Source organism: Zingiber officinale, chromosome 5A (genome assembly GCF_018446385.1).
Source record: "Zingiber officinale cultivar Zhangliang chromosome 5A, Zo_v1.1, whole genome shotgun sequence".
NCBI classification, from domain to species: Eukaryota; Viridiplantae; Streptophyta; class Magnoliopsida; order Zingiberales; family Zingiberaceae; genus Zingiber; species Zingiber officinale.
Genome location: NC_055994.1, coordinates 117,196,579 through 117,257,526, shown reverse-complemented (window position 1 = coordinate 117,257,526; position 60,948 = coordinate 117,196,579). Strand labels below are relative to the sequence as shown.

Sequence of the window (60,948 nt, the reverse complement as noted above, 5' to 3'; positions counted from 1 at the left end):
ACAAGTTGTTGTTTGGCTTCTGGGACCAAGGTTGTATTTATAACCCTGGTTGGAGTGTCTGGAAGGGTTTCAGGCGCCTAGAGGGGATACAACTTTATCTCCATCGTAACGGATCGCGTTTGACGTGATTCGGATAAAAATCCTGGGTGCCTGAAGTCCGGCGAGTCCAAGCGCCCGGACTAAGAACTGTTGACTTTTGGTTCCGATCTTCTGCTCTGGTTCCACTTAGAGTTGTCAATTTAGGTTGGGTCCGTTGGGTTGGCCCGCCCCACCAAACAATTTAAGCGGTTGGCTCACCCGAACCCAACTTTCGGCATTCGAGCAATCTTCCGCTCTGGCTTCTCGTCCTTCGGAAACGTCGCGCGCCTCTTTCTCGTCCGCCCGCGTACTCTTTCGCAGCACCTCATCCCTCAGACGCACCGAGTCCGTCGGCTCTCTTTCATACCGTCTTTCTTGCTAGCTGCGTCTTTTCCTCGACTTCCTGTGCTCTTAAGTTCTTGTACACTGTACGATTTTGACTTTGGATTTTGCTGAAATCCTAGGTTGGACTGATGTCTATTGTTCCCTCAGCGGAGAACGTGTCCTCATTAGATTTCTCTCCTCAAGTACTTTTCCCCACTTACTATTTGCAGTCTTACTTGATTCTGATATCTTGACTCACTAAGTCTTCTTGTCAGATACTTCATTTGGACTTCAACCAATCGTCTTGTCCTCCCTGATCTGACTGGACTTCCTGCCAACTGTATGATCCTCTCTGACCCAACTGGACTTCCTCTTAGTTGTCTGGCCCTCCCTGACCTGACTGGACTTCAGTCTGATGTCTGGTCTTCTAGATCCATTTAGTTTGTCAGTCCTGCACACTTGGTAAACAAATTAAAATACACAACATCTAACTTTAATCTTTTGTTATTTATCAAAACCTGAGTTTGATTATTAATGCTAGTTGCACCAACAATCTCTCCCTTTTTAATATAATCACAACTTAGATTAAAGTTAAAGAAAACATATACAGATATAAACATGAAGCATGATTTAGGATAATTAGTGTTTATGAGTTCTTTAACCCAATCTATTATCCTCCCCTTTTGACATACATAAAAAATTAAAAATAAGTAGAAAGTAAAACATCAACAATTTTGAAAACATCTAGACTAAGGTAAGTTAAAGTATCTGTTTTCAAAAACTAATGTTTGAAATAAGATAATTTTTGGAAATATCCCTTTTGGAATTTATCTTCCAAAATATTTAATGGAATTTTGCAAAAATATTTCAATGTATTTTTTCAAAATTTTCAAACAGTTTGTGAATATTATTCAAAGATTATTTAATAATTTGTAAAACTAATTTTGAAAATTAATATAAATCTTTCAATCAGGACTCCTTAATATGATACCTTTGGGAATTTTTGTTTACAATGAAAGCTCTCTATATGTCTTATAGGTTTTTATTAAAAAAATTTGAACCTTTCAAGTACTTATTTTTGAACAATATTTCGAATAGCTCACGAACATGTTCAAATCTTTCATGTCTAGCTCGAACCCAAGCTCTGGTTCAAGACGAATTCGAACAAAAAATTTTAAAATTTTCAAGTTTCGAATCGAGCTCGAATCGACTATAACTAATTCAAGCCGAATTCGAGCCTTAGATTTTTCTTCATATTCAACTCGATTCGATTCATTTACATCCCTAGGCATGACCCCTGCCTATTCACCACACGATCGTGCCTCATAGTATGGCCCGACCATGAGAGCCACGACTAAAAAATGACATGGTTGTGCCTCAAGGCATCGCCCGGCTGTGTGAGATACAACCAAAGGTGGCACGTCTGTGCCATGGAATTTGCTGGAAAAAGAGGCATTGTCGGGCTATGGAATGATATGGAGAGGAAGCATGACCATGCCTTATGGCATGACCCTGACATTTTTCTGTCTAGAGCGAGGCACGATTGTGCCTCTAGGGCATGACCTGCCTGTGGGAGCTGTTGGAACTGGGCTTTGAGAACTCCTAGGAGACATGGTCGTGCCTTATGAGGCATGACCATGTTTTGCTGATCTTCCTCTAAAACTGCTCCAATATGTATTTTTACTCCATTTTCGCTCTAAAATGCATCCTAACAATGAAAATATACAAAAAACAGTTCTTCGAATAAAAAGAATAACTATGTTGATAAAATGATAAAATAGGGTGTAATAACATAAATCATGTTCAAGAAATACAAGTGAATGTGCGTCAAATAATGCATAAAAATATATATAATCTAATCATATCAATGATTGGTAGATTGATCTGTGGATATGATTTCAAGGTGATCACTATACAATCTGAGTATATAAAAGAAAGCATTGAGCTAAGGCTTCAAATGTATATTCCTCAAGTCCTCAGACTCTCACTTCGCTCCAAAATACTAACGCTATGTTATACTATTGCTCCAACAATTGTGCTCAACTCCGAATCCTTACTTTGTCGGTATAATTATGTTTTATTTTATCATTTTAGCGCTTGCATTTTCTAGGAACGGTCTTACCGTTTCTCATCTTTTGTAAAGACAAGTCTCTTTCTCTTTAGAGAAGACATTATTAGTGAATTGCCCATCGAAAGCGATTTACGATCGTGTGCCTTGGAGTAGCAGTCAGAAGTTGTGAACCAAGTAAAACTAAAAGTGTCTTTTGTGCTCGAGTTTTCTTATTTTTGCTGCTTACTTTGAAAAAGACAAAAATGGTTTTAAATGACAAAAAAAAAATGCACTATTCACCTCCTTTAGTGATTTTCTAATTGTATAATTAGTATTAGAGTAGGGGCGCTCTAAATTGTCGCAACCATTAATCTAGCAATTTTTTTATTTTTCTTTTTTATTTTTTTATTTATATTTTTCTCCTATACTACTAATCTAAGACTAAGTCTTGATACATTTTCTCATTTTTTATCTGTACAAATTTTGTCTTGGCTTATAAAAACAACCTCGAGCACGACGTTCCAGATAATAATTCTCCTATGATTACTTCTCGCCTCTATGCTCGGAACCACGCTGCGAAGCTCTGTGACTGGGGAAGCTCTAGGTAGGGCATACTGCACTTAGGACTTCTAGATCGATTCGGCAAAGTATTAGTTTATTTAATTTAAGGTTGTATTATCTTTTATATCTTCTTTGTGCTTGTACCTAAAATTGTAAGATGAGTTTTTCTCTATGAAAAAGATCCAGAGAGGAGATCACTAGTAGACGGGTGTCTACCGTACCTTGGCCTTGGACGTATTGACCATGAGAGGTTGGGAATCAAATAACTCCCGCGAGTCTTTCATTCTTGTTATTATTTTTATTATATTCCATTGTAACTCACTTTAATAGAATGAACACGATAAAACAAGTAAGAAAAAGACGGATCGATATTCACCCCCTCTATGGACTCACACCGGTCTTAAATTATTAATTTAATTTAATTTAATTTATTCTAACAAGAATTTTAATTTAATATCAAGTTAATAATTTGATGATCCTATCAAAAATTTAAAATTTTTTTAAGGGTTTTGATAGGATCCTATGATTCAACAATATGATCCTGACCGATCTAATTTTGACCACAAATTGATCCTATAAACTATGGTACCATTGAAGACTTAGGTGGAAATGTGTATTGTGATCCAAACCGGTGAACCACTGTGGTGCGAGAAGTGGTCCAACAAAATCAAATGGAAGATCGAAGCCAACGCTAAAGTAACACAGACTCTTCAATGCGGCATGTCTAAGGAAGAGCTCAATTGAGTCAATCCCTTCATCAACATAAAAGACTTGTGAGACAAACTAATCAAACTCCAAGAAGGGACCTCCGACAATAAGGTATGTAAATGTGATTTGTATTTGAATAGATTGTATAACATTAAAATGTTGGACGAAGAATCATTGAGTTAGCTACACACCCGGATCCAGGACCTTCTCAATGGGTTGCATCAATCGGGCAATAGGTGGAGAACCACAATGTAAGTAGGTACACACTGAAAGTACTTCCAAGAAACACATTATGGGCTTCTATAGTAGATGCTTACAAGATTTCAAGAGACCTTACACAAATTAAATTAGATGAATTATTTTTTGAATTTGACTTACATGAACAAACTAATACCAATCTGGTCAAGAAAGATATCGCTTTGCTTGTAAGTAAAATCAAGAACAAGGAGTCAAAACCAATGTTCCGACTCATACTCGAATATGAAGACGTATTAGATTTAGAAGACGACAAAGAGATCGCCTTTGAACTAGTTAATCTAGTTCGGAAGATGTTCAAGAAAAAGAAAGGGTTTACCAAATGCAAAATTAAGAAGGTGATCAAAACAAAAGGCAAGAAGTCAAGTCCGAACCAAACCACGAAGGCCAGGTCAGGAATGATTTGATATGAGTGCAATCAAAAAGGACACTTTAAGGTTGAATATAAGATTGGGCTATTATCTTGGAAAAATCTTTGCAAAGAAAGAAACTCATGTCCATTATAAGACCTTAAGTTTTAATTGTGCAACCATCCTCAAGCAAAGAAATTTCTAATGATAGAGATTTATGTCGCATTTGGTGAATCCAAGTATAATGAAAATAATCTTTAAAAATGGTTAAAAATAACAAGCTCTAAAGTAAGAATAAATTTTATGAGGTCTTAGATATTACAATATAATAAATCAAAAGGTTTATGAGTATAAATGTTGCTAGTGGAAAAGGTAAAGGAGTCTATTTTGCAAAATGATAAACATCATAAACATTGTTATAATCAAAAGAAATTTCTAAAGTAATTTCAGATAGTAATTGAAGTGGGTGAATGGAAAGATGTCTGAGACATTTATGCCAAAGGTTGGATATGTGATGAATAACATTGGACACATATGGTTTCAGATTCTTGGTACCAATTCAATCGTCTTCTACTTAGTTAAATCCTACACTACACAAAAATCATGGTAGAATGTCATATTACAAACTAAGACTTGTGTAAGTCTACTAATGGAAAGCAAATTCAATTTCAAAGTGAAACATGGAGCACACCATCAATAATTATATTATTGTGTAAGTTCATGGCCTCCATTTGAAAGTTGCATAGTGGTGTGTTTAGTTACCTAGTTTATCATTTTTAAAATAGTGGTATGTTTAGAGACAGATGTGTTTTCAAAATGTGAATTCTTAGGTATGTAATATTTATTACTACTATCTAAGATTCATGTGTTATTTGCATAAGTAGAATCAATATTATAGTGTTGCTAAATTGTTTGATCTCTTTTATTTTGATTGGAAATAATTGAAGAATTTGTAATCTTATTACCCTTTGGTTTGACAACTTTTCCATGATATCTATGTTCAAGATGAAATCCATAAATAAAAAAGCAACGATCAACACTATGGCCATTTATATCATAGTGAGTGCATTTGAAAGACTTTCCACTAGTTGATCTGTTTGAGTTATTGGTTGACTTGTTCAACATTTTTGACTTGGTCGAATTGAAAAATGAAGTCCGTTGGTATCCCAATTCGCAGGTACCACAATTTGGCTTTTATATTGTGAGATGAGGGCATGAACTTTTTGAGTGTCAAATGGGGGATTCATCATGAGTATGACCCACAAATCATAAAAAGGAATTATTCAATCCCATGAGCAATTTGCGTAACTTGTTCTTTTTCTTCTCATTCAACAAGTCCTTTTAGATCTCTATGAGTGCAAGTGAATTGGTCATGAAGCAAGTTCATTCCTAAGTGCCTTCATCTTGGTGTAATAAGATTGATATCCTTGTCGAAGATCTATAATTTCTTAATGAATTTCAAAAATCCAAGTGTCATTCCCTTACGAGAACCTATCATGTAGATCATATCATATTATTGAATTTAAAATTAATAATTAAATATATATAATTTAACATCCTCCCTCAAACTCATGATGCTACAGCTAGAAATTGAGAGTTTGTCAAATAAAAAATGAAAGCGTGAAGTAGAATGTAACTTGGTAAACATATCAGCAATCTGTACCTTTGAAGGAACAAAAGACAATGAGATAATATCAATCTGAAGATGGTGACAAGTAATGTGACAATCAATTTCAATATGTTTCATCTGCTCATGAAAACTGAATTGCGTGTAATTTGAATAGTACTCTGATTATCACAATATAATGGAGTAGGTTGATGAAGAGAGATACTCATATCTGCAAACAACCAACGCAACCAAATAATCTCACAAGTAGTTGAGGGCATAGCACGATACTTAACTTTTGTGGAAAATCTAGAATAACATCTTACTTTTTACTCTTCTAAGAAATAAGGGAATCACCAAGAAAAACATAGAAGCAGTGGTAGATTTACGATTTGTAGGAACACCAATCCAATCTACGTCAGATTATGCACGTAGTTCAAGAGATGAAGTAGAAGGAAATAAAATGCTATGAAATTGAGTGCCATAAAGATACCTGAAAATATGAAAAACAGCAACCCAATAAACTTCCCAATGAACTGTAGTTGGTGCAACGACAAACTGACTAACCATATGAACAACATACGCAATATCTGGATGAATCATAGTGAGATAAACCAAGCTTCCAACAATAGTTCTGTACAAACTAGGATCCGACAAAGATGACCCATCAGATGGAGAATATCGAGTATTAATCTCAATAGGAGTATCAACGACTCTATTATCAATAAGACGAGCATGCTCAAACAGATCAGATATATACTTTGACTGGGAAAAAAAATAATATTTCGGGGAATAAGCAACCTCAATGCCCAGAAAGTAGCGTAGTATACCCAAATCTTTCATAGCAAAACAATAAGCCAACTCAGACCTCAAGGAAGTAATTCTATCAGAATCATCACTAGTAATAATCATGTCATCAACATATAATGATAAAAGAATACGATATGCACTCGTACATCTAACAAATAATGTTGAATCATGATTACTAGGATGAAAATCAAACGAAGTAATTACTATAGAGAACTTCTCAAACAAAGCACGAGGTATTTATTTGAGACCATAAAGCGCTTTACAAAGCCTGCAAACTTCACCAGGTTGGTGTGAAATACCAGGAGGAGGTGTCATATAAACTTCTTCATGAAAATCACCATTTAAAAATGTATTATTGACATCCATCTGAGATATTTTCCATCAACGAATGGAAGTAACAGCAATTAGAGTACGAACGATTATCAGTTTTTACAACAGGAGTAAATATTTCCTTATAATCCATGGCATACTCCTGAGAATAACCTTTAGCAACAAGACGAGCTTTGTATCGCTTGATAGATCCATCAAATTTAGTTTTGATCTTATATATCCAACGAGAACCAATAGTGTGTTTTCTTGGTGGCAGCAGAACTAAATCTCATGTATGAGTCTGATGTAAAGTAGTTAGTTTCTCAGCCATAGCACTCTGCCAAAGTGGATTACAAATAGCTTCTTTATAGGATACAAGCTCAGAAAGACAATGAATAGATGCAACAAATGAAGCAAAAGAATTAGGGGTGAGCATTCGGTTAATTCGGTTAATTCGGTTAATTTGATATTAATTTTGTATAAATTCTTTTTATTGTTATTTTAAACAAATTTAGTTAATTCGGTGTTAACTGAAATAACTAATACGGTTAATTCAGTTTTAGTAAAATTTTGATTTGATTTGGTTAGCCAACACTAAATCAGTTTTCGGTTAATTCGATTAATTTATGGACCGAATTAACCGAATGCTCACCCCTAAAAAGAATGCGAATAATAAGAGTAAGCAAAATCTGATAATTTAGTAGACTTATGAACACGAGTGGATTGACGACGGTAGAGATAAGGATCATCTGCAACCTCAAGAGATGATTGGGTAGTGGCAGAAGGAGGAGCATGTGGACCGAATATCTCAGGAATTAAAGTAATAGATTCAACTGAGCTACTAGTAGGAGCTGTGAGTGAAACTTCCTTAGTGTCGATATTGAAAGGATCAATACAAAGTAGATCTGACTTTGTCATATTATGCGAATTAGCTGGAATAGAAAAGAATGAAATATGCTCAAGAAACACAATATGACGAGAGATATATAATTTTTGACTAACGGGATCAAAAAAATGATATCCTTTTTGAGTAACACCATAACCCAAAAAGATATAAAGAGCATACCGAGAGGCTAATTTATTATGCTCAACATGTGAACGAAGGATAAAGCAAGTGCAACCAAAAACACGCAAAGATGAATAGAGAGGAGCATGCCTATACAATTTTTCAAAAGGTGACAAACCTAAATTGTGTGAGGTTAGAATTCTATTAATCATGTGAGAAGTGATAAGGATTAGCAAACAATAAAAATGAACGGGTTGTTTCAACAAGATGCCTATGTTTTCGTTCAGTCACAACATTCTGTTCAGGAGTATCTGTATAAGAGGTTTGATGAATAGTACCATCAGAAGCAAGTAATTATGAAAAATGATTCGAAGTGCATTTACCCCCCAAATCATAACGAAAATACTTTATAACACTAGAATGTTGAGTTTCCCAAGAGCTCTAAAGTTGTTGAAAATGGTAGGATAATCAGACATGTGCTTCATAAGATAGACCCCCCCTCCTTATGTATGATTAGGAGAGGGTCCCCACACATCAGAATGGATAAGATCAAATGGAGTAAAAGAAAAAGAAAGACTTTTAGAAAATGGTAAAACAAAAAATTTGACTAGTTTACAACCACTATAATCAGAAATATCAGAACTTTTTAAAAGTCCTAATACTCCTGTAGAAGCTAAAAACTACAAACGAGATGCTGAAACATGACCTAAACGAAAGTGCCACAAATAAAAATTAGAAGATGCATGATTTAGATGAAAAGATGATAAATCCACACTCGAAGCTACAACTTCTGGTATTTTGAGTTGATCTAAAACATAGAGTCCTTCTTGCCTATGACCTATCCCAATCAACATTTGAGATTGCAAGTCCTGAACATAACAATTGAATGAAGAAAAAGAGACTAGGTATCCAGACTCACATAATTGACTAATAGAAATAAGATTTAAAGTAAGACTTGGAATATAATAAATATCAGTAAGAGATAAACAAGATGTAACAATTGAACTGACATAAGAGTACCATCAACAGTCACAATAGATATAGATGAACGGAGAGAAAAAGAAACAAAAGATGATAAATTAAATGACATATGATGGGAGACACCAGAATCTAAAATCCATAAGGATGAAGATATACCTAAAATATCAGACGATGACAAACCTATATGAGAGGAAGCTGACATGACAGAGGGCTGTGAAGTAAGGAGCTGTTGAAATTGCTCTAACATTTATGGATCAGAGTTTCATGAAACATCTGCACGACCAGACATGATGATAGAACGAATAATACTCAAAATAATCAAACTGTAAGGATACACATCTGTATGATCAGTAAAAACTGGTGTTAGGATGACCCGTGGTCACACATAGAATTTGAGGCAGAAAAGGATGTTAAACGTAGAAATCGACAGCCCAAGGCATCAGTGTTGAAATCAGTAGAAAAGAACATCAATGCTAAAATCGGTAACACAGGGCGTCGACATCGAAATTTATAGAAAAGAGCATTGGCGGTGAAATCAATAGCATAGGACGTCGGCACTGAAATCGACAAAAAAGAGCGTTGGCGTCGAAATCGACAGAAAATATCGTCGGCGCCGAAATCGACAGGACTTGGGGTGTAAGCGAATCGAATCGAGCCGAATATGCAGAAAAATTTAAGGCTCGAATTCGGCTCAAAATAGGTATATTCAAGTTCGAGCTCGATTCGAAGCTTGAAAAATTCAAAATGTTTGGTTCGAGTTCGGTTCAAATTAGGGCTCGGGTTCGAGTTCAGCTCGAAATATTCGAACATGTTCGTGAACTATTCAAATTATTGTTCGAAAATAGATTCGAAAGGTTCAAAATTTATTTATTTAATATATATTTAACTTATATTAATAAATATTAAGGCTCGCGAGTGGCTCGCGAGCAGCTCGAACAATATAATTTGGGCTTGAGTTTGACTGAAAAAAAGTTCGAATATGTTCGAGTTCAGCTCGAATTCGATAAATTCGAATATGAATAGAATATTTTTCGAGCTGGCTCGAAAAGCTCGCGAGCGGACTCTATTCATTTGCATCCCTAGACAAGACAGAGCGTCGGTACCGAAATCGACAGTAGTAGGAGACAACTGCGACAACATGAAGCAATAATAGGAGGCAGCAGAAAAAATTAAGTCAGAAAAAGAGAATTTTATTTTGATATTATGTAAAAATTAAGAAAAAAAATAGATATATTATTGAATCTAAAGTTAATAATTAAATATATATAATCTAACATATTAATATTAAAATCAACCCAATTAAGAATCCAAAAGAGTATCATACTATCATGTGATTACAATGCTCCTATATCTAAAACTTATCGTATCTGTGGTGGTAAATTAAAAGATGAAATCATCTTAGCGACTCCTCCAAGACAGCCCTATATATTTTGAAGGGGTAAATCATAAGAGCTTATTTAACCTTAGTTGAGCAATCTTTTTAAATAGGAGACACGAGATAATCAAAGTATTATTTACGCCTGAGCTTATCTTCAATTGTCGATGGTGGCTAAGGGGTCCCATTAATAAAGGCAATTTTATTCTTGGCATTCAGAGCTATTCACATTGCGCAACTTCATTATCCATGTTATTTTCATTGAGTGATTTAGATACACCAACACTAAATCAGGATGTTCAAAATGGTGCAAGGTAAGATGATCTGATTGGTTGTTCTTTGAACTTTATTCTCCCATTGCCGTCAAAGTATGCAATTTTCAAGATTTTTAATGTTCTAATAAAAATTCAATAGCAAAAGAAAGAGGATGATTTTTTTTTTTGTATATTATTCACGTTGAAGACAATTAAAAATATATGTACACAAGTATAATAATCAAAATCTATTTTAAAGATGGAAAAGAAAAATTCTGTGACAATTGATTCTCTCAATTCCTAATTGATGTAATTGATTTTGTAAAAAGCAAACAAATAAATGTAGATCACTACAAAAATAAAACAAATAATAAGAAAATATTATAATAACTTTTTATATATAATAGTGCTTGTCGAAGTCAATCATGTGGAGCCTTAATAAAGCATTTCATTCTCAAGTAAATGAACTTAAATTTTACCTATGTTCTTCTATTGATATTTTTTTGTTAAAAAAAAAACTATGATAACTTACACATATTAGACAGATGGAAGAAAAATACATCTACATATCTATTTTAACTGTTATTGCTCATGAAATGTTAACAATATCTATAATAGTATCAAAGTTTTATTTTAGTGTAGGTAACACATTCTTAGACAAGAAGAGTGCTTGAAGGATTGATTAGATATAAAGGAGTGTCTATGAGATCAAGGTGAAATTCAACATCAATCTCTAGACTTTGATCATGACAAAAGTCAATATATGCGATACAATAGGACAAAGTCAAGCTTAACTTTCACTCAATTCCTTGGTATGATACTTATTAAGTAAAAGTAAGTTGATCCTAATCCTTTCAAAGGAAAGTACATAGACAAGCTAAGTAAAAAACTAAAAAAAAAAAAAGAATATATATATATATATATATATATATATATATATATATATATATATATATATATATATATATATATATATATAGATTTGTTATGCTACGGACTCTATCCTACGGATTGCTACGGACTTTACCATGTCATTTTAATTTTAATTTTTTAAATGCAATATTTTCTCTTTCTTAATTGTTTTCTTCTTCTCGCTGTAACAAAACGCTCACCGCGCCGACTGGACGCGATCATACCGGATTTCGGACTGGACGCTCGCGACTGGACGCTGCCGACTGGACGCGAGCGTGCCGACTGGACGAGATCGCAGCCGGATTCCGGCGCGATCGTGGCCGGATTCCGGACGCGATCGCGACTGGACGTGATCGCGCCAGATTCTGTCCGCGATCGCGCCGGAATCTGGCGCGATCACGTCCAGTCGCGAGCGTCCAGTAGGTCGCGATAGCGGTCGGATTCCGGACGCTATCCCCGACGGGTTCACCTTCTGGTCTATAGTATGGGTGGCTCCAGGCGGCCGTAGGCCGCCGGCGGTGGGCAGATGGCCGGTGGTAGGGCGTGTGGCGAGTGCGCGAGGAGGCGCGGTGAGCACAGTGAGCAGCGAGAACCAATTGTTTCGGCGAGAGCCAATTGTTTTGGACGCGACCGCGCCGGAATTCGAACGCGACCGCGCCGGCGGTGGGCGGGTGGGCGGCGGTGGGTGATGGGCGGGTGGCCAGCGGCGAGGCTGGCACGATGGCCGACTGGCATCTGGATTGATCGCGGCCGGAATCCGACGTGATCGCGGCTGGAATCCAATCACGGTCAGACCCCGGCCGACGGTGGGCGGGTGGGCGGGTGGGCGGCGGTGGGCGATGGGCGGGTGGTCGGCGGCGAGGCTGGCACGATGGCCGCCTGGCACGATGGTCGTCTGGCTTGGCACACGAATGGTGTTCGTGGTTTCGGCAACGAGAGAAAAAAAAGGAAAAGTTGCATTTAAAAAATTAAAATTAAAATGACATGGCAAAGTCCCTAACAATTCGTAGGATAGAGTCCGTAGCATAACAAATATCTCTCTCTATATATATAAATTTCTAGATCATCTTATGCATGATGTATAAAATTTAAATTATATTATATTATTTATATATTATTAAAATAAAATTAAATATAAATTATAATATTATAAATAATAAAATATTATCCCCTTAATTCTTTATTCTTTCTTTATTATTTTCTTTTAATTTTTATAAATGAAAAATGGACTAAGTCAGGCGGCACATCACCTTAATGCATTGACCTCGGACCGTGACCAATTACCACCTCTAAATTGAAACGTCATATATTGCATTGGTTCGATCCAGTCTTGATCACAGTTCGAAACTAATAATTTACTGGTTCAAATTGTTGGTCCGAAAACTCTTGACCCTTAACTTTTAAAATTGGTAACAGTTAATGGATCCAAACGGCAAGATATGGTTCGATTCTATTTATGACTCAAAATTATTATGTATATATTAAAAAAAATTAAAATTTATAACTATGAAAATAGAGCTATGATACTCATAAGAAGAATTTTTAAGAAAAAATTCTTAAGCATAGATACATAAATGATGAGATTTATCATTTCACTTTTTATAAATTTCATCATTTATGTGTCTATCCTTAAAAATTTTCTTTAAAAATATCATTTCTCATGAAAATAATATAATAAGTGTCAACTTGTTTAAGTTACAAAACACTCGTGGCCTCTAATATACTATGATTGCTCATTACATTTAAAAAAAAAATCTCTATAAATACAATATAATTGGGATCAAACCTAAGTGACAACTTGACAAGACAATAAAGTTCATATAGTTTGTATGTAGTTTGCATTTCTTGACATAGAATCTTCTAGTTACATTCATTTTATGCTTTTTTTTTTATATCATATAAATTATATTTTTTTAATCAATTTTATATATTCATTGATAATCTTCACTATATAAAAAGTTTTATTATTAAATAAATTATATTCATTAATAAATTATTATTAAATATATTATATAAGTCAAATGGTGTCTATAAATCTAATGAATAAAAAAATAAAATAAAATCGTGACCAATTAAGAAAGTTAAACGAATTAATAAATTTAATGATTTAAAGATGGAATAATTTTACATTAGAAAATTTAGGAGGAAGCGGTTAAAAAGTTTACTTTAATAGAAAGCGGAACACTCCCAATTCCACATTTATATTGAATGACACTATTAATATTATTAAAATATTATAAATATTATTTAAATGATAGATTTTGATTGTAAAAATTTAAATCAATTAAAAAATTATATATTTTTTTAAAAAAATATAGACGAATCGTAGTCCGATTAAACCGGCGGTTCCGATTGAATCGACGATTCAACTGGCTAATTCGCCAGTTAAATTTAAATCGGACCCAAAATCAATCCATCCGTGCTGATTACGCATCCAACCCATATGGATCCGATCCATTGAATCGGGTCAATAGATAATTAGCCGTTGACTCGATCACAATCGGATCCGGCCCGAGGGCAGACCTAGTTGGATCGAAACATATCCAATCTCTCAAAAGCCCTAATCCCACAGATTTCCCTCCCTTCTCACCCACAGCGGAAGCATGCGCAGCTCCAAAAACGATCTGGCGTGAAGTTCTCCTCCCCCAATCGGCAACGAATCTGCGGGCTGCTCCTTGAGTGACGAATTGAACCAGAGGCGTTCCTCCCTCCTGCTTTGCAGCTCTGTCACACGCTAGGTATCATCTCCTGTGCTTCTCAGTCAAGCCGCAACCATGTTGCATTTCAATGGAGTTGTGTTGACATTCTGTGACTAAGTGCTGGCTGACGATTAGTCTTCTATGCTGCTTTATGCTTTTCAATGATTCAGTGTCATGTGTAAGTTTTTTTTTTTTTTAACTGTGATGTTTATTCACTCATGTGTTCACCAGGTTTTATTTTAGCTCAAGTATGAAGCTACGTTTGTTAAGGGGGAGAGTTCTTGAGCATTTGAAGGGAAGTTTTGCACAGCCGAGATTTCCACTAGGTTAGATACGCTATCGAAGGTCTTCTCTGTCGTTTCTATTTTTCTACTAATTGTGTTATTGACTTTTTACTGTTCAGATTAAATTTTGGCAGTTGATTATTTTAGACTTTAGTCAATTGGCCAGCCGACGAATAAGAAAATGCGGTAGTTGACTGATGTGTTGCATTCGGTTGACTGATCACGATAGGTATAAGTAGGAACTCTAGAGTTTTAGTTAACTTTATTAAGAAATTTTGTTCCTCTCCTAATCCAACTCGTGTGGAAAATTTTCTTAAGCCCTTCTTTTTACCAGATCATCAATCTAATCCCAAATTAAAACCTTTTGGAGCCTAATTAACGAGTTACATTAAAATTCATTTTTATGTCATTTTACTTATGATCATGGCTAATCTTGGTTTTGTTTCGTGTTTTTGGTTTATGCCCATGCTTCATTCCTCATGTTCATGCATCATTCATTGTGTTCATACATCTTATGCATATTTTTAGACAAAGAAGTAAAAAATGCCGAGTTGGTGGATTTGGCGAGGGTTTGTCTTATAAGACTAGTTCCTCATAGTTATGGTTTAAAATTTTGTACCGTGTCGGGAGAAACGAGTGAAATTTGTTATTCCTGCCTCCATGACCCCACAAAAGGCCGCGGAAGCCGCCACAATCCCGCAGCCTTCGGACCCCCTAGGAGGCCGCAAAAGCCATCACAATCCCATGGCAAACTCCCGTGGAGGTTGCGACAACCTCCTACAGGGTCATGGAGGCTGCGACTACCTATCACGGAGGCCTCGACAATCTTCCATGGCGACTTATCATGGATGTCGCGATGATCTCATGTGGGTTCGCGGAGGTTGTCGTGACCTCACGTGGGGTTGCATGTGCGAGATTTAGCTTAACATTTAATAATTAAACTTATAGTAATAATTTCAATAAACTCCTAGATATGATAGGGATAATCTAAACAGATCCTAATAAAATTATCGCATTAACTTTATATATATATTATTTATTTTAATTTTGAAAATATATAATAATAATTTATTTATTTATCATATAAGAGTGCCTTGATCCCATATATATATATATAATATTTTATTTTTTATTTATTAATTTTTTAATATTTAGATTATTTTAATTAATATATTTTATATTTAAAAATATCAAATCATATTGACATTGCAGTATACGGTACCGAAATCGTATCGTTTCGTTCATAAGTCGAAACTTTGATACGACTCGAGATTTTAAACTATGCTCACACCTGAGCACAAATTCTAGTTTTTCTTTTGTAGAATACTAGAGATTTGACAATTGAGTGTAGGGCTCTAAATGAACTAAGCTGAGTTAGTCAAAATTTGTATACTAGCAAGCTTTTTTGATAAGGTAACTAAGCAAAACTAAGCCTAAAATGAACCAAGCTATTGAAATGGTTCAAGCTTGGGTTTGAGTTTTGCTTGCGTTTGGTTTGTTTAGATCTTATGGTGCTCTTAATTCGAGTTTATTTGATTTTTTGAAACTTTTATATTTTTAAGCTTGTTTGGTTGGTTAGTGAGGCTTATATTACAAGTTGTTTGTTCATTTTGAGACCTTGTTTGTTATTTTTATGCCCAAATGTAACCAAGGTTGTAGATTTCTTTATGTTGCATAAAATAATCTATTGTACTCATGACAATGTGGATCTCTACAAAGAGTTCTATAACAATTTGTAGTTGACAAACATTTGAGGAACATATTTAGTTAATCGACTTTGTATTTTCTCTTATTATACTTAAAGAGTTTCTAGAGGGTAGGGAGTTAGATAGCACATTTGTGTGTTTTCCCAATTTTGGTGAGAAACTTGAGCTATTTGGAGTCGCTGCTAACTCCTTGTATAGCTACTATTTCCATGGGCACATACCCCCACCTACCTATATTTTTTCTGTAGTAGATTTATCTGCTTCAAACAACATATTATATAAAGTCGTTATTGGATGTCTTCTTCCTAATATCACAACGGGTCAAGCCAAGATTAGGCATCCTTTTCTTTTTGTAATGTATGCTTTAAGTCCATCATCTATTACTCCTTCCCACTCATAGGAAAGTATATATGTTGTTCGATATCATCATTACAACATTCATATTGTTTAGAGGAATTAACGCCTCTTAGGGGATTCTTCAGTCGTTGTCCCTGACTATGGCTAAATCGGAGCTAGGCATCACTCTTTAATAGGCGATCCCGTCTAGAAGTTGCGATAGATGGAAGGCCAGTGAGATGGCGCTGGCGTTGACTAGCTCGAAGAACTCCAATGAACACCTTGCTGTGAAGTCCAAACAATTCCCTGCAATCGATCCACAGAAAAAAGGGGGAAAGGGATCGTTAGCAGGTGAGCTAGGGGAGGGGGTCCTTGGCACAGCCACTCCAACGATCAAGTCAAATAGTGATGATGGCGCAAGAACAACAAGAGCAGCAAGTAGCAAAAGTGTAGGAAAAATGAGTAGCTAGAGACACGTGTGACAAAATTTGATGAAATGGCTGAATGCCATTTTCTTTGATGATCTTTTCTTTAAATAAGAATTGTTGTACAACCTATTTTAGACAAGAAATTTTTTACAGCAATTATACTAATTACTGCTAATCTACGTTAGGTAAGAATATATACAATAATTATTGCTAATCTATTTTAGGTAAGAATATATACAACTAATACACAAATTATGGTAAATTATATTTTGAAATCTCAGTCATAATTGCTATCATAATTTTAGCAATTGATGACCCACAACCTCTGCCATTGATATCCCTTCTCAAATTGATGTTGGATGATCAGAAAACATCAATTTGGTAGCTAGAAAATGATGTTGTCGTGAGAGAGCCTTAGTAAATATGTTGAATAGTGGTGATAGGAGGTAAAGAAATGACATGAGCATTATATGCTTCACGAATAGAGTGACAATCCACTTCTATGTGTTTGGTGAGCTCGTAAAACACTGGGTTAATTGTAATTTGGATAGCACTAGTATTATTCGCATGAAGCGGAGTAGGTTCCATTGAGGAAATCCAAGCTCACCCAACAGTCCTCGAAGCCAAACAATCTCAGAACATGCAGAGGATTTAGCACGATATTGATGATTTCGACACCCAATCTTGCTTCTTGTTTTTCCAAGAGACAAGCGAGTTGTCAATGAACATCCACCAACCACTAATGGAACGTCGAGCATTAGAACAATTAGCCCAGTCAGCATCACTATATGCAACCAAGTGAATAGGAGAATCCATAGGAAAGAAAAGATCTCTGGTAGAAGTGCCTTGCAAATAGCGAACAATGCGATGAACAAAAGCCAAGTGAAGGTGTCGAGGGGCTTGCATAAATTAGCTAACTTGTTGGATGACAAAAGAAATGTCAGGTCGAGTAATAGTTAAATAATTCAAGTTCCCCATTAAACGTCTATATAAGGAGGGATCAGAAAGAAAATCACCCTCATCACAACGATATTTAACATTCACTTCTAAGGGAGTATTAACAGATCGACCATTTCGAAGACCAACCAATGTAATTATCTCTTGAATGCATTTATGTTGATTTAAGAAAATACCAGCCATTGTAGAGTTCACTTCAAGGGCTAAAAAATAGCGTAAAGGACCCAAGTCCTTCATATGAAAAGAGCTTTGAAGGAGTTGTTGAAGCTGAGAAATCAATTCAGAGCCCATCCCTGTAATAATGATATCATCAACATATACTAGGAGCAAAAAATTCCTTTAGCAGTCTTGTAAAGAAACAAAGAGAAATCATATTGGCCGTGGACAAAAGAGAAGCAAATAAGCATGGATCAAAACTTATCAAACCAAGCACGCGGAGCTTGTTTGAAACCATAGTGACTTTTTTAGTTTACAAACATAGAAGAGGGTGTAGAAAATAATTTTAGTGGAGTCATATAAATTGCTTCCTTAAGATCCCCATGTAAAAAGGCATTCTTAACATCCATCTGTCGTAATGACTAGCCTTTAGAAGCAGCAATAGCTAGAACAAGTTGCACTGTTGTCATTTTTGCTACTGGTGCAAATGTCTCCTCATAATCAACTCCATACTCTTGTCGATTTTCGAGTGCTACAAACCTTGCTTTGTATTGATTAAATGAGCCATCATATCTCAGCTTAATAGAATATACCCATTTACAACCAATGGGTTTAATACCAGTGGGACAAGGAACAATATTCCAAGTATGGTTCTCTCGAAAAGCTTGAAGTTCCTCTTGCATAGCTTTCTCCCAACATACATGTTTAGTGATCTGAGAGTAAGAGGTAGGAACTATAATATCAACTAAAATAGTAGAAAAATCATACCTATTAGGAGGACGACTGATACGATTAGATCTTCGAGGAGCCATTGAAATGGGCACTGGATCAGGGTTAGGAAGGATTTGCGATGATGGGGGTTGTTATCGCTGATAGACAAAACTAGATTTAAAATGCTCAATGGAAGGAGATATATCATCAAAGCTAGGAAGAATACCATTTGAAGGGAGATCTTGTTGTTGAAAATAGTACTCATGTTCAAAGAAAATCACATTTCTAGAAACACGCAGTTGATTAGTGGTAGCATCATAACATAGAAATCCTTTGTGAGTAATGCTATATTTCATAAATGCACACCTTACTGATTGAGCTATAAGCTTGTGACATTCATTTGAAGGTAAGTGAACAAAGCAAACACATCCAAAAGTATGTAGCATACGATAATCAGGCTGCATACCAAAAAGACGGAAATATTGAGAATAAAAATTCAATTGTTGAGGAGGTAGTCGATTAATCAGATAAACTACAGTCGACAGAGCTTCCGCCCAAAATCTAGGCGGAACTGATGTCTCTAAGGGTGCGTTTGGTTCGGAGTTATTCTTGATAACCTTGGTTATCCATCCAAGGTTATCAACAAAAACCTTGTTTGGTTTAGGTATTCGATGATTCCCAAGTAATGTTCCATGCCCGACACGTCAGCAAAAGGGTCATGCAGCCCTAAATCGGAAAACCTCAGAAAACTAAGGTTTTTGTTGATTCGGGGGTTAACGAATTTTTTTTACCAAAAATACCCTCTAATAAGAAAAAACATGAAAAAAAGAGAAAAAATGTAAAAAAATAAAAAAAATGGTTTAAAAAATTTAAAAATTTATTTTTTTAAAAAATAAATAATTTAAAAAAAATAAAAAATAAAAATTTTAAAAATAAAAAATAAAAATTTTAAAAATAAAAAATAAAAAATTTTAAAATAAAAAATAAAATTTTTAAAAATGTTAAAGTTTTTTAAAAAATTTAAAAATTTTAAAAAAATTTCATAAAAATTTAAAATTTTTTAAAAAATTTAAAAAATTTAAAAAAATAAAAAAATTATAAAAATTAAAAATAAAATAAATAAATAAAAATTAAAATTTAAAAAATGTAAAAAAATAAAAAAATATAAATATAAATAATATAAAAATATAAAAACATTAAAAAATAAAAAAACACATTAAAAAGTAAAAAAATATACAAGGAAAAAGAAAAGTAAAAAAGCATTAAAAAATAAATAAATAATAATAATAATAATAATAATAATAATAATAATAATAATAATATTATGTATAGTTGGTTTTGTAACTGAGGGTAATACGGTAAAATATTAAACTAGGGTATTCATTAAAACCTTCAAACAAACAAGTTTTTGTTGCATTACCTAAGTTGAACCAAACAACATTTGGTTATGTTTTATTCCCTATAACCTTGGTTATGTGATTACCTGGTAATCACATAACCAAGGTTATACATGATGACTTGAACCAAACGCACCCTAAGAGTAAAGTGCGAACCATATCCAGCAAGCGACGATTCTTCCGTTCAACCACTCCATTCTGTTGAGGGGTATAAGAGCATGATCATTGAGATATAATGCTTTTCTGTTGTATGAAAGCTTGGAAATCATATGACATACTCATCACCATTATCAGATCGTAAAATCTTAACATAGGTGGAAAATTGAGTCTTAATATAAGCCACAAAAATTCTGAAAGCAGTTAACATTTCAGTTTTAGTACGCAAAAAATATATCTATGTGAAACGACTATAGTCATCAATGAATGTCACGAAATATTTATACTGCGCATGTGAAATGATAGGAGTAACACCCCAAACATCACTATGTATAATCTCACAACATGTATTAGCGTACCATAGGTAGGAAAAGGTAACACTTTCTCTTTCCTAGTTTACAAACAGAGCAATCAAGAGATAAACTATTAGACGAACATTAATTTTTGTTGCCAAGAAAACCATGCTTCATCAAATGAGACAATATCACATTATTTGGATGGTCCAATCGTTTATGCCAAATGTCAGCTTTATTTTCAATAATAATAGAAGCCAAAGACAAAGTTCTAGGAATAGTAAATTGCAATGGAAATAATCTGCCACTTTTGGCCCCCTCGCGATCACCTTCCTTGACCTCTGATCTTGCACGAGACAACCACGATAAGAGAAATTTACATCACAGTTATTATCCACCAACTGCCCAACAGAAATTAAACTAGTAGACAATCCAGGAGAGACAAATACATGACGAAAGGAAGGTCCAATATCATCAATGGCTGTAATTGGAAGATTACTATCATTAGCAATCTAAATATTTTGTTTATCAGTATACTTCTGAAGATTATGTAGGACATTGCTTGATAATGTATCCATTTTGTTAACAATAATTACAGAACTTCTTACCACAATTACAGGCAATATGCCTAAACTCTTTGCAACTATAGCACTGCATTTGTCCCTTTTCTTGGTTCTTCCCTTAGCAGCATAAGCAACATTAACAATCCCAGATATCTACTTGGATAAACCTAGAACAGCTTGTGTAGCCATTCTTTGTTCTTCAGGTAACAATTCTCCAAGACATATATCCAAGGAAGGGACAGGATTTCTATTCAGTAATCCAATCCGTGTAACTTCAAATTCTGGCCTCAGTTTCATCAAAAACTGATCGCGGCTACTATCTTCATGAATTGCTTGAAGGCTGGCTAAGGCTCTTTAGGTACCTTTGAATAGATAATACCAGAATATTCGCTCCATAGATTAATAAATCTAGAATAATACTGCTCAATAGGGAGATGCCCTTGACTAAAGTTACCAATCTCAAGTTCTAGTTGAAATCTTCTTGTAGTGTTATTCTTAATGATATATGCATTGCAGATGATCTCTCATCTCCTTAGCTGTACTAAAGAAACGTAAATTGTTCACCATATGCGGTTCAATAGAACCTAAAATCCAAGAGATGATTCGAGCATCCTTTGCCTCCCATTGAGTAAGTTCTGTACCTTCTTTAGGAGCAGGAGCTGACCCATTAATGTGATTTCAAAGCTCCTTCCCTTTTAGAAACATTCTGAACTGAAATTCCCATGCTGCATAATTCTTTTCATAAACTTGATAGTCAAATTCTCTGTAGACATTCTTTCAAGAAAATTGTACATTCTTCATAATAAGATGAAATCCCAGAGCCAAAGTTGTTGATAAAAAATTAATCAACCCAAAAAAATGAAAGCAAACTAGAAAACTCTGTAAAATAGAAACAAAAGAAACTGACAAAGATTCGAAGATTCAGTTATTAATTTCAGAACTTGGTTATGATTCTATGACAAAATTTGATGAAATGACTAAATGTCATTTTCTTTGATGATCTTTCCTTTAAATAAACATTGTTGTACAACCTATATTTGAGACAAAAATATATATATAGCAATTACTCTAATTACTGCTACTCTACTTTAGGTAAGAATATATACAGTAATCTGTTTTAGGTAAGAATATATACAGCTAATACACAAATTATGATAAATTAGATCTTGAAATCTTAGTCATAATTGCTGCCATAATTTTACCAATTGATGGCCCACAACCTCTGCCATTGATAGCGCGCATACTTGTGTCAACAGGTACAACCTATATTTGAGACAAAAATATATATATAGCAATTACTCTAATTACTGCTACTCTATTTTAGGTAAGAATATATACAGTAATCTGTTTTAGGTAAGAATATATACAGCTAATACACAAATTATGATAAATTAGATCTTGAAATCTTAGTCATAATTGCTGCCATAATTTTACCAATTGATGGCCCACAACCTCTGCCATTGATAGCGCGCGTACTTGTGTCAACAGAGAGGGACCCTCTTATATAATGCCTCTCACAATCTCCACATTAATGAGACATTATCCTGCAATAAGTCAGGCTGTCACATCGGTATACTTGTCATATCAATTATACAAGTATGGTCAAGGCGTATTGCTCATGCTGCGTATCTATACACAGATACATCCCTTGACAAATCAATGTGCCGCATTAATGGCAAAAGGTGGGTTTTTGGGGCCGCCAGGTTTTAGAGGAAACCATTGGGCCTGTTTATCTAGAAAATGGATATGAAGATGAGCCCCTTTTAAAAGAGGGATTATGTCTTTATGTGGCCTTAATGTACTATATGTGAATAAAGAGGACCAGAGGCACGTGGCTATTTTGGTTGGACCATATTTGTTTTTCCTACTACTTTGTCTGATCGGCAAAGCTGATCGGTAGACTAGGGAGCAGAGTCCCGAGTGGATCGGGTCCGAGCCGAGAGTGGGGCTCAACTTGGCTTGCTTACTATGAGATCTGCATTGTCCAATCGGCAGAGCCGATCGGGAGACTAAGGAGTAGAGTCCAGAGTGTATCCGATCTGAACCAGGAGTGGAGCCCACCTTGGCTTGCTTACTATGTGATCTGCATTGTTCGATTGGCAAAGCCGATCGGGAGACTAGGGAGCAAAGTCTCGAGTGGATCTGGTTCGATCCAGGAATAAGGCCCACCTTGACTTGCTTACTTTATGAAATACATTGTTCGATCGACTCTGTCGATCGGGAGGGAGAAGAGCAAAGTCCTGGAAGGCCGATCGAAAGGTGTTTGTGAGGCAAGTCTTTGACTTTTGACTTTACCATCTTTGTCGACCGGCTAACCCATGGCCCCTAACCAACTCCCATTTGCCGTATCAGTAGGCATGACCATTGATTATCGATCATTATCTGAAAGTAAGGGTGATAGTTAGCCGAAGAGGATGATAATGAGGATGAAGGTGAAAAGGCAACTCATAAGCCACTTCCACCATCAAGACTACATAATGTGTCCGCTAGATTGGCATGCATTCAGGGGATACTAGATCTTCAGACTACCAAATTTAATGAGTTTTGACGGTAGGCAGGATGAGATATACAATATGCTGAGTTAGAAGATAGGACAATACCCATGTGAGGATTAAAAAGAGGAGTCCTATGGTGGTTTAGGTTGATGCTTGATGATTTGTTATGCATGACAAATTTGACTTATTAAGTATGATGAACCGTGACATTCATTTTTGGCTTATATGCTAGTTAGGAAATTTTACTTTTTTTTTTATCTATGCCATCATATAACCAACTTTATGATCTCCCTCTAATATATTTTATATTTGTTTGATATTTATTTTGTAGATTTAATGTTTTACAAAATAGAAGAAGTTATTTTTGAAATATATTTTTCCTTGATAGATATTAACAAATTATAGATGTGTGTAAAATTTTGACAATTTTTTACAATCGTATAATTTCTAATGAATTTTCATAGTTTGGCTGCACGATTTTTAGAAATTCAATTGAATCAGAAACTCATTTGAGCGTCTATAGTGACAGTCAATTGATTGATCAACTTAAGTGGCTGTCATTGTATTCACTATTCAGTCAATTGCCTTGAACATAAACAACAAGATTTATTCTTTTTTCATATATTTCTCTAACCTTGATTTAAGTTAATGCGGTAAAATAATGACTCTTGAAGGATTCACGATCATTGGTCTTGTTCATGGAAGTTATATTTGACGATCTTAAATGGGAGAAGCGTCCTAAAACATGGAGCTAACATTAAGGGGAGGTTTTAAACTTTTGATGGTATTGTATATTTTATTACTGATTTTAACTAGGTTTTTTTAATATGCCAAATGGGGGGATGAGAAAATAGAGTTGCATTTTTTATTTAAAAAATGGAGAGAATTGTTAAAAAGGAATCCTCCTAGTTTTAGGGGAAGTTTTGAGTTGGGTTGGCTTTGATGTGGTTGGCTAATTGACTTGTCTACTAATTTGGACTTATTTGGTTACATATATCTCAAGTGTGTAGGTGTAGATAGGGGTGAGCAAAAACTCGGTTAAACTGAACAAATTGACCGAATTTTCAAATTCGGTTTGGTTTACTCGAAAATTCAGTTTTTCTTAAAAAAAAATCAGTTAATTCGGTTCGGTTTGGTTTTACAATTTCTTATCGAGTTAAACCAAATAGACTAATTAACCGAATTTTTGGACCAAATCAATTTTTTAGACCCTATTTTTTTAAGATTGAAATTGTTTTTTATTAAAAAAACTGTTTTTTTTTTTCAAAAAATTAGGTTAATTTAGTTTTCGACTAAATTAATCGATATTTTATCGGTTCAGTTTGCTCAAATTTTTAAAAAACATCGGTCGGCCCAGTATGTTTGTTTAAAAAAATCGGTTTAGTTCGGTTCGGTTTTAACCGAATAATCACCCCTAGTTGTAGAATCTTGAAATTAACTATTGCAGTTTGGTCGATTTGGCAAATGAAAGTCCAAGAGGCAAAGTCTTGGCAAACATGAAGTTTTGGTAGTGAGCTCTTGGAAGTTGAAGTGTCGATAGGTCAAGTAAGATTGGATGCTCAGTAGGTGAAGTCCTGGTAGGATAAGGAGGACTAGATGTTTAGCAAGTGAAGTGTTGGTAGATCAAGGAAGTCCGGATGCTTGACAAGAATTTCTAAAGGTGGAGCCTTGGTAGATGGAAGTCCCAAAGATGGATCTCCTAGCAAGTTCGACAAATGTCAAAGATAATATTGGCTCAGTTAACCCGAATTGATTGAGTAGAGATTGAAGGTTGGAGGCTTAGTTAATATTGGTTCAATTAACTAGGGAGGTCTCAAGGGATGGAGTAGGATTGACTTGAAGAAATGTGTGATGAGAGTTCAAGAGAATGCTATTTTGGTTTTATATAAAAGTTTTCTACTTTGGCACGAACTTAACTAGGGAACATGGTTTCTAGGTTGAAGTCGACAAGATTGCTAGAGGTCAAGGGAGAGTAGGTGACTAATATATATGTTCAGCCGACAAGTTACTCGTGTTGACAATGTGGTCAATCGACGACATGTTGCTTGTAGAAGTGAAAAGGTTTTTGTTTTGGCCTCACTCACCATAGTCAATTGCTGAGTTGACTTGATTGGTATATTTGAATTCGACCATAAATGATCGTTTGACTTTATCTCTATAACATAAGCTTATTAGAGGGGATATGAGTCAACTAGAGGAATTGGAGTCGATTTATGCCATAAGTAAAAGGATATTAAGATGTCGAATATTGACACAAAATAATCGACTAATGATACAGTCAGAATTCAAGGGAATTGGTCATGAGTTCATTTGGTTCAGTTGATTGATGTTATAGAATAGTCAATTGATGACAGTTAGAAGAAGAATCTATTAATATCCAAGTAAATTGGTCATGATCCAATGAAATAGCAACCTCAAGAACAAGTTGGTCGTGTGGAAGTTTGGTCCAGACTAGTCGATAGAATGCAGTTGAGTCGATTGAAGTAGGAACAATTGACTAATGGTAGAGATTGAGTCAAGTGGATGGAGTAAAGGCGAGCAATGATCATTACAAATAGAGTTTTGAGAATAGTGGATCAATCGACTAATAAAGTTGAATCAGTTGATTGTTGATCATCACTCATGTTCCCACTCTGTAAATATTAAGCAAAGGCATTTCGAACAATGTGGAACACAACTATTTCGAATGATTATTGATTTGATTGTGTCCATTTGCTCATATTATGCTATATGACATTAAGATTATATATATTATTTTTTCTTATATTCCATTCTTATCTATAAAACAGAAAAAGTTTGCATAGTTTCTCCACTTTGGAAAGGAGATAGGATGTGGACTAGGAGCTTGGACACTGTCAAATCATGTAAATACTCTTGTTGGCATCGTTTTATTTTTCCACACTTACATCTTTGGTCTACTAACACTGTTTTTAAAGGTCTTTGCATTTGTAAGAGTGATCTCAAATTTTTTTTTTTTTTTTACTTTCAAGAATTGTTTTTTAACCACTTTCTAGATGCTATACAATCTCAAAACTGAGGTGTCAGGTGTTGCTCCTATTGCCTAGGTGTTAGGTGGTTGGCCGATTGCCTATTGCCTATTGCCTATTGCCCAGAATCACATTGATTCCTTGAGATGAACCATGTTGTCTTTGTTAGTGTTGACAAAGGAGGTATTTTATATTTGTTTTGCAAACTATTGGTTGCCAATATCTTAAATGATAGGGATTGAAATAAAAAAAAAAGGTAAACTATGAGAAACTAAATGAAATTTACTCCTCTTAGTAACTTTTATGCTCTACTTGGAAGAATATGGTAAGATCACTTTATGAAGGACCTTTAATAAGAAATTTTGCACTTTTTTCCAAGTAGAATATTAGTATTCTATAGTTACCAAAAAGGATAAAATTAAAATGATAATAATATTCAAGAGGAGCTAGGTGTAGTCTCAATAACAATAAAATGAGATAAAATAGATCAAGATGATGTTTAGATGTTTAAAGACAATTGGTACATTCTGTATACAAAAAGATAAATCTAGTAGTAGAGTGGAAGGCTCTATTAGTCAATTAATTCAAACACTTTAAGTGGTAGTAAAACCATAGATTATATTAGTCAATTAATTTGAACATTACATGTTATATAGATTGTATAAAGCTTGATAGATGGATATAGTCAACCCTAAATAGTTTGGTAAACATCACATGATGATGATGCTGATGATTATTTCCAAGAAGAAATATTATCTTATCTTTTTTGTGTAAAGATTTTTTTTTTCATATTCACAGGTCATTGGCGAGGTTCCCAAGCATGTTTCTCAACTATATCATTAAATGATGGTGAGGATAATAATGAAATTGAGGATAATGATTTTGTTGAAGGTAAAATATTAGAACCACAAGGTGTAGACCCCGATAAGGGTGGAAACTTCAGAGGTGTGCACAAGGTATAGTAACTAATTTTATTTTATAGTTTTGATCTATTTTTATCACAAGTATAATTCATCCTTACAGTCCTATTTTTTATTTTTTGAAATCCACATTAATATAGGTTTCTTCATTTAGGCAATTATTTGTGGCAAAATTGGTCAGGCTCCTATACAGAAGATATTAAGGAATGGGAAGACCGTTACAATATTTACTGTTGGAACAGGAGGTATGTATGACCAGAGAATTAGCGGAAAAGAACATTTACCTAGACCTGCTCAGTGGCACCGAATTTCTGTTCACAATGAGCACCTTGGGGCTTATTCTGTTCAACAGTTAGCAAAGAAGTATATCATCTTTTCTTTTCTTTTCTTTAACAATATTAGTATTTTTTGTTACTACTTTTTAGTAGTAGTTTCTTTTTTCATCACAGTCAATATTGTCACGTTAGTAGTTAGCCTTACTATGGAGTATCTATGTTTTATGCTTCATTTCAGCTCCTCTGTCTTTGTTGAGGGCGACATTGAGACTAGAGTATACAATGACAGCATCACTGGACAGGTGAAAAATGTTCCCGAAATCTGTGTGCGCCGTGATGGTATGTATTAATGCATATGGAAACCCTCTCAATTTGCCTTTTCAAGTATCAAAGTTGTTATCACTCGTTTTGCTTTATTCTGTTAGTGTGGAAACTTATTGAACAATTGTTTGTGTGAATGATTGTATAGAATGCAGGTTTATATTCACTACAGTATTGGACAATGTTTATAGTATAAATTTTTCCGGTTTTATGTGCACTGGAATATTAGATGAAATTAAGCTATGACAAATTCATTCTCTTCTTAGTTTACAATGATATTCATGTGGGTAAGGATTTAGGAGTGCCCAAAAAGTTCTGACGACCTATTAAAATTCGATATACCATATACCAGATATCATTACATGTAATAGTTGCAAAACCTACTGCTTAGTGGTGGAAGAACTAATGAGGGTTGGAAGCAACAACATGCAAAGTCGGGAGAGTCCATAAAATAATAGGTGTACTAGGGGATTTTTTTATTTGAAAAAAAAATATAAGGTAGGATGATTTTGGATTTTGCTACATCTTATGATCCTTAATACTTATTTTAAGATGAGTATATGATTAGTGGTGATAATCATAGGCAATTAGATTTTTTTCCTTAATAGAAAGATAGCTGGAATTGCATGCAAAAATTGTAAGTAATAAATACTTCAGGATGTTTCAACCCCCACCAACTAATATGTTAAATATAGGTCTAAGAAAATATTGTTTTGGAAGGACTAGATAGTGAAATTTTAAAAACGATAATTTGATTTTTGAAAGAAAAAAAGGGGAAAAAGGAAGTTTGGAATGAAAAATTTGTTAAATATAATATTATGTGAACTTAATGACCAATATGATCAAGAATATTACAATATTTTTTATAGGGTCTAAAGCTATGCAAAATAAAGAGAGTTGGTGGTGGTGTGAAGTACTAAAAACTATTAGTTTAAAGAAAACACCTATTAAAGATTGGTAAAATTGTATAAATTAAAATATATTGCATCAAAATGTGAAGTCGTTACCTTAGTGGCCCCTCCAGGATGGTCCTACACACTCTAGAAGCGGATAAATCACGGGAGGTATTTGCCCTAGTGCAGTGGTCTTTTGCATGGTGGAGGTTAGACATCCAGCGAGATATTTTTGCGTCCGCTCAAAATTGACCTCAAGACCTATTACATCAACACCCATAACTGCGCCAACCCGTGGGGGTATAAATTAAAATATATTGAATATGTGCAAAGTAGTTATTCAGGCAAAAAGGAAAAATATTGTAACCCTAACTCTAGGAACCATGAATTAGGAGAAATATACTTATCAGATTGCTAAAGCTATAGAAAATGTAAAGATTTTAGAAATTTAGATGCATAAAAATGAAAATTGAAAGATATTTGTGGATAGTAACACTATTAAAGGAAAATGGGGAAAAAATATTTTGATAAATTATATAATGAGTACTTTATTAAAAAAAAGTGTAGGCCTATGTGATCTTTCTATTGAAAATTGGAAGGTATACTTATTGCTTGAGTTATCAAGTGAAACTTTAAGAATTAAGGAGATTGGAGAATGGAAGAAAAGTTAGTACCTATTTATAAAATTAAAAGTGATGTAGAATTTTGTTCTGATTATATAGGATTTAGTTGAGTCATGAAATCTTGAAAAGGAGAATAGAGAATGACAAATATTTATGAGAATAAATTTTTCTCTAATTCCAAAAGATTAACTATAGATGCTAAATATTTAACAAGAAAACTAATGAAAACAATATAGAGTAAAGGAGAAAACATTTCATATAATTTTTTTTGGCTTGAAAATAGCTTGTATAGTCCCAGACAATTATGGTGGGTTTTACAGATTCTTAAAGTGAAAAGAGAGAGAAAGTAAAAAAAAACTTAATTAACTGACAGGGAAAGTGAAAAACAAAAAAAACTTTACTTGAGTAGGTTGATTGGGAGAATGAGATCTGGGAGGGATCCCTTGATCTTTCCTTTTCACCAAAATTGATCCATGTAAAATCAGACAGATTAAAAATGGAAAAAGTGGAACACCATCCTTCCTATTCTCTTACCTCCCCATAAAAATAGATAAAACCTAAACATGCTTCTCCCTTTTCCTATCTCCATCCTCTTCAATCTCTCCCTCACAGACAGTCTTAATTCTGGAACTTTTTAACCCCACGGGGTTATCCGAGATGGTAAGTGGTGGTTACGTTTGTAGCTGAGAACGTGGGGTCGAGCCATAGGGATGTCGGGGCATAAATCTCCGGACTCTGTGTACCTCACCCCACCCACCATTTGTCCTCTTGGCTATCGTGATTTACCTCCCTCGTGATGGCCTTGGGTTGGATGCGGCGGGGGCGTTGCGGGCAAGCGAATTCGCCTATTGCAGTTAATTCTGGAACTTTTTGTTTCTTTCCAGGAAACCATTATCCTCTATTTAACTTCACTTTTGACGTGCACATTTTTGTGTATGTTTTTTTTTTATGGATTTACTAACTGTTGTGATGCACTTTGTTTGTAGGAAAGGTTCGCTTGATCAAGCCTGGTGATAATACTTGCTAATAAATCATATGAAGGATTACGTATGTTTATCTGTACTTTTGCTTCATTTGATAAGTTACTTTTGTGCTTTTCATGTTTGTCAATCTGAATTCTCTGGCACGTGAAATAAGTCGGGAGGCAAAGTTAATTATCTCGTGCAAACAACTGAACACTTGGAACATGCAATTCCTAATCAGCAATGTCTTAAAATTTTTAGTGTCACTGTAATATTTCGTTAATCAAATATTTGTTATTCTTCCATAATTGACTAAGAAAAATTGTATATCTATCTCTTGTCGTATCTTATTGTTACAAATTTATCGTTTGGTTTCAGGGGATGGTTTGTTCTGAATGACTGGACCATGGTGCGCCATGCTTGCTGAAAGCCTAAGGCGAAGTTTCTCTTTCTAATCAATACTCTTTAATTGATGATCATCAAATTTTATTGCTTTTGAATTGGTGTATGCAAATATGTTTTGGATCCCGATATGAGAAATTTTCTTTGAATAGGCTTCATATTTATGTCGTGCCTTAAAGAAAATAACTTTTTTTAAAAAATTAAAATAAAGTTATTAAAATTGAGAGCAATGATACGATACAAGGAAAAAATCTAAGGAAATATTTAAGGATAGAGATATAAATTCATGATTTAACATTTTATTTTTTGTGGGTCTTATTATTTTATATGTCTATTTTTGAATATTTTTTTGAGATTTTTTTCTGAGTATACCATTTTTTTAAAATTTAATATTATATATTTATTAGCGTAAAACTGAAAGATTGTTCATTTTCAATAACAATTGCCAAAGCAACGTCTCTTTTTCATTTTATTATCAAAGACATTTTTGGATGCTTTGTCAGGTGTGGTCTTCCAAATCAGTCTAACATGTGCCTCTAATCAAAGATATGGATGAACAAATTTATGTAATAATTTTAATTGTGATTTTGTGTAAAATTACTGTATACATTATAATTAAAAAATAGATAAAAATTTTATAGTATAAAAGGTAAAGTGATATGAATTTTTCTATAATTTTTTAAAATTGCAGTAGTATTTATACATTTTCTTTATTTTAAATCAATTTAAGGTTAGATTCACGTAATAGTTTTGTTGAATAAAATTATTATGACTTTAAGCTACCCTAAATACGAAAATTAACATTGTAATAGGTTCACTAAACTCTCTGAAGTATATATGATTTTTTTTCCCAATTGAGGACAGTTTGGGGCCTTTAGCAAATTGGACAAATTGCTTTATACCTAAAAATTACCTATAAATTTCTTTTTAATTTTAGAGTTGTTTAGTGTATTTAATAGTTTTTGAACAAATTATTATATGGTTGTACATTGCTCTTAATTTAGAAATATATACATCCGTGTTCAATAGGCATATATATTTGCCATGCAAAAGAGTCATGCACTAAGATAAATAATTTTTTTGGAACCACTTTGGAGGGATTACTAAAGTGATAATTTCACCTTTTGTTCTAATATGCATATATGAGTTCTTTAAGTTATATATGTATATATATAGACTAGCATAAGATCATATAATAATTGTAAATAAAGTAATAGGACCGAGAGTCACACTAATGGAGATGAATAATTCTTTAAAATAAATCATGTTTAATTAAAGTAATAAATGCAACCTAAAATAAGTAAAATTTAACGTGGTTCATAATTTCTCATGATTGCTACTTTATGACCTGATGATCCATTAAATGGTTCGATCTTGGAAAAATTCACTATACTTTCTCTTTTGTTGAAATCTTTCGAATAATGAAAGTGCAGTAATCAAATACAAGTAAATAATAAAGACAACTTAAGTAAAGAATATTAAAATAGGAGTAGAGTTGCCTAGCATTGATATTGGACGAGTAAAGCATTTGAAAGTATTGCTAGACGATGTGAATAATAATGTTTTGATAGGTATTGTCGACCTCTATTTATGCAAGTGCTTCAGGTGCTTGGAAGCCCTTCTAATCGCCCCTAGCTCAATTGTTATTCTTTACTTGATCAGTAAAGTTTATTCTATTTTAGGTCACCTTGAAGATGCTTTCGGTTGCTTGGACGCCTATGTGTCAACCTCCATCAAATAACCTTCTGAATATCTTGATGAATTGGTCTTTCAGTCACTTGGACCTTCGATCACTTGGATTCGTGTTATCTGTCACGTTAGTAGTTATCCCGACCGAAGACATATCCTCAAGTTCAAGTTGCTTGGAAATACCTCTAGTCACGCAAACCTTGGATCGCTCAAACTCCCTTCCAATCGCCTAGACTATCTAGATTTCTTGATTAACTCAGGTTACAATCCTGCAGCACAAAATTAGTCTAGAGAATATACAACAACAATAACAACAATCAAATCTTATCCACTAAGTGAAATCAACTATATGGATCTTTTTATGTTATTGAGCTCTATCTCCTACTATATCATCCTCTATATTTAAATAAATTTTATCTTATTTTATTATTGCTAACCAAGTCTAACTAGAGCATTTATTGGTCGTCTAAGTACATGCCCGTATCATCTTAAACGTGTCTCTCAGAGTTTTTCCTTAATAGATACAACTCTGACTTTTTCTCTAATACTCTTATTTCTAGGGATGTAAACGAGCCGAACCGAGTCGAACAGTATTAGACTCGAGCTCGGCTCGTTTAAGTTATATTCGGGCTTGAGCTCGGCTCGAGTTCGAATCGAGCTTTTATCACAAGGCTTGAGCTCGGCTCGTTTTAGAATTATCAAGCTCACGAACAGTTCGAGCTCGGCTCGTTATTAGCTCGATTATCAAAGTTAACGAGCCTAACTCGTTAAGCGAGCTCGGGCTCGTTTTCGGGCTCATTTAGAGCTCGTTTTTGGCTTGTTTTAGAGTTCATTTTTTTGGCTCGTTTTAGAGCTCATTTTTTTGCTCGATTTAAGGCCCGTTTTAAGGCTCGTTTTTTTTGGCTCGCGAGCTTATAAACGAATATGTTCGCGAGCTCACGAGCCAAATATCCTTAAGCTCGAGCTCGGCTCGATAAAACTATCGAGCTCGAGCTCGGCTCGATAAGATAAACGAACGAACTCGAGCGAGCTTTTTACCGAATCGAGCTCTGAATAACTTGCAAACCGTTTAGTTTATTTATATCCCTACTCATTTCTTATTTTGTCTATCCTTGTATGTCCACACATCCATCTTAACATCCTCATCTCTGCAACTCTCATCTTTTGCTCATGCACTCAAATCATAACCCAACATTCAATTCTATATAACATAGCAGGTTTAACTACGATTTTGTAGAATTTTTCTTTAAATTTTAAAGGTACTTTATGGTCACAGAAAATATCCGACACTCTCCTCTATTTCAACAATTCTGTTTGTATTTTATGTAAGATATCTCTCTCAATTCCTCTATAGTTTTGTAAAAATAATCCAAAATATTTAAATCTTTTAGTTTAGGATAACTCGTCATCTCCTATTTTAACAATTACCTCATTACATCTAGAGAACATATATTATTAAAATTAAGCAAGGACAGTGTGAATTGCCCACCTTTACTTTAAAACTAAGTGGTTTCTCAATTAGGTATGTGCTTAGCTATGAATCTATCCTTATCCCAGAGTGGAGAACTTGTAGGATCTAATTTTTTTTTTCGTCCGTCTTTTCTATCAGTGTTAGTAATGCAGCAGAATAAAAAAGAGCAAAACATAAACAAAAAGAACAAGGGGTATAAGATTTTTACTTAGTTCACACCTCCATGATGCTATATACAAGGCTATGCACTCAAGCATGAGTTTACTACTTTCTTTTTCCTTTCCAGATATTTTTGGAAGGCAAAGAAACCTCTTATAGATTTGTAAGAACAATTACAAGTATGAAATCAGTAATATAATAGAAACAAAAAACAAGCTAACAACTAGTTGATCTGATTTGAACCCTTGAGTTCTATGACACTCCTCTTGACTCTTCCTAGATCGCACTAGCTAAACTTGAGCACTTTTAGAGCACAAGAATCAGAGAAGATAGCTTGTAGGTGATGATGGAAGTAGATGCCTCGACTCCCCTTTCATAGAGCTCGATCTACACTCTTCTGTAAGTCTATTTGAGAGAATATTTTTCTGCATATTACTTTATATTAGGAATTCATGAATCTTAAGTAAGATAAAAAAAATATGATAAGAGTATAATGCAGAATTTAGCTGACTTGCTAAGTTTTGCCCACATATGGTAGCCCGAGATTATGGTCATATATATATATATTTTACTTTACATAAACACTTGTAACTTACATTTAGATCACAATGTTTGGATCCCCTATTGGTATCTATCAAGAGACACTTGACTAGGCCATATTTATTAAGATGACCACGTAACAATCCTCCAAAGAAAGGGAGATTATTCAATATACCTCACAATATAGACAATACATCCAAGGTTGTCGATCCAGTAGTTAAGGAGCATAGAATCAAACCTTTGTTGGATGGAGTAGGGTTAGAGAGTCCTCATAATCACAAAAGTTGGCCAAGATATCATAGAGATCTGCTCACCCATCTACTCTAGTGAAACCAGATATATATGGCATTCTAGATTCGACGCTTATCTTGAAGTATTTTAGATGTGGTGCATGAAGCCACAAAGTGTTGGAGTGTCCACTAGATTATAACATCTATTTCTACTACAAGTTGTTGAGACATACGAGTAGAGATTTCACCTTAAGGGCACAACATTAGACAACAAGATCTTAGTTTAGGCAGGGTTGACCTATAGCAAGCCCCCAACAGTATTGGTAGTAGAGAACTCCATAGAGATATTAAGTATTCTAGTAGTAGAATCCTCACCTATATGGTTTGCCTAGCAGCCACAACTTAACCATCTCCACCTTAACACTATTTGTCACCTCCACCTTAGTATCCACCACCTTCACAACAATAGTATTCTCCACTTCCACCACAACAATATCTATCTCCATCAATCTATTGTTTGTACAATTAGCCTCTATGGTTTTGATATTTGATAATATACCTATGTCTGATTAACTTTAATCAAGGGTTATCTAAATAGGACATATTGTTTGAAAGTGAGAAGTCTAGTCAGATCAAAGTTGACTAGATGACTATCAAAGAGAAGTCTAAGTAAGTTAATGTTGACCATATGACTAGCAAGGATGAAAACTCTATTGAGTGATTAGCAAGTCCAGGAGGGTCATCGTAATCGGATGTCTAGGAAGGGTGGGAAGTTTATCGAGTGACTAGTAAGTCCAGACAGATCAAGGTGATCAGATGTTTGACAAGGGTGAAAAGTCTATAGAGTGACTAGCAAGACCAAACAAGTTTAGATAATTAGATGCTTAGCAAAGAAATATCCTAGGGAGTGAATTCTGGGTGGTGAAAGTCTTAGAGGAATAAACTTCAAGCGAGAATGAAGCCTAGTAGATCAGATAGACTTACAAGATTAAGCTAAGTTTTTTTTTTTTTGTATTTGTATGTTTATTTTGTAGGAACTTGGAGATGGAACCAAGATTGGGGAAGTAGACAAATGCAAACCAGATGCAGCCAGACTAATCCAAACGATTGAATCGGTTCCAGGTGACAGGAGCTCCAAGTGCCCGGACAGGGTGCAAGTGCCCGAGAGGTGGTCAACATCTAGGCATCTGGAAAGATTTCAGGCACCCAGATCAGGATAAACTGTGATGGAATAAGTCAGACAAGGTTTCGTCGAGGGTTCACCACGTCAGCAGTCTAAATGCTCAAAGATGATAAACCTACGACACAATCTAATCGGATGAGATCGAGATGGGAGCGCCCGGGGCTGGTCTAGACATTTAGAGAATCACTATAAAAATGCTATGTGGACAACGACTTTTAATACACATCTGATTACAATTTTCTACTACTCATACTCTGTGTGCTCGAAAAAAAAAATCTATGACACCTTGCTCTTACGACCGGGGAAGCTCTAGGAGGGTTGCACTACTCTTATGACTTCTAAACTGACTTACAAATCTCTGTTTGTGTTCATATGTATCCGTGCTTTACTACTTATCTTCTTATGATTGATAAAAATTGTCTCCGCCTCTGAAAAAGTTTAGGAAAGAAGAAGATCTAGTGGACGGGCTCCTCTCGTACTTAGACATTGGATGTACTGATCCAAGGGAGGGTTGAGAATCAAGTAAATTCGTATTTCATTTTATTGTGTTCATTATTATTTTTATATATCATTGTGTACTAATTTGATTAGAAAGAATGAACGACACACTGAAAAGAAAAAAATGATCAATATTCGCCCTCCATCTATCGGTTACAGTGGTCCTACACCTATTAGTCCTTGACATAGCATATCAGTCTCCGTAAGACTAGAGTTAATTGCTTTCTACCTAGAGAAGTCAACGACAAGGTCCTGAGATAAAACATGTTTTGATAGATTTGTGAGGAGGCATAGAGAATTGGAGGCTCAATTATTCTAGGTACCATTCTAATTTATAAAATTTTTGTTATTATATGAATGGATATTGGTTGCTTGTATTCCTTTATATCTCCAGAGTTCATTGATTTGTGTATTTACTACATGATTTTTTAGCATTATTGAGCATACATTTTGTGTTGTCTCATTAGCATATTGTGCATACTTGTATCCACATTTTATTATTTTCATGAGATCTGCTCTTGTACTTTTTATTTAATAGGACATGAAAATGGAGCAAAATTGAAGTATAAAAGTCTTGGAACGTGGATGAGAAAAAAGAAACACGCTTTGGCCATGATCCGAGACACGGACATATTCCTTTGGCCAAAGTTAATAAAAAAAATGACGTTTCTAGTATTTGACACGACCGTACGTTTCTCCACAGAAGTTGGACATGCAACTGGGACTTGCCAGACATGGCTGTGCCTCCTAGGCACGATCGTACTTTTCTCCACTGCAATGGATAGTTGGACTAGCCTCGGCTGTGCTTGGGAGGCACGACCATGCTTTTCACTCCAAAGCCAACATTCGAACTAGCCACGACTGTGCTTTTCACTCCAAAGCTAACATCTGGACCAACCATGACCATACTTTTTCACTCCAAAGCCAACATCCAGACTAGCCACGACCGTGCCTAGGAGGCACGACTATGTTTTTCACTCTATAACCATCAACTGGACAACACACATCCGTGCCTCCTAGACATGGTCATGATTTTCACTCCAGATCCAATTTACTCGACGTGCCACAACCATGTCTCCCAGAGACAGCCATGCTTTTCTATCTTGAGGTTGTCCAAATACTAGACCGAATTTTGAACGAGCATTACTTTTAGTTTGGTTCAAGACATGGGGCTTAGGACTTATCAAATTGAAGATACTTTTAAGATTTACAGGTTAGGTTCAGGGTGAAACCCATAAAAACTAAGTCCAAGGGCCAAAAATCTCGTTTTAACGGTGCCCCAATGATTCAAGCATCTACAAATTAGAAAGGTTTGGGGAATCTATAAAAGAACCAATGGAACTCTTGTTAGAGTATTTGGGACCAAGGGATCCACTCTCTTCCCTGGAGGCGGGTTTTCCTTATCCTAGGGAACCTAAGAGCACCGTTAAGGAGCTATCACGATGATTCGCCCTCCATTAAATCTTGGAGACTCTTCTAAAGACACCGACAACCTTCACAACGAAGCTTTCTTCTCTCTACTCTTTGTTTTGAGTTGTAATATTCAATGTCTTTGGTAGTATCTCCATCTCTATGGAGTCATTTTCTAGATTCTAGGATTAAGAAGTAGCCCGATGTAATCATTGACAATCAATTTAAGTAATTGTTTATCTTTCTTTATTGCATAACATGTTTATTCCATGACCCGACTTTATTGTGCATACACGACTGTGACACTAACCTCTACTTTTGTATCTCATAGGATGTTGGAAAGGATCGAAAGGTGAACATAACTCTCTGGCCGATAAATGTCTGAGACGTGGAGAGTCAGTCACGAAAGTATACCGGATGCTACTAGGGGATGGTGTTCTTCCCTAGTAGGGCACCATTCGCTATCATAGATTTTAATGAGTCTGCCCCGATTCGGTATTATGAAATAAAGGAGGGCAACTATGAAATCGTAGGGTTCACGTGACAGGGGTCTCCATGAGAAAGCGGTAGAACCAGTAATTTTGCCTTGAAAGTAGGTTTGACGTTTGGGTAGGCACACTGGTATAATTTCAAAAGTCTATATTTGTAATTTGAGATAGACCCACCTACATGTGAATAAACATAGAGATAGGAAAATAAACAATACTTAGGATGCCAATAATCATCTCAGTTAAATTGAAATTCTAGGATCGCTTCGCAACTCTATGCTTTTTTTGACTTCTTGACTACTCTAGACCTTCTCTCAATGTTCTCTCACTCATTCACACAACTTTGATTTTCTAGATAATTAGTTTTATGACTTCAATCAGTACTTGATTTACAATTCTCATGGGATCAATACAGACGACGGATGTGCACTTGCAATTTTGTCGTTATCAAGGACTGTGCCACTCGATATTAATTGGATAACAATTCGGTTAATTTAGATTTCTTTCCTTTTTTTGTTATTTCTATTTTCCTTTCCTTTTTTAACCTTTGCTGATAGTTTGGTTGGTTCTTTGCAGGTGACGATGGACCAATGATAAGCATAGACTTTAGGAGATTTTGCCGCACCCCTAACTGGAAGAGTAAGATCTTCCATCATAAGACCACAAATCGATGCTGACAACTTCCAACTTTACCCAACATTAATTTCTGTGATACAAGAAAACATATTCGGAGGATCATGTCCAGAAAACTTGACAAGATGATGGTCATATACTTACTATTCGTACATGATAAGTTTTTGACACCGTTGTTAGGGACTGTCAATCAATATTAGTTGGATAACAATTTGCTTAATTTAGATTTTTTCCCCTCTTTTTATTTCTATTTTTTTTTTTAACTTTGCTGATATTTTGGTTTGTTCTTTACGGGTGATGATGGACTAAAGATAAGCATAGATTCCTAGGAGATTTTGCCACACCCCTAACTGGAGGAGTAAGATCTCCCAATGTACAATCTCAAATTGATATTGACAACTTCCAACTTAACCCAACATTAATTTCCATGATACAAGAAAACATATTCCGAGGAGCACGTTCAGAAAACCCATATCTACAATTAGAGGTATTTCAACGATATTGCGATATGGTGTAATGTGAAGGAGTCTTGGAGAGTGCTATTCGGTTGTTGGCATTTCATCTCGGTCTCATAGATGAAGCAAGGTCTTGGTTGTATTCTCTCCCTTGACAAAGCATCACAAACGAGAATCAATTGGAGTAATGATTTCTGAACTACTTTTTTTCCTTCAAGTAGGATGATGTATTTGAGAAATAAAATCACAAGCTTTGCCCAAGCAGAAGGAGAATTACTATTCAAAGCATGAGATAGATTTAAAGGTTTATTACAGTAGTGTCCTCATCATGGTTTGGAGAAATGATTAACTGTTCATATATTCTATATGAAAATATCTTTCTCGAATAAGACTCTATTAGATTTAGCTATATAATGTTATTTGATGAATAAAAATTTGAATAAAGTATACCATTTTATTAATCATGTGGCACTGAACTTACATAAATGCTCTAATGAAAATAAGATGATATCTTTCCAAGGAAATCCAAAAGCGTGAACGCTGAATGTCAACTTGGATGCTACACAAAAGGACACATTTGGAGCAGAACCAGGTAGGGCTAGATCATGCTGCACTCAGAATCAGGGGATGTTACAACCATTCGGGGATTTGGAGAACCTAATAGAGAGTGTCATCAAGCTATAGAATGACGAGTTCAAGTAGTTAGATGCTAAGATAGAAAGATTGACTTTACAATGCGTTAGATCTCCGCGACAACTCTTAAGAAAGTACCCCTTTCCAACCAAAACAGATTCTAGTAAATATTGTAATACTATCAAATTAAGAAGTGGTAGGAATCTCGAAGAACTTCAGAAGAAGGATGGGTACGTAAATGAGGGAAAGGGCAAGAGAGATCTACAAAAGCCTAACTCCACCACTCTAGCAAGGGTCTATAAGCCACCAGTACCATTTTCTCAATGATTGGTCAAGACGAAACTAGGAAAACAAGCCATGATGGGCACATTCAAACGGACCAGCAGGGAGTTTGATAACTCCATTAACAACCCTGAGATGTCAAAAACTAAAGCTTCCCAAGTTACTTATTCTTCAAGAGCTCAAGTCAAACTTCTAGAGTGACCCAAGATAGACTATATTGAATATTATTATGCATTGGGGAGTTTAAGATGAGCATGGAGGATGAAGTCACGAAGGCGCCACTTGAAGAACTTGAAAATTCGATTGAGCCTGCAGACTTTCTATGATTAAGATGGATGAAGAGTCTCAGACTCCTGATTTTCAAGAAAATTTTTCCTCGAATACAAAAAGCGAAGGGCTAGAAGCTACTCAGACATCGAACAAATAGGAGCTTGAGAAATAAGAAATGAAGACTTTGAAAGAGGAGTGCATTACTTCAATTCAGTTAACTCTAACCCTCAAGATTCTAAAAAAGTTTTCCTCAACCGCAATCAAAGCCATATTAACTGATGTTGAACTCATTTTGGTGGGCGATAAAAATAACATTTCATTTGATTTATCTAATGCTACTAATCAAATTTTTGTTGAACAAATTTGTTGTAGGATTTTTTTTTCATGATGGATGGCGATAGAAGGATCACATGGATGACCTCATAATGTCCAAATGAAGCTGAGCATATTCAATCAAGGATGAAGGGGCAATGTAAATAAGTACCTAAGTTCTCCACGAGTATGGTTTAAGAGATGTGACAAGTCAAAGAGGACGTGCAAATCTGATGAATGGCCAAGAACCCTTTGCAAGAAAGTTTGGAAGTATCTAGAACCAGCACAAGCATGATTCAAAAGATTTTCCATTGATGCACTTGTCAAGAGAAGAAGAGAGCGCGACTATCTCAAACCATGCACTCCCGATTTAAACTGATAGGGGTCGAGCTTAGGACCTTAAACAAGTACTTTTCAGGAGGCAATTCAAGTTTTAGTTTCATAGTTTTAACTTCTTATTTTGTTCATTTTCAAGGTCAGAGGGATCCACGAGCTAGTCATGGCAACTGCCACGAGCGTGAGGAGCTTTCTAGTGATGCACACTCTCCAACCATTAGAGGAGTGTGACCGCCAGATGGAGGGTGATTTCAGCAGATGAATGACTTAGAAGCTTAACACGCATCACTTGGTAACTTACCTCATTACTTCCCTCACTTTCCTCCTTTTCAACCATCACTGATATATTTTGAAATCATTGAGGATAATAGTTTATTCAAGTCAGGGGAGGGGATGTTTAGTTAGTATTTAGTTTAGATTTTGTTAGTTTTTATTATATTTTTTTTTCATCATAAAATTTTCTTTTTGATCATGCTTACATGTCACCATTCGTACATTACTTGTTTGTTTCTTATAGCATGACATTAGCATGATAGACTTTATATTTCTGTGTAATTTGCTAGTATGCTTAGTGATCCCTTTTCTTCTATTAGTAGCAACAACATGACTTGAGTAACATTTGTACCATAAGAGTTTTGGTGTTGACTTACTTATTTAGGATCTCTGTACACTTATGCTTGATTTTGATAGCGATATATCTAAAAGTAGTAATGAGTCATAAAATTAGACTAGTATTATTATTATTTTCTAGGTGACCCTTATCTGCATTTTGGTTATTGGAAAACTTCAATCATGGTACTCATTGGGAAAAATCCAAATCCTAGAAGAAAAAAAATAAGAGAGAAAAGGAAAGTTGTTAAAAGCATTGAACCTTGCAAAAAAAAAAAAAAAAAGAGAGAGAAGTAAACTATGGACTAAAAAATAGTTATCGTGAGTGGAAATTAATAGGGTATCCCTTTAAGACCGAGTTAAGTTACTGAAAAAATACCTGTTATTTTTCTCTTCATACTGAGTAATCATTTGAGACCTTATGTAGATGATGTATAACACTTTTGGGGAGATGAACTTACGCATGGTAGATAAGTGTTTATCACTAGAAGCATTAGGAACACAATTAGATGACAATTTGATTAGGATTAGAAGTTGAAACTTGAAAAAGTTGAGCTACTCTTTGTACTAAGGATGGAGAACGTTTAGTTAGACCACACTAAGACCATTCGGTTATCTTGCTGATTAGTGAAACTACATGATAAAATTATATTAATTTGCTATGGATTATGATGCGTGAATTGTACACATAAGTCTAGATTGTAAGTTTTGCTTGAGAATAAGCAAAAGTTCAAGTCTGGACTATCGATGTGTGTGTTTCAAACGTGACTTTTAGCATTGTTGAACATACATTCTATACCATCTTATTAGCATATTGTGCATACTTACATATTCTTTTTATTGTGTTCATGTTTTTGGTTCGAAGATTTGCTCTTGTGATTTTTTTTAATAGGACATGAAAATAGAGCGAGATTGAAACATAAAAGCCTTAGAACATTGATGAGAAGTAAGGAACAAGCTATAGTAGTGTCCCAAGACACATGCATGTTCCTCTAGCAAAAAAATTAATCAAAGAAAGGAGCAAAAATGGCATCTCCAGGGTTTTACATGGCTATACCTCCGAGGCATTTCTCTATAGAAGCTGGACATAAATCTGGGACTCACCAGACATAGTGGTGCCTCCTAGGCACAACTATACTTTTCTCCACTGTAAGAGATAGTCGGACCAGCCATGGTCATGCCTGGGAGGAACAATCATGCTTTTCACTCTAAAGCCAACATCTATACGAGCATGGCTGTGATTGGGAGGCGTGACTGGGAGGCATGATTGTGCTTTTCACTCTAGAGATAACATTCGGACTAGACACGACCATGCTTTTCACGCTAGAACCATTAGCAGAACACCCCACAACCATGCCTTCTAGGCATGATCATGCTTTTCACTCCAAATCCAATCTTCCAGATGTGTTATGACCATACCTCCCAAGCACGTCCATGGTTTTCTGTCCCGAGGTGACCAAAATAGTAGACCAAACTTCGAACGGGAATAACTTTTAGATCGGGTCAAGTTGAAGATAATATTACGATATATAAGTTTGGATTAGGGCAGAACCTATAAAAACTTAGTCTAAGGGCTAAAAATCTCATTTTGGCGATGCCCTAACAATTTAGGCAGAGCTTAATAGATTGGGAAGGATTGGGGAAGCTATAAAAGAACTAATAAAACTCTTATTGAAAGCGCTGGAATTCCGTTTTGTTTAAATTCTCTGTACAAAAAAATTATACAAGTATAGAACTTTTCCTAACAACCCACATGTTTGATCAAACATGTGTTTGATCAATCAAGCAAGTTCTTGACGGATCAAAGCACACCTTGATCGAAGTACAAGATCGCTGGCCTCTTGTGTTGGTATTCAAAATCGATATGAAGAAAATAAAACTAATTACACAGCGGAATTAAAGAACTAGTTGTACCTTTCTTCATAGCAAAAGACCTCTTGATCTTCTATCGTATTCCTCTCATCTTCTTGGATGTCGTGTGGGTGATGATCTACCAAGACAACACCACCCTCCTTCTCTTCTTGATTTCCAAACCGCCGGCTATAAAAGAAGGCTCTAGGATAGGGCACATTCTAATCTTCTTCCTTCTCTTCTTCTTCCTCTTCTCCAATCCGCTAGCCACCAAGTATGAGGGAGCGCCGACCACCAAGGAGGAGGGGCGCCAGCCACCAAGGATAAAGGGGGTGTTGACCCTAGCAAAGGAGAAGGGGAGGGGCGCCAACCCTAGGTGAGGAGGAAAGGGAGGGGCGCCAACCACAAGGAGGATAAGAGAGAAAATTAGAAAGTTAGGTTTTAGGAGCCACCACCTACTCCTTTTTATAGGTTTGTCGTCGGTTACAAAGAAAGAAAAAATAACAAAATTTTGTTTAGAAAAAATCTAAACCAAACTAAGTTTAACCAAACCAAGTTAAGTTAAACTAAACCAAGTTAAGTTAAACCAAATCAAGTTAAACCAAACCAAGTTAAGTTAAACCAAACCAAGTTAAGTTAAACCAAATCAAGTTGTGGATGGGTGGATGCGAGGCTTTATATAGAGGCTACAACAGGGACCTAGAGGAGGAATTGGTTTAGGCCTCCTAATGGGCTTGAGCTTCTTGTGTTCGGCTCGAACACCCAACCCAAGTCTATCAATAATAACCCATCTCATATTATTATTGAACTACCGCACCAATCTCATATTACGATATAGGCTCCTTCTTATCATGAGTGCGTTAATTTCCCCGTGTTTAAGATATCGTATGCCCGCTAATTAATTGAGTTACTAACAACCCAATTAATTAACATCTGATTCCAAGAGTAGTACCACTCAACTTTATTATCATGCCGGACTAAGTCCACTTGTAGGGTTTACATGATAATCCTTATGAGCTCCTCAAGGGGACATCATCAACCTAAATAATTAGGACACAGATTCCTTCTATAATCAACAACACACTATATAAATAGTACTATTTCCCAACTCATCGGACCTATTGATTTAACGTATAAATCTCACCCATTGATAAGTTAAAGAAATAAATACTAAGTATACGTGTTTGTTATTATATAAGGATTAAGAGGGCACACATCCATAATAGCAGATGTTCTATTCTTTTATATAGTTAGTATAAATCGAACAACCTCAAATGATCCTGCTCAATACACACATAGTGTACTAGTATAATTTTATAGTCAAGACAGACTAATACCAAATTACACTACAATCGTTCCAATGGTTTGCCCCAATCCATCTTGGTTGTGAGCTACTATTTATAATTTATAAGGAACCGATAACATGATCTTCTGTGTGGCACCACACACCATGTTATTTATAATATAAATTAAATGGACAACTACATTGACATATATATAAATATAAAATGTAAACATTTGACCAAAGTGATTCTCATTTCAAAATATTTCAAAACAGATGTTCATACAAAGCTAGGCTTATAGTATACATCCCAACACTTATTAGGGTATATGGGACCAGGTTATCCACCTCCTTCCTTGGAGGATTGTTTTTCCTATCCTAAAGAAACCCTAAGAGCATTGTCAAGGAGTTGTCATGACGATCCGTCCATCATCAGAGCTTGGAGACTCTTCCAAAGACACCAACAACCTTCTCGACTAATATTTCTTCTCTCTACAATTTGTTTTAAGTTGTCATTGCTTAGATTCAATGTTCTTTGGTAGTATCTCTATCTTCATGGAGTACTTCTCCAGATCCTAGGATTAAGAAGTAACCCGATATAATCATTGATAATCAATTTAAGTAATTGTTTACCTTTCTATATTAAATGATATGTTTATTCCCTGGTCTGACTTTATTATTCATATACGATTGTGATATGAACATACACTTTCGTATATCACGAGATGTGGGGAAGGACCAAAAGATAAACCCAACTCTCTGACTATAAATGTTTCAGACGTGGAGAGTTAATCATAAAAGTAGGTTGATATAGCAAGAGGGGATTACGTCCTTCCACCGCAGGGGCACCATTGACTATTACAAATCTTAATGGGTCTACCCCCATTCTGCGCCATGAAGTAAAGGAGGGAAACTAGAGAATTGTGGGGTTCACGTGACAAGGGCCTCCATGAGAAAGTGGTTGAACTAGCAATGTCACCTCGAAAGTAGACATCGTGTTTGGGTAGATATGCATGTATAGTTTCAAAAGTTTATATCGATAATTCGGGATAGGTCCACCTACATATGAATAAACATTGAGATAGGAAAGTAACAATACTTAGGATGTCAACAATCATCATAGTGAAATCAAAATCCTAGAATTGCTTCCCAACTCTGTTCTTTCCTCAACTTCTTGACTACTCTAGACCTTCTCTTGATTCTCTCTCTCTCTCTCTCTCTCTCTCACTCACTCACACAACTTTGATTCTTTTAACTAGCTTCACAACTTTAATCAGTACTTGATTTATAGTCCTAATGGGATGGATATATTTTATTATTTGATGATAACCGTGTACTTGTAGTTCATACACAATATTCATATACAAAATTGAGAGGGTTTTGACTCCTTGATCTTGTGGATTAGCAATGTTTACACCACTAGGTGGAGTATTAATGTTAGATTAGACGGTTAAACATTATCACTTGGACTTTAGTAGTAATGCCCTTCTTGTGAATTTACAGGCGCTAGAGATGTCTGAATTTAATATTATTTTGGGTATGAATTAGTTGTCATTATATTATACCACCATTGATTGTTAAGCTAAGACAGTGACTTTAGACCCTTAGACCAACTACCATAGGAGTTTGTTAGGCTAGTGACCCCGAGATATCTATTATCTCGACACTTCAATCTTGACAATTTTTAGCTCGGGGATGCAAGAGATATCTCTTATCCTGGGTGAGTCCTGATGTGGATAGCTCACTACAATATCTCAACATCCATATACAAAGGTGGTGTCTTTCTTGAGCTCTTCTTATTCCACAGATTCAAAAGTATGTTTGGCTATAGTCTTGTAACCTTGTGTTTAGGCCCTACCAAACTATCATTAGCCTGTCTTTTTTGGTTTAGGGTTGCATAGCAATACTTGTAAGGTGCTGTGTCTTGTACACCTGTTTGTACCCATAAAAGTGTGCTACGCTAGCAATTTTTGCCTCATCATAAAGCTCTTGTGTTCCAAATAAATCTTCTTTAATTAGCAACTAGTGACACTATAAGCAGCATGTACTACCGCCCACCAATTGAAGGTTGATACGACACACATGGTAAAGGTTTCATTGCCTCAATCATTCGAATTAAATCCATAGCTTGCCACTCCTTTATGGACCGTTCTTCGTTGTGGTAACCGGTTCACAACCATATCATTCCTAAATTTCTAAAGAATCTTTCCGGGATCTCAACCCAACAAGAGCAAGTGAGATAATACCATATCATCCTTTGATTAATTGTTGATTTATATCATGTTTTACGAGTTAGAATTCATTTAGAATTTTGATATAATTTTTTTTATATTTTTTTAGAATTTTATTTAAGAATATGCATCTTAGTTTTTTAGAGAAACGATGTGGGCCTTTAATGGAGATACAATATCATATGGATCATTCATCCAGAGGAGTATCTAGGTCGTTGATTGTGATCAAGCAATCCAAGGGTTCAAAGTTGAATTTCATCTCCAATGCAGATTGAAATCCAAGCGAGATCATTCCAATCTGGATCCAATAAGAGAAGTGTCAAGCCCGATCCAAAAGTCCACTCCTTGTGTCCAATTTCAAAAGCCTAATTTTAACTGATTAATAGATCATATTTTAACTCTCTTCTCAATCCAAAACACATTAAGAAATTAAGATTCCCAATTCCTCTTACCTGATCAAAGGGTGACCTCATCACTGACGCTCAAGCTTCATCTAGCCGGATGTCGCTGCTTCCCTTCTCCTTCATCTCCCTCATCACCGTTGCTGGCCAACCCTTCCTCTTTACCACCTTCCCTCGCCAACCACCGCCTCTCCTAGAGCTGTCACACAGGTCAACGCGTAGCGAAGTCGGTCGGTCCGTGGTGGGTCAACCATTTGATGAGGTGGGGTGGGCTGATCCGTCAACATGGCGGGTTGAGAAATTTTTAACCCAACCCAATTAAAGACGAGTTGCGGGTTTAGCGGACCAACCCGTAGGCTCATCAATTTTTTTTAAAAAAATTAAATAATATTTTATATCTTCAATTTTTTTACTTTAGAAAAGTTTTATCAATTAAATGTATCTACAAATATATATTTTAAATATAAATGTACACAAACAAATATTTATGTTGATGAAAAGTACTATTTTTATTTTAAAATTATAACAAAGAAAGATAATAAAATGACATAAAATTTAGTTGACATGCGTTTCTCAATCCGCGGGTCAACCTAAGCCCGTCGTGGGCCGATCCACACGGGTCGCATGCCTAGGTGGGTCGGCCCACGGGGGACTGGGTTGATAAAGTTCCAACCCAACTCGATTAAATTGTTTGACGGATGAACCAATCCGACGAACCAACTCAAATTGACGGCTCTAGCCTATCCTCCACCTTTCACACACGGATAGAAGCTCACCATTGCAAGAAGACATCCGACGCCAAGCTCATCTCCTCCATCCCCTCTCCATCTCATCCGCCTCATCCATCTACTTCCTCCATCTCTACACCAAACTCATCTTGATAAAAAATGATTTTATTAATAAATATGTTATGATATTTATAATGATTTCTTTTTGAAATCCAACTATCTTTAAAGCATTACTTTAACTTCATCATTGAGACAGAATAAGAGCTTGGTTTCTAGCTCTCGCCCACTCTGGGTGGTGTTAGGTACATGGAATGTGAGGGGGAAAAAAGGAAGGATTGATCGAGTCTTGATAATTCTCAACTCCTTTGATTTCCTTGTTTGTTTTCTGTTACTAGACCACTTTGATTTGCGAGTAGCAGATTTGCAAGACCTCATTCAAGGTGGCAGCCTCAATGGCAGAGTTTCGGTGAGGAGACAAAGCTTGAACATGATGATGGTGATGATGTCGTACAGTTTCAAATCCCTAAATCAATGGCCTCACTGAACCTCCTACTTTCTTGGAGCTTCTTCTTCCACTCCTAGCTAGTCCTCTATTTGCGAACTCAAAGAAGAGCTACTTCATGCTGAACACTTCCACTTTCTTGCTACGTCTCCTTGAGTATCAACACTTAATTTGGGCTAAATCGAGGTGCTCAAGAAGAGTTTCTTCAACTCGCTGTTGAATCGGGAACATGAAAGTTACTACTGCTCCAAACCGACCTCCACCTCCTCCTCGATGCCGCCTATATCCAATTGCCACCTCCACCTCTCCCGTTCGGCTCACCGCCCCAGGTCCATCCAATATCCTCTTCTCGACTGCAGCCAAATCCAAGCCCATCGACCACGCTCTCAAACTCTTCCATCTCCTCCCACTCTCTGCTCGCGACACCGTCACCTGGAACACCGCTATCTCCATCTGCCTCCGACACCGCCGCATCCACACCGCCCTCCGCCTCTTCCGCCACATGCTCCTTTTCTCCCCTTACCAACCCGACATCATCACCCTGCGCTTGCTTTTCAGAACCCTCTCCCATACTAATCATTTCCCGCTCTTGCCTCAGGTCCACGCTTATACGCTCAAGCACCAACATCGCCTCACCTCCTCGGAGCTCACCATCTGCACCACATGTTTGCTCAATTTATACCGCAAGTTTGGACGTGTGGAACTCGCCCGTCAGCTGTTCGACGCAATTCCCGACAAAGATACCATTGCCTTCACTTCCATGTTGATGGCTTACAGGGAGGAGGAAAGGTATGTGCAGGCGCTGAGAATGTTTCACGAAGTGGTGGAGACTGGTGGTAGATTTATGCTGAATGAACATGTTTTCTCTTGTGTTTTGGGTGCTTGCGCCAGTGCATCAGCCTTGTTTATCGGTCAGCAGATCCACGCACTTGTAGTTAAATCCGGCATGGCGTCTGGTGTATATGTAGGTGCTTGCTTAGTTGCATTTTATGCAAAATGCCGGGAAATGGCATGCGCGAAGAGAGCATTCTTTGGCATTTCTGAGCCTACTGTTGTGTCATGGAACGCCCTCCTGGCTGGGAAATCGAAATTGTTGGATTCGGATGGAGGAGGATTCCAGCTATTTTGTCGCATGAGGTCTTCAGGTTTGAATCCCGATCATGATACATTTGCCGGTGTTCTTCGATCTTGTAGGGAGGGCATTGGAATTGGAGAAGTGAGAGAGTTGCATGGATTTGCCACCAAGATGATGGAGATTAAATTTGATTTGTTTGTGGGCATTGCTCTCTTTGAAGCATATCTGGATCATGGGTGCTTCAATGAAGCTCAACAAGTGTTTTCTGGGTTGGTGGAAAAGGATGATGTGGCCTACAACTTGGCAATTCAAGGGTACACTAGAAATGGGCAAGTACCGGCCGCTGTCAACTTGTTTATTGAATGCTTAAAGACGAAGAGGGAATTGAGAGAGTTGACACTATCATCTACCTTGAAGGTAGTAGGATTGCATTCCGGAAAACAATTGCATGCTGTGATGATCAAGTATGGATGCAGATGTGAACGACTTTTCAACTCCTTGACTAAAATGTATTTGGACCATCATGTTTTGGATGATGCAATCAACGTGCTTGAACACTTTGATAAGCAGGAACTCACCTTGTGGACTTCACTTATCTCAGGTCTTTCAAGGATAGGCGAGAGTGAACTTGCATTGAAGCTTTATGCTACAATGACAACAGAGGAACCAGTGCACCAGCCAGCTCCAAATCATTACATCTTCTCAGCCCTTCTTAGCTCATGTGCACATATTGCAGCAGTTGAAGAAGGAAAACAGATTCATGCACAGATAATCAAGTCAGATATCAGAATGAAACATGAGTTATTTGTTGCAAGTAGCTTGCTGTGCATGTATGCAAAGTCAGGATACATAGAAGAAGCCATTAGGCTATTTGAAGAGACGCCGAAACGAGACATAGCCACTTGGAATGCAATGATCAGTGCCCTAGCTCAGCATGGTTTTCCTGAAAGAGCAATTGGCATATTCGAAGAATTAGTTAACCTCAAGGAACCAAAGCCTAACAACATCACATATATAGCAGTTCTATCTGCATGCAATCACTGTGGTTGGCTAGAGGTTGGCTACCAGTATTTCAAAACCATCAAGGAGCCAACAATCAATCACTATGCCTGTGTGATAGATATGTTTGCCCGAGCGGGAAAGTCGGAAGAAGCAATTGAGTTTGTAGACAAAATGCCTTTTAAAGGGAAAGAACACATTTGGTCTTCCTTGCTGGCCTCCAGTTGTGCCAATAGAAACATTGAATTGGGGGAGTACGCAGCTAAGAAGCTGCTGGAACTAAATCCAATAGACCCTGGAACATACATTGCCTTATCGAATCTATATGCTGCTTGTGGAAGATGGGGTGATGCTCATCATGTTAGGAAGCTTATGAAGTCCACCTCAGACAAAAAACATTCTGGGGTTAGCTGGTTAACAGTAAATTCACGACGGTATGCTTTCACAAATGAAAGGAGCCATATCTAATTATCATTGCTTGCTGGGTAATAAAATTATGTTTGTTTGATGTTAATTGACGCCAACAGTATGCTTGCTGAGTAAATATATGCCACCACAATGGTCTGACACATCATCGATCTGTAGTGCCATAGCTGGGAGATCTGGCAGGAACAATCAGTAACTTAGTTAATGCAACTGTTAGAAGATGTAGCAGCACTAGCAGTGAGAATATAAATTTCAAGACCTATAAATATTGTTTAAGGAAATTGAGAAAGGATCTGCTTCCAGCTATAGTATTAGACAGAGGGTGACAAAGTAGGAGAGAGAAATCTTTGTGGCAACCTCATGAACGTAACTCAGTAGTTTGCCTGAATTGCGTCAACCCCAACCTGCGAGATAAGTCTCTCATGAGGACTCTGAGAAGATTCATTGGCCTATCTAGTACATGATTAAAATGTCAAGATGCTAAAAGGCGGACTTTGGATTTGCCTTGCAACTATCTAAATTGTTGCATTCAGTATGTAGTGCCCCCAATGGGACTATATAGAAATATTGATATAGTTTGTTGATATGCTATGATAATGATGTCGAAGAGTCCAAGAAATCAGATGTAAGGTCTTAAAGGCTAAGGCTTAGGGGCCACAACTAATCATGCATCCTCGTAGCCTCTAACAAAACCCTTTAACATTTCAGGCAGTTGAAAGAATTCTACAAATTCCCCCATTTTAGAAAATCTTATGGAAATCGAGGGTAAGTTATTATCAGTTTCTAAACCATTGCACAATTAAACCAACAACTCACAAGAAAAACCATAGGAAATCCAACCTCTTCCATAATGAATACGGCTTACTTCACTCACCTAGAGTTGGTTCTATAGTTATTTAAAATTCTGTAGTAGGATGACATATTATTTTTAGACTTTGATTTGTATCTCAAACCTTTTTTATTCTTTCGTAGTCCTTGCTTACCTAGATCTTTGTCTACCTAAATCTAGATTTATTTCTTTGACCCACTAACCTTATTTTAATTTTCCTAAAGGTATTCTCCAATTGATTAAATCTTGACGACTTGATTTACTATTTCTAAGGCCTTAATTCTAGATTTTTAATATTCACCTTGGCCATTGTTCTTTCTAGGTAAATGTTTATGATGTGTGAAATTTACAAGTGCATAATTGGTGTCAAGTAATACAATATCATCCATTGGGATCATAAATTGAGTACCAATTCGAATTGTGAAGTAAACTATCTAAATCAATCGAAATCGAGAGAATCACGAGAGAAATAAAACAAACTAAGAAAACAAGAAGAGTTGACGGAAGAAACTGATTTTGGGAAGCGATTCTAGGACTTTATTTTCACCAAAATGATCGTTGACACCATAATATAATTTACTCTTTCACCTCAGTGTTGGAATGCATAAAGGTGATCTATCCTGAGATACCCGATATCTTCTTTTACAATAATACTAGTATATCTACCTAAACACGGTGCGTAGTTTCAAGATAACCTTACTAAAGAAATCACTTTCTTAGGTAGGCTTTTGTCACAATACCCCATGATCGTCTAGGTATTATGCCCTATGTCGTGATGTCGAATCAGGGTAAACTCATTAAGTTCTGTTATAGCCAATGGTGCCCTCGTTAGGTTTTGGACAACTTTCATGAGCAAACCCTCAAATCTCGGTCTTTATGGGTTGGAAACTTAGGTTCACCTCTCAATCCTATCCCACATCCCTGTGTTATAAAAATACATGCGAGTGGTATAGCCATGTATGCATAATAAAGTCGGATCCTAAATCAACACATCATGTGATAAAAAAAAAAAGAGATAAACTAATAGAAAACGAATGTCAACAATACATCAGATTACTCTCTCATCCTAGAATAAGAAGAACTACTCCATGATGGAGTTACAACACAAAGACATGGAAAATAACATTCTATAACTCAAATCAAAGAGAAAAAAAGAGAGAAAGTTTAGTTGTCATGTGCATCAGTGTGTTAGGATGAACTCCAAGCTCTCGAGAGAATAGAATATCGATGACTCCTTGAATATGATGCTCCCCTAAGATTCCTTGTCACAAGAAAACCCCTTCAATAGGGAGAGAAGAACCCCTTGATTCTCCGATGCCTTCAATAGATGCCCTCTTATTCCTTTTATAGCATCCAAAGATACCAAAACTAACAAACTTTCATAAAAAGTTAAGAGCACTTTCCTAAAATATTAAATTTCCATAAAAGGGGGATTGCCACAACACGGTCCATGATAGTGTTCGAAAGCATGGATGGTGCTCTAGATGTCTCCTCAATGAATCAGAGAAGAACATGACCATGCCTCCTGATACAGCCTGCCCGTCTTCTTTTTGAACGTTCTTATGCTACTCTGTTGGTCGTTTTGCATTGTGAAGGATACACGATGGGGTTGGAGGACATGACCAGATAGCGCACCTTGTTGGAATTGCATGCTCCAAGGCTTCTTGACTCTAATTAAGCTCTGAATTCACATCCTATTAATAAAAATGCATAAAGAGAAGTTATTTGTACTAAAAAGTAAAAACAATGCAAAACTGATGTAAGTATGCATATGTGCTAGGGGGGGGGTGAAGAACACTCGTGGCTTTCACGTTCGTTTTTCACAAAACACAAAATAATGCACAGTGGAAATAAAGAAATGGACAATCGTAAACATACTAAGATTTACTTGGTTCGTAGTATGCGACGACTCCTACTCTAAGGCCTACAATCATTAATCACTTTCGTTGGACAATCACTATAATATCGAAAGATCTTTACAAGTTTAGATTACAAAGATGAAGCACACAAGTATTGAATAAAAAGAAACTGGTTATCGACGACTTGGAGAAATTGATCTTCTGGTGTGATCGTCGTCAAAGCAACGTTTAGATGTTTCCGGAGTGCGTGCAGGAGCTCAAGGTGTTCTAAATTCGTTGTCTCAAAGTGTTGGCTGAGGCCTTATTTTATAGCCAAGTTGAACCTGATCTGATCCATTGATCTCAGGATCACTGTTTGCAACTTGACTTTTATCGTTCGACTGATCCTCCTGATCGGTCGACGGATCCTCCTGATTGGTCTACGAATCCTTCTGTATTGGCCCAGCTTTCCGTCTAGATTCTGTCACTTCGGATGAGTCTTCGTTCAGTCGACCAATCCCACCATTCAATCGACTGATCCTGCTATCCTCGTTGGATTATCTGGTCTGATCAACTCGCTATTTATCCACCATTAGGTTGACTGAACCTCCCTATTTGGTTGACCGATCCCCCAGTCAAAATTTCATCGCGAGCTGAACTCTGATCTTTTTTGCTTAGTGGTTTGGTAGACCAATCCAGACATTCGGTCGACTGAATAAGGAAACATCTGACCCTACAAAAATATTAGTCTTCCTGCAAAATAGAGTTAGAATAAAAGATAAAACAGTATATAAAAATTAACTTTGACAACCTCTAGACTATCCGGTCTTAACTTTGAGTTTCACTAAAACTCTAGGTCGGACCGACTCCTACTGTTCCATCTTTAGAGAACGAGTCCTCACCTACTCCTCTCAAGATAAATTACCTTTTGTCAGACTAGTCCTCTAAATCGTCTGGATTTTTGCTCAACGTCCGAGAATTTAGGACTTCTGCTGAACCTCCGTTCCACGACCCGCCCAGTCTTCCACTTGATGTCCACGACTCACAGGATTTTCACCTAGAGTCCTCGACTCTAGGATTTCGTCCAATGTCCTTGATCCGCTAAGACTTCGCTCAATCCCTAGAACCAAGACTTCATTGTCTAACCACAGTAGGACTTTCTATAACCTAGGGTTACCTTCCCCTAGGGTTTCTGACCTACCTAGAATCCACTAGGACTTTTGCCTAAGAACACTTAAGACTTTCCTATAAGCTCAGTCATATTTGTTAGATCATAAGACATCTTAACTTTTGAACCCTTTGCCATTATCAAAACTTAGGTTCGATCGTCTGGTGCTCCCTGTACCAACAAAATATAATCATGCAATGAAACAAGATCCAAAATAATACCAAAAACTATGCATGAAACACACACATCAACACTGCCAGACTTAAACTTTTGTTTGTCCTCAAGAAAACCTACAATCTAAATCTATGTGTGTGAATGGTACATCATAATTCCTAGCGAATTCATCTAATCCTATCATGCAGTTTCATTAATGAGCAAAGGCACACAAATCACCCAAATATGGCCTAACTTGAAAGTTCTTCATACGCAGTGCAAAAGTGACTCTACTCTTAAGCTTCAATTACCACTTCCAATCAAGGCATCATGCCACTGTGTTCCCAAAGTCTCCGACACAAGAGGCATTTACTTGCCAAATGTGCAAGGATCGCCCCCCCCCCCCCCCCTTTTTTCTTAAAGCTTTACTTTGTCTACAGAAGGTCTCAAAGAAGCACCTGATGTTCAGATAAATTGATCAAATAACCTAGGGATCTTAAACCTAACTTGATTTTTCCCAAAACACGGTCTCGAAGGGGTATCATATCGTTGCCACTCATGATCCAAAAACTTTTTTTCCTTTTTTCTTTTTGCATTTTAAGTCTCTTTTAAGACTTTCATTTTTTTCTTCACATTTTCTCCTTTTTCTACAATGAGATCCACAACCCAAGTGTCTCCAGTAACCAAAATACAGTGGAGGTTATCAAGTAAACCAAGATACTAGTCCAATGTATGAATCATAACTATTTTTGGATATATTAACCATCAAGATCAATTATAGAGTGTATGAAGTATACTAAATAAGTAGGCCAACATCGAAATTATTCTACTCAACAACACTCATGTCATGCTACCGTAGATAGGAAAAAAAGTAATCGCTAAAGATACGACCATGCTTTTCACACCAACATAAAGTTCATCATATTAATGCCGCACTATAAGAACAAGCAAATAAAGGCATGATAGCATGGTAAACATGATAATGCAACAAAATATAAAAAATGATGATGCTAAAAGAAACATAATGAAACTAACAAAACAATCCAACTAACTAACGTAACTAAACTTACTAACCATGATAGCTTGATTTTGAAAATTAATTTAAGTTTTGAAAATAATTTTAGTTTTGAAAATTAATTTTAGTTTTAAAAATAAATTTAAGTTTTGAAAAGATTAAATAAAGTTGATTTGAATTAATTAACTTAAATTAATTAAGATTAAATTTAATTTAATTAGGTTAAGATGAATTAATTAAAATTAGATTAATTAAGTTGAATATATTAATTATGTTGGTTGTGTTGGTTTATTCAAACTAAATTAAGCCTTAGCATCTCACCCATTATAGATTTTTCAAATAAGAGAACCTTATAGGTTTTTGTAAGATGTTTGATAATTTTTCTTCAATTTAATTTAAAATCTAAGGATTGATTTACATTTGAGTTAGACTTAGATTTAACAGTTAGTGAGTTAAATATTCATTAATCAGTTCTCAGTTAGTTGGATAAATATTCATTTTGATAATCAATTTCTAGAAAGGGAGCCTTGGCCCAACGGTAAAGTTGTTGTCATATGACCAAAAGGTCACGGGTTCAAATCTTGGAAATGACCTCTTACAAAAAGCAGGGTAAGACTGCGTACAATAGATCCTTCCCCGGGACCCCGCATGGCGGGAGCTTCGTGCACCGGACTGTCCTTTTTTTTTAATCAGTTTCTAGGCTGTGGTAAGGCATAGAGGTCTTCTTGGGTATCAGAGCAACAACCACTTATAGGCAGTCTTTCAAGAAAATTGAATATTTAACTTTCTTTCTGAAAATCTTTGGTCTAACTAGTCAAATGTTGATCAAGTCTAAGTCCTTCTCTAACTATCCTAATCTAGGTAGAAATAAGGAAAGTAATAAATCAAGCAATCAAGCAAATCTATCTAATAATAAAGATGGTCTTCCTATTGGCTCCCCTTGGATCATAGTCTTGATAAGGTCTCTCAAGGTAATGAATTTGATCTTTAGGGATCCAATATTGATTAAGTCTAACTTAATTAGTCAACATAAACTTAGGAACCCATGCTTAGCCTAGATTTATCTTGGTTCGATTTACTAAAGGCATGTAAGATATGAATTAATGTTTAGCTTGTATCCGAGTCTGGATCGGTTGTATTGGCCTTTTTTTCCCAATAATTAGATCAAGGATCTTGGAACCCAAAGTGAACTGTTGCAATGTGTACTTAAGTTCTTTGACTTGAGTTTTTAAATTGGAATTTTCTTCCTCAAGTTGTTGGACTTGAGTTGAAGTTCCAATTTGAGTTGGCTTGGTCAAAGGACTTGGGTTAATCTCCTCCTTAAGGGATTTTACCTTCTTTTAGAGTGAATTGACTTGGACATTGGACTTGGCTAGCTTATGCGTTAAACAATTTATTAAATTATACAACTTATCTACTTGAGGATTACTTACATTGTTGTTGGAACCTTCTGAATCAGATTCGAATCCTTGGCTTCTCTTGAACTCGACCTTTAATTCGATCTCAAACTCGGCTTCAGATTCACTCTCTGCAACGTGAGCTTATACCAGTAGTGCCAATAAGCTCGATTGAGTTTCTTCTTCTTCGTCCGACTCTTTCGATGACTCAGACTACATTGCTAGGGCCTTTAATTGGATCATCCTCTTTTTCTTTAGCATTTTCTGAACTAGGATGACTAGTTCGGAGGTGATATCTTTATCATCGTCTGAATTTGATTCGTCTTTGAATTCGAGTTTAATTCTAGGCTTGGGCTCTGACTCCTTAGTCTTTAATTTTCCTACAAGCAAGGCAATATCTTTCTCGGCCGGGCATGCATTAGTCTGTTCGTGTAACTCAAATTTAGAAAATAATTCATCTATCTAATAATTGAAAGATCCTTGGAAACCTTGTAGGCATATACCATGGATGCCCACAAAGCGTTTCTTGGAAAAGCATTTAAAGTGTTCTTTATTATGTCTTGATTCTCCACTTTCTGGCTGATCGCATGAAGGCCGTTGAGGAGATCATAGATTGGAGTGTGTAGTTGACTTAATGATTCTCTATTCTATATTTTAATATTATATAATTTATTAAAAATTAAGTCGCATTTACTTACCTTTGTATCTAAGGTCCCCTCGTGCAATTCGATTAGTTTTTTCCATACGTCCTTTGCAATTGTGAACGGGCCAACTCAATTTAATTCCACTTTAGTTATGCCACATTGGTGAGTTTGAGTTGCGTTGGTGTCAGCCTCTACCTTTTCCATCATATGTGGGTCCCAGTTCTTGCATTGCGCACTGGTACTCCAGTATCACCGAGTGGTAATGCAAACCCCGTCTAGATGATGATCCATATTTTCACTTATGTCTTCAAGTGGTACTCTATTCATCTCTTCCAATAGTCAAAATCTTGTCAGAGAAATGAGGCGGGTGAACGATGCTATAGTCTTCTTAATAGGCCATTTTTTTTAAAAAAAAATCCTCTCAAAAAATGACAAGATAGATGTACCAAGACTTGGTCTTGGATTAGTAGTGTGGGAGAAGAAAAGACGAAAAATAGCTCGAGTGGTGTTGCACCAACTTCGAGAAACACAAAACTGGAAAAAAGATTTTAATCAGAAGGGGTGATAGCACCGATTTCGATCAACTCTAAAAAACTCAAAAATACCACGGAAAAGGCTTGCTCGAACGGTGGTTGCACCAATTCAGAGCAGTCAAGCTCTGATACCAATTGTAGGATCGAAAGCGCACTAGAGGGGGGGGGGGGGGGTAAATAATGTTCATGGCTTTTTCATGTTTTTCGTAAGAATGCAGAGAAATAAATGTAGCGGAATAAAATAAAACTTAACATAGGTTGGTTTTACTTGGTTCGGAGCCTATAATGACTCATACTCCAAGGCCCGCGATCATTGATCGCTTTCTTTGGACAATTCACTATAAGCTCGGAGAATTACACCAAATATAGAATTTTAACTTGTATGAAAATAAAATAATACACCAACAACTTAATGAAGAAAATTGAATGTAGTTGTCGGAGAAGAGTTTCAGCATCGTAGAGTAGTTTCTGGAGCATCCTACAAGTATGAAGGTCGTATGGAAGTGTTGTCGCTTTGCTTATTTGAAGTACTATTTGGTATTGTGCTTATATAGGTGAACTGAAGTGCCTCCAAGAAATTGGAGGTGCCTCCAGTTCAATTTGGATCAACATCGAAAAGCTCGGTTCTTATTTGGCCAGAGGCGCCTCCATCTAAACAGAGGCGCCTTGAGTCCTTCACGTGACAGGCATTGAAGTAGAGTATATCCTCAAATCTGATATGCATGGAGGTGCCTCCTTGAATTGAGGTGCCTCCGCGCCTTCTGCACCGAGGCGCCTCCGTGCATCAAATGCAAAGGGCTTTGGCCAACTCAATTTTTCTCCTGTAACTGATGTAAGTCTAACACAAATAATATTTCCTACACCAAAGAGTTAGCATAGTCAAAATAATGATAATTTGATAGTCTAGGGACTATTTAGTTCTAACTTTTAGATTTTTTGTGAATCCTAGGTCGAATCGATACTTACTATTTCCTTAACGGGGAACACGTTCTCACATACTCATCTCAGGAGACTTTACCTATTGTCAAACCAATCCTCCAAACTGTTTGAACTTTTGCTCAACATTCAAGACTTCAGGGCTTTCTACTAGATGTTCAATCCCCGAACCATCTAGTCTTTTGTTTGGTGTCCACTAATGTAGGGAAATTGTAACTGCATTATTCTGTCGTCAAGTAATAAAATATCAATTTTATAGGTGTTAACTAAGCACTAGTTAATTTCTCACAATGAGTTATATAGACAATCAAAAGTTGGTTCACGAGCACTTGAGAAAGAGAGAGGGTCATTTAGAGAAGAGAAAGAGAGATTGAGAGAAGAGAGAGTAGAGAGAGAGAGAGAGAGTGAGTGCAAGTGAGTGAGGGTGAGGTTGAGTTTGAGGGTGAGAGATTCTAGGTTTTTGATTTTATTATGATGCTAGTTAATGTCTCTATGCATTGTTTATCTACCTAACTCCATGCTTATGTTCTTGTAGGGCTTCTAACTAAAATTCGGTACAACCCCCCGAAGATCACGTTGGAGAGTTTACTCTACAAGTA

General features: G+C 36.0%; 2 protein-coding genes and 1 non-coding gene across 3 annotated transcripts; 2 read left to right on the top strand and 1 right to left on the bottom strand.

Moving 5' to 3' along the window:
* Nucleotides 1-14,131: 14,131 nt before the first annotated feature.
* Nucleotides 14,132-31,301, top strand: LOC121981463 (single-stranded DNA-binding protein, mitochondrial-like). The gene is made up of 7 exons (XM_042533993.1): nucleotides 14,132-14,317; nucleotides 14,510-14,604; nucleotides 27,546-27,703; nucleotides 27,822-28,030; nucleotides 28,181-28,281; nucleotides 30,766-30,826; nucleotides 31,120-31,301. The coding sequence occupies exons 2-6, from the start codon at nucleotides 14,529-14,531 to the stop codon at nucleotides 30,804-30,806; spliced, it is 585 nt and encodes a 194-aa protein (XP_042389927.1). The 5' UTR covers nucleotides 14,132-14,317; nucleotides 14,510-14,528; the 3' UTR covers nucleotides 30,807-30,826; nucleotides 31,120-31,301.
* An 8,827-nt stretch (nucleotides 31,302-40,128) lies between these two features.
* LOC121983526 lies at nucleotides 40,129-40,234 on the bottom strand. Its single transcript, XR_006112570.1, has one exon. It is a non-coding gene; the product is annotated as a small nucleolar RNA R71 (small nucleolar RNA).
* An 8,828-nt stretch (nucleotides 40,235-49,062) lies between these two features.
* LOC121981462 (pentatricopeptide repeat-containing protein At3g53360, mitochondrial-like) lies at nucleotides 49,063-52,427 on the top strand. The gene is made up of 2 exons (XM_042533992.1): nucleotides 49,063-50,125; nucleotides 50,228-52,427. The coding sequence occupies exons 1-2, from the start codon at nucleotides 49,566-49,568 to the stop codon at nucleotides 51,876-51,878; spliced, it is 2,211 nt and encodes a 736-aa protein (XP_042389926.1). The 5' UTR covers nucleotides 49,063-49,565; the 3' UTR covers nucleotides 51,879-52,427.
* The last annotated feature ends 8,521 nt before the right edge of the window (nucleotides 52,428-60,948 follow it).

Bases quoted from the DNA above. Each gene is read 5' to 3' on its own strand.
- LOC121981463 (XM_042533993.1), top strand. From the start codon at position 14,529: ATGAAGCTACGTTTGTTAAGGGGGAGAGTTCTTGAGCATTTGAAGGGA. The intron at 27,704-27,821 runs GTATAGTAACTA...TTCTTCATTTAG, and splicing joins ACTTCAGAGGTGTGCACAAG to GCAATTATTTGTGGCAAAAT. The intron at 28,031-28,180 runs GTATATCATCTT...GCTTCATTTCAG, and splicing joins GTTCAACAGTTAGCAAAGAA to CTCCTCTGTCTTTGTTGAGG.
- LOC121981462 (XM_042533992.1), top strand. From the start codon at position 49,566: ATGAAAGTTACTACTGCTCCAAACCGACCTCCACCTCCTCCTCGATGC. The intron at 50,126-50,227 runs GTATGTGCAGGC...TGCTTGCGCCAG, and splicing joins GCTTACAGGGAGGAGGAAAG to TGCATCAGCCTTGTTTATCG.